At 49.5% G+C, this 60,948-nt stretch overlaps 2 protein-coding genes across 6 annotated transcripts; one reads left to right on the top strand and one right to left on the bottom strand.

Moving 5' to 3' along the window:
* Nucleotides 1-4,009: 4,009 nt before the first annotated feature.
* On the top strand, nt 4,010-17,176 carry Cd300lg (CD300 molecule like family member g). Of its 5 annotated transcripts, none has more exons than XM_051178468.1 (8): nt 4,010-4,101; nt 5,390-5,722; nt 8,164-8,295; nt 9,117-9,192; nt 10,924-11,042; nt 12,056-12,108; nt 14,719-14,838; nt 15,856-17,176. In XM_051178468.1, the coding sequence occupies exons 1-8, from the start codon at nt 4,059-4,061 to the stop codon at nt 15,967-15,969; spliced, it is 990 nt and encodes a 329-aa protein (XP_051034425.1). In that variant the 5' UTR covers nt 4,010-4,058; the 3' UTR covers nt 15,970-17,176. The 5 variants fall into 5 exon arrangements, with proteins under 5 accessions (XP_051034425.1, XP_051034418.1, XP_051034411.1 ...); XM_051178461.1 differs by having other exon boundaries at nt 8,907-9,192; XM_051178454.1 differs by having other exon boundaries at nt 8,883-9,192.
* A 3,352-nt stretch (nt 17,177-20,528) lies between these two features.
* Nucleotides 20,529-44,022, bottom strand: Mpp2 (MAGUK p55 scaffold protein 2). Its single transcript, XM_051178444.1, has 12 exons — nt 43,859-44,022; nt 42,480-42,598; nt 25,790-25,942; nt 25,505-25,654; nt 24,971-25,198; nt 24,094-24,225; nt 23,882-23,987; nt 23,727-23,795; nt 23,368-23,529; nt 22,469-22,671; nt 22,025-22,153; nt 20,529-20,928 (listed from the first exon to the last, which is right to left on the bottom strand). Exons 1-12 carry the CDS (start codon nt 43,938-43,940, stop codon nt 20,752-20,754), a joined length of 1,710 nt encoding a protein of 569 aa, XP_051034401.1. The 5' UTR covers nt 43,941-44,022; the 3' UTR covers nt 20,529-20,751.
* Nucleotides 44,023-60,948: the final 16,926 nt, after the last annotated feature.

Below are 60,948 nucleotides of genomic sequence, written 5' to 3'. Positions count from 1 at the left end.
AGGCAATTAAAAAAAAAAAAAGGCTAACCCACTATATTCTCAGATCACTGGCTTTCTGAATAAGTATAATCTAACAACATTTAGATTCTTTCCTATAGTATAGAGCATAAACATGTTCTTAAAATACAGAATATAAAATGGACCAGTAAGATGGCTTAGCAGGCAAGGGTGCATGCTGCTAAGTCAGGCAACGTGTGTTCAGTTCTCAAGCAACTCCTGAAAGTTGTCTTTTGGCTGTCACATTTGCTAGCTATGGCACAGGCATGTCCTCTGCGCATGCACACACAAGCTAAATAAACCAATGGGGTGGGGGGGGGGGCTCTGTGTGCTAGAGAGACAGCTCAGTGACTAAGAGCATTTACTGTACTTGTAGAGGGACCAAGCACCCACATCGGGTATGTGAGCCACAACAGCCTGTATACAGCTCCAGTTCCAGGGAGTTTGGTGCCCTCTGGCCTCCAAAAACCACACACACACACACACACACACACACACACACACACACACACACACAGTTGTAAATTAAACGAATCTTTAAAAATAAAAATAAGAACATGAGCCTCTCTATTGCTCTCATCTAGTCAGTCTGAAGTCCGAAGGGCAGGGCCCACACCAGTCCCCACCTACCCTTGTCCACAGTGATCCCTGGCTCAGAAGATGTTCTGTTCCCAAAAGTTCTTTAAATTATTTTTTTATTTTATGTATATGAGTGTTTTGCCATTATGTATGTATGTGTACTATGTGTATGCCTGGTATTCACAGAGGCCAGAAGGGGCATCAGATCTTCTTCTGGCATCAGGATTACAGATGGTTGTGAGCCACGAATTGGGTATTGGGAATCAAGTTCTTAATCCATGAGCCATAGCTCTAGCCCCAAGAAGGTCTGTTTTTTTAACAGTCTCCAGGTCAGCTCCTGGGCTAGATGTGGAGCTGTCAGAGCAGAGGTCAAGGACATTCAAATATGCAGGAAGACAGCATAGAGAGCGAGCCTCAGACCCAGAAACATGTCCTAAACTCCCCTGAAAGGACAATCATAAATCATATGCCTGCTCATATGCTTAATTTTTAAAACTTATAGTATAATACCCCAGCTGTACTAAGGAGAAGAAATAAAAAGAAAACGATTTATTACCAAACAGCACATATTTCAAAATGTCAGGGACCAGGCCCTACGGCCCTAGAAAATATAATGAAGTGTCAAGTGCTTGCCTCCCTTACCATGACAAGTTAGGTACAGGAAACATTTAAAACTAAAAACATGCAGAAAAAGCTAGAGTAGTCCAGAGGTGGTGGCTCTGGCCTTTATTCTAGCACTCAGGAGGTAATGGCAGGCAGATCTCTGTGAGTTCATGACCAGCCTGGTCTACAGAGTAAGTTCCAGAACAGGCTCCAAAGCCTGTTTCAGAAACCCTGTCTGAAAATAGAAAAGCTAGAGTAGACATTAGTGGATGTATGTGTTGCCTGTTTGTTTTTCAGCTGCAATAGCTACCTGCTGGGATAATCTGTACACAAGGGAACTCACATTTCGGGCTGAGATCAGTAGGGTTTCAAGATGAAATGGTCCAGCCCGGTCCAAGCAGGAGTGCCCAGCAATCATGTGGGATCAAGACCTGTGCTGGGAAGATGATGGCTCAGTGTGTAAAGGCTCTTGCAGTCAAACAAGATGACCTGTGATATATTCTGGGAGCCCCCATGGTGGAAGGAGAGAACTGAATCCTGCAAGCTCTCCTCTGCCTTCTATATAGCATGCCATGACATGCATGTGCTCTCACACATACACAAAAAAATTAGTAAATAAAAACAGAACTCTTCACGTCTTCGATTACCAGAGCCACAAGAACAAACTCTCCTTCGACAACCATTCAGCTAATGCTCTAACTACTATCCTCCTCGCCTTCCCTTCTTCTTACACATCTACATTATATAAACACTTGCTTAACCGCTATACAAACTTTGCAAGCAAAAAAAAAAAACCAGCTATTTTGGAAAACAGCTCAGGGCTCCCTCTAGTGTGAGTGTTTGTTCTGGTCTCTTGAAGGATTATGCAAGTCTGAGAAGAGGAAACAAGCCAGGAATTCATTTTTGCAAGCGTCCAGCAAGACAAAAGCCACGGTTCAGGGGACACACCTTTCCATGCTTCTGACCCAAGGCTCCAGCTCAGCTCAGTATGCACCGCTGCCCGATGGCCAAGGGCGGTACTGTGGCCTGGATAGGGGTGCTGTGGGGGGTGGGGTACTGCTGTGCGAAGCTCTGTGCCTTAAAAGTTGTAGAAAGCTGGGCAGTGGTGTCACACGCCTTTAATCCCAGCACTCGGGAGGCAGCTGCAGGCGGATCTCTGTGAGTTCCAGACAAGCGTGTTCTACAAGAGCTAGTTCCAGGACAGCCTCCAAAGCCACAGAGAAACCCTGTCTCGAAAAAACAAAAAACGTGAGAGATCCACAGCCAAACATTAGGTGCAAAGAATGTCCAAGTTGGAGATTTCCATCGGGTCCTTTACCTTGGAGCTCTGAGGACCCCATGGAAAGGAAAAATTACAGGAGCCAGAAGGGTTGGAGAGCATGGCCCTCAGAATCAACTAGCAGAGTTCATAGCAGCTCACAGAGACTGAAGCAGCAGTCATGGAGAGGAGGCTGCATGGGTCTGTGCTAGGTCCTCTGTGTGTATGTTGTAGTTGTACCAAGTCTTATTATAACTTGTTTTGCTATCTTTGCTTGATATCCCTGGGAGGCCTGCTCTTTTCTGAAGGGAAGTGGAGGAGCAGGGGTCTGGGGGAGGGGGAGGGGGAAGTGGGAGGGGTGGGGGAGGGGAAATTGAATTTGGGATGCATAAGTACATTAAAAAAAAAAAAAAAAGTTGTACCAGTGCCACTGAACTCTTTAGCCACGCAGAGAAGTTTATGAATCTCCCTCTCAAAATAATGGTTCATATACATGTGAAACAGGTGCAATGTTTAAAATAAGGCTCACCAGATGGCTCAGGGGGTAAAAAGCACTTTCCACACAAGCCTGGTGACCTCAGTTGGATTCCTAGAAGAAGTGGGCTCTACAAAGTTGTCCTCTGGAAATATAATTTAAAATTTTCAGTAAACTACAAATAGAAGGCTGGAAGGATGGCTCGGCGGTGACAATACCCTGGCTTAATCCTCAGCATTCATATGGCGGCTCACAGCCACCTGTAACTTCAGCTCCTGGAGACCCAGTGCACACACGGTGCATAGACATAAATGCAGGCAAAACATCCATACACATACAAAGTAAAATGAAAAGAGCCGGGGTGGGAGGGAGCGGTGCACGCCTTTAATCCCAGCACTTGGGAGGCAGAGGCAGGTGGATCTCTGTGAGTTAGAAGCTAGCCTGATCTACAAAGCGAGTCCCAGGACAACCAGGGCTACACAGAGAAACCTTGTCATGAAAATAATAATACTAATTAAATGAAATGGAAGTAATAAACTTATACTAAAATACTTAATAGGGAAGTGGTTTTAAACATATCATCAGTGATATACTAGTCAATAAATATGCCTCCATATTTAGTACTTGAATACTCAGACCTAGGGGCAGTTCTAAAAACTAACAACTCTCTAAACAGTGAGCCATATGCGCAATATTTTGAGATATTAGCAAACACTATTGCTCCAGGGTTTGTGATTTTATCGCTAACAGTGGCAGGTTCTACGCACCTCTGGTAATTCTTAATAGAAGGGAAAACAATCTTTCAGAGGTTCCTAAAGGCCGCGATGCTAGTTTTTCCCATCGGAGGCGGCAGACTCCTGAATGGCTCCGGCAGAGCTGTGGTGCTCAGATCCCAGATTTGGGTTAAGCAGGAGCTAGAGTTTTGGAGAAGAGTTCGTGTGGGTCTACAGGCTACAATAACTGACACAAGGGTAGCAGGAGGAAAAGCAGAGGCGCCTCTGAGACTGGACTGGACAAGGCGACTCACGAAGCCCCTCCCCTGCCTTCCTGGTCCCAGGCTGGCTGTTCTGCAGGAAGCTAAAGCCCCGAAAGGCTAAAGGAGTAGGCTATTGCAGGCATCTGCTCCCACGGTGTCCATCACCCACCATGCGGTCTCTGGTCTTGCTGTGGAGTTGCCTGATGCTCCCAGGTGAGGGGGTTGGAAGTGGCGGGATGGAGGGGCCTACAGCTGCCGGCCTGAGCTTGCTCTTTTGGTTTGCACAACTTGAGGAGCTAGCGTGGAGGGAGATGCTTCCACGTTTCAACCCAGCTGAGCCATCCTCAGCCGGGGAGCTCAGACCCAAGGGTGTTCCTCACACATGTGTGTGTGGTCTCTGGGTGGCTGTGCGGGTAGAAAAAGAGTGAAGCCCCTCTGCTCACAAGGACGCACCCACTTACCCTGTTAGCTCAGCTAACTCTGTCGGATTGCTACTAAACTTGCTTCTCTTTCTTTGCTTTCATTTTTTTTTCCTTGCTTTATTTATTTTTAAAACACGTTATTGCTGTCGTATGCATGTATGTGTGTAAGAGAAGGAGGGAGAGGAAGCATGTGTATCGCTCAGCACTTGTGAGGTAAAGGTAGAACTTTTGTGTTCTCTCCTTCCACTGTGGAGTTAGGGAACTCAAACTCGGGTCATCAGGTCTTCACTGCAAGTGCTCTTACTGCTGAACGTGTGTGTGTGTGTGTGTGTGTGTGTGTGTGTGTGTGTGCGTGCGCGCATGCGCACACGCGCAAGCACTCTCCCAAGTAGCTGTGATCACGAGTGCCCACCATGCTGGACTTCCTTTTACCCATTAAGACCTAAATATCGGGATGCATCTTGCAACTGATGTTGGTTGCCCAGTTGGGCATCTTTGGTTTTCCCTTAATAATATATAAAATCAATTCACACTGTGTTTGGAAGTTATTACATGTATCCCTCACGTGTGTCTATGTACTTATGAGCATGCGTTAGTACACAAATGCTATAGCACACATGAAGAGGTCAGTACAACCTCTGGTGGTCTGTTCTCTCCTTGACTCTTAAACTCACATCGACAGGCTTAGCAACAAGTGCCTTTAGCCCTTGAGCCATCTGGCCAGCCTGGCTCATGTCTCTCAAAGGCAATGAAGAAGCTTATTATTCTCTAGAAACAAGAAAACTTAGATGGATTAAGCAACTTGCCCAATGTCACAAAGGTGCTGAATACCAAAGCTGGGGCTCACACTCTGAGCTGTCTGAGTCTAGGGCACTTACTCTATTCCTTTCAATTAATGGGGCTTATGGAAAGAGCGGCATATTTGTCTTAAGGTTCCCCAGAAGGAGAGAGAGCCTCGGGGCTTTTCGGGGCTGCCGCAGTAGGTCTGCAAACCCCCGCCCCCGTGAACTGGAAACTCTGGTCTTGGCCTGGAACTAGGGTCCGTGGAAACCCCATCTCCCTTCATGCTGTGTTTTCAGGGTATGAAGCCCTGAAGGGCCCAAAGGAGATCAGTGGATTTGAAGGTGACAGTGTGTCTCTGCAGTGCACCTATGAGAAGAAGGTGAGGGGAAACAGGAAGTACTGGTGCCGACAGGGTGGACTCGTGCTGTCCCGGTGCTCTGACATTGTCTACTCGAGCCAGAACCAGGAGGTGGCACAGGGCAGGATGTCCATTCGAGACAGCCCCCGACAGCTCTCAATGACCGTGACCATGAGGGACCTTACCCTGAAGGATTCTGGGAAGTACTGGTGCGGGATTGACAGACTGGGTTTTGATGAGTCTTTTGAAGTCTCTCTCATCGTCTTTCCAGGTAATGAATGACTGTCCCCTGCCCCACTGCCTAGGTGACAGGGTATATAAAGGAGACAGGGATGGGCAAGAAAATCTGAGCCATGAATTCAGTTTCCCCTTTACAGAAGGGGGCAGTCAGTACCAACCTCATCAGGCCTCTCCAGGTCTTGGGGAGTCCGTAGGGACATTTGCTGAGCACTGGAGACAACTCAGAGAAGCCTCGGTGTCCCTTTGCTCTGGCAAGTCTCCCTGTTAGGATTTCATAGAGCAAAATTCAAGCACACTTGTCACTCTTGGCCTAGATCTACTGGGATACTACTACAGGATGGGAATAAGATGACTATCAGGGGACAAGGAAGGACCTGCATATTCCCTGTGTCACAAATGCTCCCATAGCCTTCTGAGCTCAGGCCAACCGTTGCTGCATCACCACCCCAGCCTGCAGTGTCCCCAAAGCCATTCGCTGGCCTCACCATGCTCATGGTCTCTCTGGTCACCTTCTGTGGGGAGAACCCAGGGGAGGGAAGCTGGAGGGGCCAGAGGACAGGCAGCCCTGTCTCAGCCAGTGAGAGCTGGGAGGATCTCCATACAACCATTTCACATATGGGCCACAGAGATGCTCCAAGACACTCAGTGACTGGCCTAAGATTGTGGCAGGAAGCAAAGCCAGCAGGATTCGAACCCATATCACTACCACCAAGACAGGCCCAGGAGCCAGGACCAATCCTAAGACCAGGTCTGTCCTTAAAGCCCATTCTCTGTCTCCCCTGGGTCTCAATGACAATTCAGGGAAATGAAAGTAAACTAACCAAACAATAACAGCAGCAGCACCAAAGCATCACTGATGAGGCTGGAGGGTGTGGCTCAGAGGTAGAGCATTGCCTGCTCTAAGGCCTTGGGTTGCATCCCTAATGCTGCAGCAGTAGAACAATAGAGTGGGTTCTCTGATATGGGGAAGGCTTTCTAGTCTCTTCCAGTTCTTACCAGGGCACAGCACCATTTTATTTTATTTTATGCCTAATTGCGATTAGCTCTGTCTCTACTTCACTTAGTTATTTGGCTTTTTAGATGGTGTTTCACTGTGTAGCTCTGTCTGGTCTAGAACTCATAGAGATCCACCTGTCTCTGTCTCCTGGGTGCTAGAACTAAAGTTCTATGCCACCACACCCAGCCTAGTGTTCTCTAGTTTTGAGACTCCTGTGTCTCCTTCCTGCCCTGAGCTCTAATCACCTCTCCCAGGTATGTGATCCATGTATTTTCATCCCTTTCATGTCAGAGCTGGTTGGCTTCTGATGACAGCTCTGCCAATGATGAGGGCTTTTATGTGGGTGCCCCACAGCCACTGGGGACACTGGTCTATAATGTTTACAGGTTTCCATGGTAGCAACACTCCTTCCTCCAAAGCCAGTTTCTATCTGCCAGTCATTTAACAATCAGCTTCCAGAATTCCTGAAAAGTTAACAGGTCAGAGTGAACTAACAGCCTCCAGGGCCAAAGTAGGCTGAGCACACCCACTATGGCATCCTCTATTCCTCATCTCCTGGAGGCCCTAGGGAATGGATAGAGACTTAGAAACACACAAAGTAGAGGCTGCTCTTTATTTACAGAAGATTTAGTCAGCTACTTAGAAGAAGGAAAAAAAAAACACACACACACACAAGTAAACATCAGAGAGTTAGGATCCAGAATGAAGAGCGATCCTGGAATATCCAGGTTGGATGTGGTTAGAAAAGACCAGGGATGCTGGCCCTTGAAGAATCCCAGTCCTGTGGGAGGTCCTGCAAAGCCATAGTTGTAGTCAAAGTGAGCACTAGCCCTCCTGGAGGCAAACGCAAGATATTGGGGTACACAAAGGAAGAGGGCAACTCCTCCACAATTTTGGATCTTAACTTTTGAGCTGATGGTGGGAGAAAGGGAAAGGGATGGGAGTGGGGTGGGGGAGGGGTAGGAGGCGGTGGGGCGGCTTTAGGCAGAGATGTAAGAGAAGGGTTTCACAGAGGAACAATATCTCAAAGACATAGCAGCAGAAAGGGTGACCCCCGAACACAGGGCATCTCTGCATGGTTCAGCTGGTTCCACATGGGGAAAGAGGAAGCTTTGATAGGACGATTTGAAGTCTGAGTTTTAAAGGCCTTGAGAGACACACTAAGTAACACTATGTAATCCACTGACTATTGCCCGAGCAAGAGGCAATAGGATCCAGGTGTATTTCAGAAATGCAGGTGTCCATACAAAGGGTGGCATGAAGGAAGCAGGCTGGGGCCAGGGACACAAAGGACCTGACCCAATGAGAGACCAATATGAGCAGCAGGTAGGGAAGGCCTGGGATCCACTGGGATCTGCCAGTTAATGGCCTCTGATTGGCTGGGAGGAGACCATAAACAGCACTTGTACTGAGGATGAGGGGCCCACTGTGGCAATGTCTACCTCCCCTGAGAGCAGCCTCTCCCTCTCCTCTAGGAAAAAGGGACAGTCCCATCCCCACTGGAACCTGCTGTATTTCTTCCCCCAACCCTCCCTTCCAGCTTCTTACAGCTACAAGGAACCTGCAGCCCAAGGCAAAAGCCTGGCAGACTCAGGTCCCAGAACTGAGTGAGTGAATGGCTTTCCTGTCCCTTCTCCATCTCAGGAGACACACAGTGAGGGCCACCCAGGTGTTCCCAACAACCTCAGAGGCCAGGATGGCTCAGAGGGACTGGGGTACTGGCTCAGGGTCCTGTGGGGAGTGGCTCCAGCTGACCCCAGAGCCCTTCCTCAGGATCTGGGGGCTAGCCAGACATTGACCCTGACATTAGGTCTGCCTTTGCCACTTTTCCCTGCCCTCGGAGGCAGCTGAAGGTTAGGCTTTTCTGGAGCGTAGCCCTCAGGAGGCCAGTGCTGGGCACATGGAGAACTTGCTTTTCGGTCAGAGAAGAGGTGAGCCTGGCCTGAACTAAGGGGAGGGTGAGGAAGGTGACTACGGAGTGGTGTAGGACAGGGCCTGGTGTAGGATAGGGCCATGCATGTGCCTGGCCCAGGGGTCTTCTTGCTCCAGCAGCCTCACGTAGGCCTCTGCTTGTCTTCTGGGGAGTTTTAGTTGAGGATGTCCTGAGAGATTGGGAAGGTTCATGTTCAGAGTCAGTCTTGGGGGGTGCTGCAGGGTCAGGGTAGGTGCTGAGGCTTTGTTTTTGGACTTATAGCTTTTCCTGGTCTCCACCCGACAGTCGCCACAGCCAAGCAGGGGAAGACAGGGGTTAAGGCCCCTGTGTTCACCGGGGCAGCCCCGCCGGCTGGGTCTGCAGGAACCTCCCAGGTCCTCCCAGGAACCTCACCATATGCTGGGAGCTCTCCTCACACAGTGACCCCAGCCTGGTCTGCAGGAACCTTCCCTTCCCCAGGAACCTCTCCTCACACAGCGACCTCTCCTCATGCAGGGAGCTCCCGCCCAGTCATCTGGCTGTCCCCCACCACAGCAAAGGACTCCAAGGCCACCAGGGTCTCCAAGTCCAGGTGAGTCCGGGTGACCCGCGCTCACCCCTCAATGTTAAGACTACTTTCTTCCCTCCAGGTGGTGGCCACAGCCTGTGGCCCAGAAGGCAGATTCCAAGCCTCATTCCCCTCACGGGGATTCTTAGGCAACACACATCCTGCCACCCTAGACACACAGGGCCATCTTCGGCTCAAGCCACCCCAGCCCTAGGGTTTCCCTGTATTCTCTGCCTTGAGCTATGTGCTGCTAGAAAATATGAAAGACTTTCATTAACTTTATTCTCTACAAAGCTGGAGCCCAGCCTGCAGCAAAGGGTCCTGGGACTCTACCTACTCCAAGTTCCTGACTCGCAGGTCAACACTAGCAGGTTCAGACCAGGCTGAAAGTATCTTGAAAGGCTGGGTTACCTCAGGCAGAGCGCACACTGATGGGCTCTGAAACACACTGAATGCCCCTCGTGCCTTCTGATCTCCTTGGGCAACAAGGGACCTGACTGAATCAGGGCACTATGGAACCATCAAACGGTGCTGGTGACACCGCCTTCGGGCCAGTGAGTCTCCCCATTTCTTGCCGGATGTGGAAGAGCAGGCCTGTGAGTCCAACTGCTCAGAAGGCTGAGTTAGGAAGGCCACAATTTCAAGGCCAGGCTGGGTGATTTTGTGAGAGCTTGTCTGAAAATAAAAAGTAGGGCTGGTAAGACAGCTCGGTCGGTACAGTACTTGGCATGCAAGCCTGGTGATCTGGGTTTGGCTCCCAGAACACACAGAAGAGGAGAGAGAGAGAGAGAGAGAGAGAGAGAGAGAGAGAGAGAGAGAGAGAGAGAGAGAGAGAGAGAGAGAGAGAGAGAACAGACTCCACAAAGCTGTTCTCTAACCTCAGTGTACGCACGACGGCTCACTCTCTCTCCCCAAATCATATGCTCAATACTAACACTAATAACAACAAATAATTTCTGAAGTAAGGAGTATAGGACATAAAGCTCAGTAGTGGAGTGACTGCTTAGCATGAATGAGGTCCTAGCACCCCAGTTTTTCCAGCATAACATGGGATCATTCCTGCTTAGTGACTTGTGTAGTTTAGCAGCAAATGTAGCTAGGTACTATGCTAAGATTTATTCTTAGTGAAAGGAGTATTTTATTTGAGATAAAGTCTCTCCTGATCTTCCTGCCGTCACTTTCCATGTGCAAGGATTGAAATCTTGAATCACCTCACCTGGTTTTGAACTCAGTATCTGGTTTTTCTGTTTGTTTGTTTTGTTTTGTTTTTAGTTTTTTTTATAATGTTGATCCATTTTTTATGTGTATTGGTGTTTTTGCTTGCATGTGTATGCCTGTGTAAGGGTATGAGGAGCTATAGTTACAGACAATTGTAAGCTGCCATGTAGATGCTGGGGATTGAACTCAGAACCTCTGGAAGAAAAACCAGTGCCCTTAACCTCTGAGCCATCACTCCAGCTGCTAAGCTCAGTATCTTAAACATCCCACCTTGTTTGATCCCCACAGCCCTGCTTTATGGGAGGTGAAATTGGAGATCTAGAAGGTTGTTAAGTCAAAGTGACATGTCTCTAAAGTGTCAAGACCAGGGTTCAAATCTAGCAAGCCTGGATTCTAGGTCTGAGGACCCTGCCAGTCTTAGCCTGGTTGAATTAGCCATCAGGCTAGAAGCTGACTTTCTCTGCTTATGCATAGGATTCAAGGACATAGCTGGCTGATTGGGTAACAGCCACCAGGCTCCCTTCATCTCTCCTCTAGTGTGTCCATCCCAGTGGTCCGCATGATGGCCCCAGTCTGGGTGCTCTTGTCTCTTCTGCTGGCTGCTGGTCTGATTGCCTTTGGCAGCTACATGCTCCCGCTCCTGTGGAGAAAGAAAGGTAAGTGAAGTGATTGGGGAGGGGGGGAGGCCCATGCATACCTGACATACTTCATCAACCTTGGAAGACCTGCAGGCCTCAGTGGGTCTATCTGACAACCTTACTGTTTGCTGTCTGTACTGGTGTGCCCCTTTAATCCCAGCACTTGGGAGGCAGAGACAGGAGGATCTGAGTTCAAGGCTAGCCTGGTCTACAGAGCCAGGGATGCCCAGAGAAGCCAAGCAAGGTCCTGCATCTCCTCTCCATTTACCTCCTGTGCTGGGGGGGGTACCCCATCTTATAGTGGAGGAAACTGCCTTGCGCTTGCAGGCCTAGGAAATAGTAAAGCCAGGAAGACACCTACAGTGATGTCCCAGAGAAGGTGGGCCTGGGGCCACCCTGGGCCGGCTTCCTACCTTGTCTCTGTGACTCCCAGGAAGAAATCTTAGCTTATTTGTCTCTCCAGGTCCCCTCATAGGAGGCCAGAAGGGAGCACACAGGATGGGAACAGCTATGAAGCCACTTGGCATCCTACCTCTGGAATTGTGGCTCCCTAACAAACAGTAGTGCCCCTCTGGTAGCCTGTGAGAAATGCAGAGTCTCGGAGCTCAATCCCACGGTCTGATTCAGAACCTGTGCGTTAAGAAAACTAACCCTCAGGATATCTGGGGTAGTCGTCTTGAGCACAGAGAAGATTTATCAGTTCGTGTCGACTAGCTATTCGTGGTGAGGACAAAAATGCTCACTCATGGCTAGGAAGTGAAAAGAAGACAGGGTCTTAAGATCCAAGCGTAGATGTCCCCTACACATATTAAGGTTCAAAAAGTGAACACAGTTTCCTCATCCACTTTCTAGTTCACATAGAAATCTCAAATGCCAGCACCTTCCTAAAAGGCTGGGCTAGACCAAGCTTCCTGCTTCAGGGCCTGCCAGCTCCCTCTGGGAATCCCTTATACACAGATACAATGAGCCTGTGCATTCTGGGAATGGCTCAAGTTCTTTATGGCCTCAAGGTTCTCCTGGGTCTCTTTCAGCTTGGCTGGCCACGGAGACACAGCGGAACGAGAAGGTCCACCTCGCAGCCTCGGTAAGGACCCAGGGAGTCAAAGTCTGAGATCACCCCATCTGAAACTGAGGTCAGACTTCAGAGACCATCTGTCTCCCACCCAGAGGCAGAGCTTGCTCCCAGCCTTGAGGGGTCTGTGGGAGTCTCCAGACAGACCCTTTATGGTGTATGCTCAAGGCACAAGCATCATCAGCCCTGATTCACAACTGGTATCAGGTAGGGTCTCAAAGAACCAGGTGGGCATCATTCCACCAGGCGGGTACCCTCCTCCCACACTGCCTAGAATCACGAGACCTCAGTATTGGAGCTAGAAGGATCCACATGGAACCCGGGTCCAGTGTTTATCTAAACTCTGAGCCCATCTCATCTGTCAGCAGCACTGGAGATGGGATCTCCCAGGCTCAGCTTCCAGCCCAACCTTCTAGGGCTGGGGCTGGGGACCCCACTACACACCAGAGTGCAAGGACCCCTCAAACATGACTGCAGTGTGCTTCTACAAATGAAACGGTGGCCCAGAGAGTAGGAGGATCTGGCCCAAAGTCACACAGCAGCGCTACGACTTCTCGATTCTTTTAAGAGGTTTATTTATTTTATTTTACGTATATGAGTGTTTTGCCTGCATGTGTGTCTGTGCCCATGGAGGCCAGAAGAGGTCATTGGATCCCCTGGAACAGGAGTTACAGACAATTGTGAGCCACCAACCATGTGGGTGCTGGGAACCAAATCCAGGTTCCCTACAAGAACAGCCACCCTCTTGACCATTGACCCATCTCTCCAGCCCCAGATTTATCAGTTCTTTATCTCTCAGCACATTGTTTCTGGTCCTCCAGTGATTCCGCTTGAGGTTTGATTGTTCAAGGACCGGGTTGTGAACAATGCACCCAGGGAGCCCATGGCCCCAAAATCCCAATTACTTACACTTCCACTCTTACTCCCCCAAACATGGGGCCAGGAAAGGGGGACCATTATCCCCTTCTTTCCTGGCGCCAATAAAGACAAAAGACTCCAGGCAGATTCCCGGGGGAGGGCTGAGTGAGAATGGGATCTTCTTGAGTTAGGAAGCAGCTGTTGTTGTCTCAGGAAGTGGAACACGGCCAAAAGTGGCTAAGGGGAGTGAGGGAAAAGTCATGGGGAGGGACTGCCACCATAGCCACCCTCAGAGCTCGGCCTTCAGGCAGCATGGCTCCTCACTGCTGCCTCTGTCCTTACACCCTGGGAAGGACAACCTGGGCTTCCAACCTAGGGTGCCCGAGCTCCCCCTGCAGAGGTAGGAAGGGACAAGGAGCGAGCCGGGGCAGTTTGAGCAAGACACTGAGCAGCAGCCACTTTAGGAGGAAGGATAGAAGAGGGGACCTCGAAGGTCAGAGGTCAGAGCCACCAGAAAGAGCACAGGACGCCGAAGAAGACACGTGCTTTTCTTGGTAATGCTTCCCGTTGACTTTTGCAGTCTTCACCAGAGGCTGGGGGGGGGGGGTTTCTTTGCACACATTCACATCAAAGGAGGAAGAGGATGGACACTTGTCCTGTGAGAGCCAAAGGAGCTGGACATGACGGTGGCCCACACCCCTGACACCCAGCACTCAGGAGGCTGAGGGAGGACGCTGTTCAAGGCAAGGCTGGCGTGTACATGGCAGGCAGCCATGAGAGCAGGCTGTGGGGCTTCACCCCTTGCCATTTCTATTGAGGCAGGCAGTATTATGTCCTCCACTTTGTAGACATGGCAACAGAGACCCAAAGAGAGTAATTGAATGCCCACAGTAACGTAGCCTGAGAAAAACAGAACTAGACAAAACTCTCCGAGGCTGGCTGCAGAGCCCTGTGTCTTACATCCTTCCACATTGAAGTGCAAGGGTTGGATAGGAATCCAGACATATGTACTGCCCAAGGCTGGTCCCTCAGACTCCAGAGAAAGAACCATCTTCCATCCCTAAGCGTGAATCTTTAAGGCCCGTGAAAAAGAACAGACAGCCTGCTTGTCCTCTCTGGTTACAAACAAAGAAATAACATTATTAACAAACCATTCCAGAAGTTCCTGTTCACCGGGCAATAAGAGGCTGTCTGGAGACTGAATGCAGCTCACTTGGTAGAGTGCTTGCTTAGCGTGGGTGAAGCAAGCCAGCATAAACTGGGTATGATGGTGCACACCTGTGATGCCAGCCCTCCACAAGGTAGCGACATGAGGGTCAGAAGGAAGTTCAAAATCATCCTTAGCTACATAAAGAAGTCAAAGTCAGCCTAGAAAGCATGAGACCCTGCCTCAGAAAACAAAGCCAGGCATGGTGACACATGCCTTTATTCCCAGTATCCGGGAGGCCCAGGGATCTCTGTGAGTTCAAGGCCAGCCCAGTATACATAGCAAGTTCCAAGTCATTCAGGGTTACATAGCAAGGCCCTGTCTTTATCTGGATTTTATGACCCCGAGGGGGAAAAAAAAAAAAACACATATTCTCACTATAGCTGTGGAAACTGAGCTCCTGAGAGCATCTAGCTTGCCAAGAAAACACCCAAGTGTAGGAAGTCATATGGCTCCAGAACGGTGTCCTTCCTCTCTTGCTCCTCTGGGCTTAACTCCAGGCTGCCTATGCTGCTAAGAATAGGCTATTCTGAGTTCTGAGCACGTCTCTCTTACAGCCACCAGGGAACACCTGGGTGCCTGAAGATGCCATGATCAACCTTGCGGCGCCTCCCGAGTATCTCGGTAACCCTGAGCCCTCTACTGTGCCCTCCACAGAGACCCAGCACCTCAGTCAGGTATGACAGCTCTGGATCCCATGCTATCTAACACCACTGAGATAATGGGGCCGTAGGAGAGGGGACCTCTTTCCCAGCATCTTCTTTGGAAGAAGCTGCACCCCCACATCTGTCCAAGTAGCCTATCAAAGCCGTAATAAGCCTAGGTCATTTCACCCAAGTCCAAACTTCACATTCTCCTCTTCCCTGTTTCTTTTCTTTTCTTCTTTTTTTTTTTTTTTTTTTTTTTTATTTTTATTTATTTGTTGGCTTTTTTTTTTTTTTTTTTTTTTTTTTTTTTTTGATTTTGTTTGTTTTTCAAGTCCTGGCTGTACTGGAACTTGCTTGTAGACCAAGCTGGCCTTGAACTCACTGAGATCTTCCTACCTCTACCTCCCAAGTGCTGGGATTAGAGGCGTGCACCACCACTGCTCCGCTCAGAAAATCCTTTAATAGCATATTGGGCGTCGGTTCGTCTGTTTAAAGAGCTCTCATCTGAGCTGAGCGTTGTGGTGCCTGCTTGTGATCCTAACATTTGTGAGTCCTGTGGTCAGAGCGAGGAGCTGGGGGATTAGAAGCCAGCCTGTACGGATTCAGGCATTATGTTGGCCTGCCCCTGTCACCTGGCAGAAAGCACTCAGGCAGTACCCTGGTCAGCACGCAGGTGTAAAGGACCCCTTTAAAAGAAAGACCCTGCCCAGTTTTCCCCTGGGGCCGACAGGACTCTTCTGTCTCCCTCTTCTGTCCTATCTGTCTCTCTTTACCTCTTTTCTCTTTTCTTCTCCCCTTTCCCTTTCTAATGAAACTTCTCACTAAAGCCGTCTGCCTGGCATGTTTGTCCCTTTGCCTCGGTCACCCTCACCTGCCATGGAATCCGCTCATGCTTTACCATAGCACAGCCTACTTGGTGAGACCCTGTCTCACAAAAGCACACACAACAGACAGGAGATGAGATGGGGTGGGGGGTGGGGGCTCTGCTAGGGTGGAGAGCTCACCAGCACCAGGTTCTGCTTTTCAACCTCACCATCATCTCTTCAGACTACAGAGGAAGAGGCAGCCCCTCCCCTGGACGCTGAGGAGGACAGGACGGCAGCCCCTCCCCTGCAGATATCTGCAGAGGAGCTGGCCTTCTCGGAATTCATTTCTGTTTGACGGCAGAATGTCCTGTGGTCAGGCATTGTAAAGCTGAATGGCTGAGTTTGTATGAATTCCGGGGCTCTGCTCACACCTCATACTCCAGGGCTCTGTCCCTTCCTCCAGGCCCCCTTCTTGTGTGTTCCAGAATGTCAAAGAAGTGTCTGTGGGCCCTGGAGCCCAGGGTGGTATTTAACAATTCCAGCCTGAGGCCAGGACTTCCTCCAGTGTGTTCTAATCCCTAGGAAGAGTGTGGAGCTGTGGACCTTCACCAGGGCCTGGCAAGGCTCAGAAGATGACAGCTAAGTTTGCATGGGCTTCAGGAAATTCCCTAGGCATGGGTGCCCAAAAATGGTCCTGCCTCCCATCCCCCGCAGATCCCACCTTCTCCTCCCTCCAATTCTCCTGCGCCAGGTGCTGTGGAGGAGACAACATAAAACACCTGCATCCTGGCCCTTCAGAAAAATATTAAAACAGAATTCCCAAGCCCCACACCAAACTTTCTCTGGGGCAAGGCCCTGAACTTCACAGCTCTGACCCAGTATCCCTACACTTGGACCCAATGGATCCTCAGCTCCCTCTTGCTTGGAGAGCCTTCCTTCTCTCTCACAGTGGGGTCTCCTACATGCTCTCTAGAGCTCTGCCCATGGCACCATGGCCACAGCAGGGGCTTCCTGATGCCTCCCTGATCAGGTACACAGTGGAGGTGATGGAGGCTGCTGGCCCAGGCATTGGTTGCCTTTCCATTCTCCATCCTCACGGCCCTGTATCGGGCACTGGAAGAACATTGGAGGAAGGTTCTTTATTGTCCCTGTTCAGAAGGGTTACTACTCCATGGGCTCTGGAGGCTAGGGGAGGAGGAAACCAGTGTGGGGAGGGGTATGAGGAAGAAACTAGACTACAGTACTAGAGGGTAATGCTAAATCCAGGCCAGCTGGATAAGGGAAAGATAGACTGGCTCAACCATTTTCCCCCCATTTCTCTGTTTTGTTCTGAAAAATGACCCAGCATATAAAACATAGCCAATGTTTTAAGGTCACCTATAATCTTACCAAGCCCTGTTGACACCCTGGCCACACTCGGCTGGATCTCTCTCCTTTCCCCTTCATGTATTTTGTGGTTGCTCATTTCACTGCACGATGCCCTTCCCTCGTTATCCCACTGGAAGCATTCCTTCCGTGTCCTACCAACCTCTTACAATAAACTGTTTCTCAGCTGTGCAGTATTTCAGCATATGGGTGTGCTTCTGTTTAGCCAACCGGATTTGCATGTGTGGGAACATGTGATCCTGAGGAAAAGAGTGTTTTCTTTCTATCCTTCCTTTTCCTACTCGTCCCTGTTCTCCAGGCCCTTTGCTTCTCCCGCTTCCCCTCTCTCCTCTTCTAACCTCTCCTGGAGGGACAACTTGGTAGGTAAAGCATTTGCTGTGCAAGCAAGAGTTCAGGTCCCTTGTAAAAGGATCATTGCGAGTCTGTACCCCAGTGCTGGAGTGGAAGGAAGATGCTGAAATCCAGGAACATGTTAGCCAAAACATCAACCTCTAGATTCAGTGACAGAGCATCTCAAAATCATTGCACACAGCCTCAGAGAATCTGCAGTGGTAATGGTGGGGTGGTGTACCACGATTCCTTCCTAAGAGACTCCAGGTGGAAAGGATGTTGAGCCTCTAGACCACACATACCTCTGTGGTGGCATCATCTGGGGCATGTGATGCTGTTGCTGCTGCTGCTGCTGTGGTTGTTGTTGTAGGAACCTAAAGAGTAAACTTCTGTGTCATCTACTCTCAGGTGAGCACCTAGAACCCATGAGCTTTATCACTGAGAGACCGTGGCACTTTTACAGAGGATGAAGCCAAGGTCTAGGGAGGCAGGGGCATCTGCTAAAGGCTGCACAAGTCCCTCGTGGAGTCATGTAGCTTGGCCAAGGAAACCCTGAGTCCTTTGTACCCCTGATGTTCACCAGTTCCCAGGCATAAGCACTTAGATATAGCACAGAGAGGCAAGATGGGGGAGGAAGATGCCATGGTCACTCCATCTTCCATTGGAGAATTATTGTTAGGTTTCAAACCCATGACAAATGGCTATGGTACCCATTTAACGTATCAAGGCAGACACTGGTCCCCAGGTTCTCCCTGTCTCCCTCAGTCTCTACCAGTTGTTACAGGGCCCTTCTGGCTGGCACACCCAGCCCCCTACCCTGAACTCTCCAACCCAGGAGGCTGAGCTGCTTTTCCCTATATAATCCAGCCATCTTAGTTACCTGATCTCTTTGTATTTTGGGCTTCCTGGCTGCTACACCTGGTTCTCTCTCTTGCCTCCCCACCTCCCCATGGCACAGCTCAATCTGATCATGTCCATTCAGACTGTCCCTGGTGTCTCCTGTCCCTGCCTCAGGCTACCTATGCTGCTTTCCCACATGTCTACAATAAACCTTCTCCTCCACTACACCTAGAAAGTCATGTTATTTTGGTTTCCTTTTTTTCTTTTCTTTTTTTAAATTCAAGTATCTGTGCTGTATTCCCTAACCTTCACCTTCTCCCAAAACTGTCTAGTCAGACCCCCCCAATCAAAGACCAACAGAGCCCAGAAACATCTGCTTTCACATTTAATCAAAGGAAAAGAAAGAAAACTTGAGAATTAAGATGGCTGGCAGAGGGAACCAAAGGAAGGGCAATGGGACTGAGTGTGGACCGTGGGGGCAGGGTCCTCCTTCTCCTGAGGTTCAGGGAGAGAGGGCGGGATGGAGGGAAGGAGGGATGAGGGAGAGAGGGCAGAGTCACAAACCCAGCTTGGTGGGTACCAACATGCTCTAACTCAGCCCTGTGCCAGGTGAGCTGAGAAGGCTCAGGGCCTCTATTCCCATCTGACCAGCACTTGGAAGGGGTATAGAGCCAGGCTCAGTGGGAGAGGTAGGAGGCTGTTCAGAGAGGAGGGGCCCAGCCCTGCCCCTTGCACGTTACTAGGAAAGATGTGAGGATTGCTACTTCACTGGGTATCCAGAGAGAAAGACTGGTACCAACTCTCCAGCGTGGTGCCCACTACATCTCTGTTAGGCTATGGTCTTTTGGTCACAGGACTTTGTGGGTTAATCAAGGGGGATCAGGGACAGCTCTGATCCTACACTCATCCTCGGGGGCAGGGGAGGAAGAAAGTAAGCAGGGAAACATACTATTTCTCTCCCGCTACCAGTCGCCGTAGGCTAAGTAAGGGTCAGGGTCACAGCAAGATGCTGAACTGAAGCAAAGGACAGTGACTGAAGGGAAGAGGACCGCACAGGGTGTGTGCAGGGCTATGCAAATGAGCAGCGGCCAGGCCCACCACCAGTTCCATTTGCACATCCCATGCCAGTGCAAATGAGGGTTCTAATATAATAAATATATTTCTAGCATTTATAATAAATATTCTGTTTCTTCTCCCTCCCTCCCCTAGGAAATGGGCACACAGTGGTTCAGAGCCAGCATGGGCTGACACTGCAGCAAAAACGGACACTCAGGAGAACTGGGAGGCACAGGGAGAGGGTGCCAGGGGTCCCCAAGAGGACAGGGGCCCCTCAAGAAGGAGTAGGGATGAGATGTCTCCAGATGCCAAGGACAGAGTTCTTAAAAGGGTTATCCTATTTTACAAAATCACCCTACCCAAGGACTAAAGGATAGAGGACAATGGGACAGTAGAGGAAGGTTCTGGGTCTGGGATAGGGGCTTTTAAGAAATGGGGGGGGGGGCTGAGGGGAACCCATAAAAGGGACCTCGAAGAGCCTCCTCCAAGAGACAGCAATCCTCTGCCTCCCCTCAGACCAACCAAACCTATGCATGTGCACGAACAACACACACACACCAAGGCCAGAAACAGGGACCAGCACCACGGCAGTCAGAAGCACAGACTGTGAGCCAGTGGCATCCCTGGAGTTGAGTGGCAAGTGCTGCTAAAGCTAATCTGTTTCCAAGCCAGGTCTCACAGTCTCCTCACCCCTCCTTAGGCCCAATCACGGCAGCCCTAACGCTAGGGGGCCACCTAGATCTAGGGAGAGAAAAGCCCGAAGCAAACAAAGCCTGGCGTGGGCTGGGAAGCCTGGAGTACTTTGGGTTCCAGCAATGGAGAGTTCAGTGCTCTAGACCCTATTCCCAACCTGGGGCTAAGCCTGCTGCCACTGCTCTTGCACTCACTGTTCGCGGAGCAGGGCTTATAAAAGAGGGGCACATTAAGAAAGTCTGTGGAGAGACTTTGGCAGTGAGAAGCTAGAAATGAGGGAGGGACCAGGCTATGTTTGCTCCTCGAGGAGCTGAGATCTGTCACCAGATGGGGCTCCCCCAGCATCTAAAATGGTTCCACTGCTCAGGTCTGTCTAGCTACCAGTGGCCTTAGTACCTGGCCACTTGAGAACAGCCCAGGGCTGTCCCAAGGATTATAGTAAGGGATGGGAGGAGCCAGGGGACAGGGTGGGTGTGGCCAGCCCAGAGGAGTGAAGGCTGACAGGGTCCTAGACCTACTGACAACAAGGGCCCAGCAGCTCTGCTCTTCCCTGGCCTGAGCATTACAGGAGTGACTCCGAGATGCTCCTGGACACAGCATGGTCCATACAGAGGGATGTCTGGTGGCCAGTGGACATTGGGAGTGGGCAGCACCTGGGTATAGAGGTACCCTATGAACACCCACCTCCCTGGTAGTACACACCTCTGTACTGAAGCCTGCTGGGAACTGTGATCCAGGGAAAAGCAGAGATGGGGGTGAAGATCATTATCAGGGTAGGGGAATGCCACAGGTGGGGTGAAGGATGGATTCCCGAGCAGGCAGGGAACAAGGCTCAGTACACCCAGCTGACGGGCACCCACTGGGGCTCTGTTCGAAGCTTTTCCATGGCAGCCTGAAGCTCACGAAAGGTCCTCTCGAGGTTGCTGTTGACCAGGCTGAGGTCGAAGTAGTGCCCATATCCCCTCTGGATTCGGCTGCTCTCCTCCACTGTCCGCCTCAGATCTGCCTCCTGTCCCACACAAGGGGCTTCAGTGAGTGCCTCCAGCTCAATTCCATCACTAGAGAGATCTACAACCTGCATACCTCACCCCACAGCCCAGCCACAGTGGTAGAGATTCCCTGTGCCCCCCCCACAAGGCTGTGCTCCTGCACCTAGCCAGGATGGATGATGGATGCATTGAAGGATGGGAAGGAAGGAAAGAAGGAAGGAAGGGAGGGAGGGATGAAGGAAGGAGAGAGGGAAGGAGGGAGGGAGAGGGATAGGAAAGAAGGAAGGGAGAGAGAGAAGAAGGAAGGGGGGGAGGAAGGAAAGAAAGAAGGAAGGAAAGAAGGAAGGACACACATAGCACTAACCATTAAGCTACCCATTAAGGCTCTTCATTACAGCTCCACAAGGGAGGACCAATTTTCTCCCATTAATAACACAAAGCTCAGATACAAAGAGGTCACAGTGAGGCGATGGCTCAGGGATCTGCTTGACTCTGGCCAGTGTACCCTTTAGTCTGGCCAAGCCCCTTTACTATAGCTATGAGAACTTACCGGGACCAGGACAATGCCACAAACAAACAAGCTAATTCCACCCCAGACCTAAAAGAAGCTAGCTGGGAACAGGGGAAGGAAGTGGACAACTGACATACGGAGCTGAGGGCAGCCATGTCCCAAACGCTCCGGCTGCATTTGTTGCCAGGGCCATGGTGCCCAGAGCTGGCATCAGGTCATCAGAGGATGCAAGCCCAACCCAGACCGTCTCTGTGGAACAGAGGAGCTGTTGTAGCAGGCATGGGGCAGGCAGGGAGCATTCAGCTCACAGCTCAGCAAATGCTATTCCTGAGGAAATACTGTAGCAACAACGTTCAAGTTTCCTCCAGAAGCTTCCATTGGCCATCTCTGTCCCACAGATCTTCTACTAGGCTTCTGAAGAGTGTGACACATAGTAGGCCTCGAGTCAAAGCTCTGTGTCCCTGGCTCTGTCTGGGGCACTGCATTCCTCTCTCAAACCTTCCTCTCTTCACATGCACAAATCATTGACCCAAAGTCCTACCTCTCTGGGCTCCACTACCCCAGGCAACTAGCAAACCCTCCCACCGCTACTCAGATCCCCTTACCGTCAGCTGTTTAGTGGACACTCCGCTCTCAAGCGCAGCCCGGTTCATGGCTCGCAGGGTCTCAAAGTCAGGGGCCTCAATGAATACCACATAAGGGACAAACTCAGCTGTCCTCAGGACCTTCACCGCCTGCAGGGAAAGAGGAGGCTGGGAGAACATCTTCACATGCACTAGGAACAGGAAGGGTGTGGGGGTGACAGGGTGGGCACTCAAGATTTGATGCTTGGGGTGCCTGGGGTTCTGGGACCTGGGTCCTGAGAATGACCAGTATCTGGAGACTAACTGAAAAAGGCTTGGAGAGGAATCCAGGAAGCTGGAAAAGGGCTGGGTCCCTAGCAATAGTCGAGGGGAGCGTGAACTCTAGGAGTCATACAGGGGTTGCTCAGGGGAGCAGAGTGTGGTAGAGGACAGTGATAAGCACGAAAGGGAAGGGCTAGACAGTACCTGGGGGTTGACATCCAGCACGCACACCTTGCCGGAGGCAACCACGCCCCGGATGGAGTCGATACGTGTGCCGTACAGGTTGCCCTCATACTCGCCATGTTCCAGGTAGCGCCCAGCACGGATGTCGGCCTCCATCTCCCCACGAGACACAAAACTATAGCCCTGACCTTCCCTCTCTGAGTCCTTGGGCCTCCGGGATGTGTCTGGAGGGGAAGCATGGGTGATCAGTGAGTCAAGCCACCCCACCTCAAACATGCATATGTGGGCATAGCCTGCCCTCCATCTTCTCAGAACTCATGTCTTTATGCACACCTACCCTCACCTTCACCACTGGCATGCATGTGCACACACAGGTACACAAACACACACAAGACACTTGTCTGGGAGGACCCTCAGAGAACAGCTTGCCCAATCCCATATACACTGACAGCAGAGGCTCAGGGAGGGCGATGAGCAGCCCAAAGCCACACAGTAAGGGGCAAGAAATCTGTGCTTACCATTCTCGCTCCTGCCTCTAGCAACCACCATTACCACCTTGACCTCCTGCCGTCCCATCACTTAGATTAGAAGCCTTGTCTGCCATAGGCCACACGCAGCTCAACCCTGTTTCACCAGATCCCACAGTAGATACTCAATTTTTTTTAACCTTTTTTTTTTGCAAGTAAAACTTGAGAGAAGAAAGCCCCTTTCGCCAAATCCTGAGCCTGCAGTTCCCCTTATTCACCCACAGAGGGCGCACACCACACAGCTCTCCCCGCCAAAGGAACCACCTGACCTGGTGTCCCTGAAGATGCTCACTCTGCTCAGTGCTGCTCAGCACCTCTCTGCCACCATTCCTCCGTTCTCCTATCCCCACACCCACCTACCCTCGCACCTCCCGCTCCCTGGCCCCCACTCACAGGGCACTGTGGTGCCGTAGCGGTCTGGATTCCACAGAATAAGCTTGTTTTTCAGGCTGCGCCGGCCTACACCCTGAGCGCCAATCAGCACCAGGGTTTTCCGGCGGAATGGGGGCATGCGGGCCACTTCCTCATAAATGAGCAGCTCGTGGCGGTCAAACTCTGGGCACAGAGAGATGGCACTGTTCACCAGGCTGCCCATGGGGGAGGGAAAGGGGTCTCAGAATGCATCAGGGGTAAATGTGCTTGAGGCCTGGGAAGTAGAGGTATCGGGCCGGCCTAGGAACGAGGTTGGCAGTACCTGAGACAGAGTAGACCCACAGGTCACTTGTGAGGAAGGGACAGGAATTACTACCCACCTGCATTCTTGGTAGTCAAATACATCATTCGCTTCTTTTTCTTTCCTGAAAGGCTGCCACATAGGGTCCCTGGCCACAAGGAAACAATCGAGTAAGCAAATTGGGTCATGCTGGGTCTTAAATTGGGGCCTTAGGTGGGGGAGAAGGGCTCCTACCTGAGGTCGGGGTCAGTTCCAGGTCCCGCTTGACAAATGCTTTCCGCTTCTCCTCCAGCAACTGGCTGGGGATGAGCCCAGCACTTCCCCCTTCTACATGGCATGCCTGAAACGGCACATGCCAAAGACCTACCTGGGTAAGAGGGCCCTTCACCCCACCTCTTCTGCCCATCACCATACTTGGAGACACTGTAGGCGCGCCCAGGGCTCACCTGCCACCAATTGGCGTCATCTTGGTTTACAATCTGGAGCAAGTCACCAGCGTTGAAGCGCAGGCCTGCTTCCTTGCAGGGGATAAGACTGTCTCGGGCAGGGTCATAATCGAAGTGGCATTTAACAAATACCTGAGTCCAGGGATTTGGGAAGAGTCAAGGGAATGAACAGAGAGCATGTCCATTCTCTTGCTTGGCAGACAGCACTCCCCTCCCTGCCCCTCTCCCTCTGTGAAGGAGTGATGCCTCCAGGCCTGCCTACCCTGCCCTCCTGGTACTCCCCTTGGCAACTGGAATGAAGAGATTTAGATTTAGCAACTGAGAAACTGCCCAAGGCTGGGTGGGGCCCCAAGAAAAAGGAAGCAGACGCCCAGGAGGGGTCACTGGCACCAAACCCTGTATTCTCCCTTCCACCCTCCAGAACAGAGCCCCAAGAGTACACAAGCCAAAGGGAAGGTTGAGGAGAACAACGTCACAATCCACCAATTAGGAAGCAGCTCCCAGGGCAGGTAACAATCCCACCTTACACCGGCCTGCAGGGTGAGGTCTTTGCACTCACACATTGGTTCAAAGACCACAAAGATCACTGCATCTCTTTACACATTCAGGACACTTAACACAATCTCTTGCACACTCCTAGCCATAGAAGCTCACACATCCCTTACATATGTGCATAAATGCCTACACGTAAGACCAGTCAATGTGTGCTTGCCTATGCGACACACCTGCAAGCTGTGTGGCTGTAAGAGAGCCTGGAGAGCCTGCTGTCTCTTTTTCCTCAGAGTGCAACAGCTCCAGGAGACCTGGGAGCTACAGCTAAGAGGCCCAGCCATCTCTAAGGCCTTGAGCTGGGTAGGGTTCGGGGAGACAGACCCACCTGTCGGGGCAGGTGGGGTTCCTGGTAGCTGGGCAGGATCTTGAGGATGACGCTGCCACTGGCGCTGCGCAGGAGTTCCTGTAGTGCCCGGGGATCACTGCCCACCGGCTGCCCATTCACCTCTTTGATGATGTCACCAACGTGCAGCAGGCCTTGCTGAGCCACCATGCCTCCATGCAGAATGCGAGCAATCACCAACTCGCCACCCTCCACTCTGAATGTCACGCCCTGAGTGATGAGAGGAGTGGATGGCCCTCCCATTCCTGTCCCTGTCCCCACCCTCATACCCACTGAAAAAGTCTCCTATTTTTGTCTCAGTTCTTCACTGGAGGGGACCCTGAGGGAAAGTGTGTGTGTGTGTGTGTGTGTGTGTGTGTGTCCGCGCGCGCAAGCTCACATTCATGCATAGCTCCTAAGTCCATGCAGGCCCTCCCTTGGGCTGACCTAGGCCTAGTCTTCAACTCCCACCTGCCCTTTCTCCTTTCCCATTGGTTACTCTCTGTCCCCTCCCCCACCAGTGTGATTGATCCTCACCAGATGTTCTCCAGCTGTTTTGCGGATGCCCACCATGCGCACAGCATCAGGAGGTACTGGCTGATTGCTGAAGGTGGGATCTAGACCTGGGCTGGGGGGCGGTGTCTCATAGGTCTTTGAGGCCACTGAGTCATGAGTCTCCAGAAGGGACTGAAAAGGAATGGGAAGAGAAGGGGCAATGAGGAAATGCCTCGTGGTGGCTTCCCAACCAGGTTCCAACAGCAAACTGCCACCCCCACTCACCACCTTCCCACCCCCACCCCGCGGCAGCCAACAGCCAGGAACCTGGAAGTGAGGCTCCTGGAGGATGCGAGTCAGCTCCGCTGCAGTGCTGCTCTGCTCTGCCAGCTGCGCCAGGTCCCGGAGGATTTCCTGCACCAGCTCCAGGTTGTTATCCCTAACAGCCTCCAGCTTCGTCTCCTCCAGACGCTCGTGGGCCTGGGGCAGTACAGGTGAGATCAGCCAGACCCAGGAGTCCAGGGATACCGAAGAGCTCTCCTCCTCTGGCTCCAAGGCCCTAATCCTTAAACCCCATTCACAACATCACTCTGAGTCCCACCGGCTACACAACACACACACACACACACACACACTCGTGAGTAGTTTGTTTTCCTTTCTCCAGCAAGTGATGAGTACAACTCTGTATATGGGGGCTGGAGAGATGGCTCAGCAGTTAAGAGCACTGGCTGCTCCGGGGTTCAATTCCCAGGGCCCATATGACAGCTCGCAACTGTCTGTAGCTCCAAGATCTGACACCCTCACACAGGCATACATGCAGGCTAAACACCTGCACTAAAAATAAATAAATTAGTTTTTAAAAAGACTCAGTTTATGGATGGAACAATCCTAAAGAAAGACTTCTGTTTCCATTCTCTCAACTCACACGGTCACCAAAAATCATCTTCCAAGATAATGTAAGTATATGGGGTCAACACTGTGGTCCTGATGGGATCTTAGACATCCTGTATCCCAAGATCAGAAAGCCATGGAGGTAAAGTAACTTCCCCAGGGGCTTGAACCTGGGTCTCTAGGCTCACTGTTTCTTTTGCAGAAGGGGCAAGCAATCAATTCATGGGACCAGCAAGATGACTCATCCCGTATGCTTGTTACTCAAGCCTGCCAGCCTGAGTTTGTTCCCTGGGACCCACATGAAGGTGGAGGAGAGAAATAACTTCATAAAGTTGTCCTCTGACCTCCCTGCACAAACTATAGCACGTGTACCCACACACTCACATCATGTAAACACCATGTTTTTAAAATATATCTCTTTAAAGGTTTGGGGGGTGGCATTCCCCTTTAATTCCAGAACTTGGGAGACACAGGCAGGCAGATCTGTGTCTGAGGCCAGCCTGGTCTTCATACCCAGTTCCAGGACGGCCAGGACTACACAGAGAAACCCTTTCTCAACCCCCAACCCCCAAGAACCAAAGAAATCAATGCCAGAAGAGAGCCTTGCATCTATTTGTTGCTTTATTAACTCTGGGTTCCATAGCTAAGGACTCTGATAAGGAGGGTTATGTTGGGTAATGAAGCAGTGCCATTTGGGGACCTACATGAATGCACTCTTCCCGCTGCTCATTTGAAAAATAGCCACAGACACAAGTCACTACATCCCAAAGTGTAAGAGCATCCTCCATTCTATACACCATTGTGTTATTAGCACACACAAAAATGTAATGTAGTTACGTATGGCAATGTTATCTAATAACCCACACTCATTGTTTGATACTATCCTGAAAGTACCCTTTGTAATTCTATTTTTCTGGTCCAAGATCCTACAGAGGATTGTGTGCTGCTTTTGCTCAGCAAGTATGCTTATTCTCCTTTAATCTAGAAAGACTTTTCAGACTTTTAAAGCATCTGGGCAAAGGAGATGGTAGCACACACTTTTAGTCCAGCACTCAGGAGGTAGCTGGATCTCTGTGAGTTGGAGGCCAGTCTGGTCTACAGAGTGAGTTTCAGTCTTTCTTTTTATGTTTTGGTCTGTGTTTGTTTTGAGACAGGCTTTCTCTGTATTGCTTTTGAGCCCATCCTGGAACTTGCTCCATAGGCCAGGCTGATTTCAAACTCACAGAGATCTGTCTGCCTCTGCCTCTGCCTCCGGAATGCTGGTATTAAAGACGTGTGCTACCACTGCCGGACCTCAGATTGAGTTCCAGGACAGCCAAGCTACACAGAGAATGTTGTGGAATATTATTTTAAGATGAGTTAGATTTGTTTATGCTGTGGAACATTTGCTTAATGATGCAAAGATGTGTTGCATTCTTTTATGTTGTGTTACTGCGAAGCTGTGTTATTCTGACTGTATAAAACACAGTCTGATTGGTCTAATAAAGAGCTGAACAGCCAATAGCCAGGCAGGAGAAAGGATAGGCAGGGCTGGCAGGCAGAGAGTATAAATAGGAGGATAAATTTGGGGAAAAAAGAATCAAAAAGAAAGAGAGAGGACACCAGGAACTAGCCACCCAGCTACAATGAACCACAGAGTAAGAAGAAAAGATACAGAAATAGAGAAAGGTAAAAGCCCAGAGGCAAAAGGTAGACAAGATAATTTAAGAAAAGCTGGCTAGAAACAAGCCAAGCTAAGGCCAGGCATTCATAAGAAAGAATCAGCTTCCGTGTGTTTATTTTGGAGCTGGGTGGCAGGTACCCAAAGAGTAAAGAGTAAAAATAACCAACAACAGAGGAACTCTGTTTTGAAAAATTAGACATTGGGTGGTGGTGGTGCACACCTTTAGTGCCAGCACTCAGGAGGCAGAGGCAATTGGATCTCTGTGAGTTTGAGGCCAGTCTGGTCTACAGAGTGAGTTCTAGGACAGGCTCCAAAGCTACAGAAAATCTGTCTCAAAAAACCAAAAGGAAGAAAGAAAAAGAAAAGAAAACCCGAGGAAGCAGGATGTCTGAGAAGTGGCTCAGCCACTGGGCCACAGCTGGATGCATCTGGGTTTTTTTTCAAGGCTAGACTTGGTTAATCGTTTTGGTGGGAATTTTATGTGGGGGAGCTGTATCTTTTCTGTGCTTTAAGACTGTGTGGCTGTCCTGCTCCCCAGTGATCCTTCTCCAGTGGATCTGGCATCCACTCAGGAGCCTTGCCTGAATGTGTTATCCTGTTTGAATCTGCTCAGCATCGAGTGTCCCTTCCGCATTTTCACTGGCATTCTACTGAGAGAGACAGCTTTCCTAGGGTTCTCAACCTCCCTAATGCTATGACCCTTTAATACAGTTCTTCATTTTGTGGTGACCCCAGATCCCATGTGAATGCTGGGTTGGCAGCAGATGGTCTGTCATCCAAGCCTTGAAAGAGCCTTAGAACAAACTGACAAGTCTGCAAGTTCTAGGTTTCCTTGAGAGACCCGGCCTCAATGAGTAAGGAGAGAGAGCAATCGAGAACAATTCCCAACTTCAACCTTGGGCTTCCACACACATGTGTATGTGTACCTACCCACACATGTGTGCCAACAAACATGTTAATCATGCATGAACACACTGAGAAGAAAAAAGGCTTTTCCTTTCTCCCTCCAACCCTTTCTTTCTCCTCCTTTCTCTAGGTATTGCTATGAACTGTTTTTTGGTCTATTGATAGTTTTATTTAAATATAGCCCTTCTCACTTGCCTACATGCTGTCATAGACAATTTTGAGATTTTTTTTTGTTGTTGTTGTTTATTACTTTGGGTTTTTTTGTTGTTGTTTGAGGTTTGCTTGTTTGTTTGTTTGTTGGTATTTTTGAGACAGGGTTTCTCTCTGTAACAGTAGTTCTGGCTGTCCAGGAACTCCAATATGCCTGCCTCTGCCTCTTAAGTGCGAGGATTAAAGGCAGCTGCCATGTCCACCATTACCACCTAGCTGACAGTTTATACTCTATTGAGACAGAGTTCTACCTGCCTCTGACCCCAAGTCGTGAGCCACTATATCCAGCTTGAACTAAAAAAAAAAAAAAAAAAAAAAATCAATGTAAGCATTTTAACTTAAGTATTATTTTGGTACATTTTTCGGCTATAACCAAAAATCACATGAGTCTGAGGGTTAGGAATGTATGTCATGTATGTCAGAGACAGCACAACACATGCTTGGAATGTGCAAGACCCATCAACAACAAAACCACCTTGATACAGAGTAACTGAGAAACAATACAAAGTTATTTCTTACAGCCTTGCATGCCAGGAAGTCAGAGGCCAAAAAGGCTTGAAGTCATGCTAATTCTCTCCTGCTGCCTATAAAGTTGCTAATCTCATTGAGAAGGGTCCACTCTCCTGAGTTAATCCCTTCTAAAGGACACACCTGTTAATACAATCACATTAAAGGTTCTGTGATTTTTTTTGGAGGAGACATGAGCAATCAAATCATGCATCCTATATCACAGTGTCTAGTTGGAATACTATAAGCAAAAGTTTCTTAACTTATTACCATTTCTGTACAATCATCAAAAGGTGATATCTGAATAGATGCTTTATTTCCCCTTAAATTTGGGCTATGTTTTTTTCCATTTAATTTTCAATTTGTACATTGATACAGCTCAAATTTCAAGACCACACTAAAAAATAAACTCAAAGTCCTAGTTCCATCCCTTCCCACCGACCCTGTAACCTAATTATATGCACACCCAGAAGGGATTATGTTCTTTCCACAAGACTAAACTGTTTATTTCTTCTTTGTTGTGGGATAATCTTTTTGTACACTCTGTAAATATATGTCTATGGGTTTTTTTTCCCCTCATCTGCCTAAGTCATCAATTGTTTTAATAAAGAGCTGAATGGCTAATAGCTAGACAGGAAAGACTAGGTGGGACTCCCGGGCAGAGAAAAGAACTCAGGTTTAGAATCTGGCATGACCAGGGAGACAGGGAGGGAATTGGACATACAGAACACAGGAAAGGTAAAAAGCCAGTGGCAGAAAGCAGATTAAAAGGCTAATTTAAGTTATAAGAGCTAGTTGGGAACAACCCTAAGCTAAAGGCCTAGCTTTCATAATTATAAGTCTGTGTCATTATTTGGGGGCTGACAGTCCAAAGAAAGTCCAACAAGAAAGACTTCATACATGCCTTTTTATATTACTTTTGGTTTTTTGAGACAGGTTTCCCTGTGTAACAGTCCTGGCTGTCCTGGAACTTGCTCTGTAGACCAGGCTGGTCTCACAGAGCTCTGCCTGCCTCTGCCTCCCAAGCATTGGGATTCAAGGCATGTGTTACCACTGCCTGACATATTTCTCTTTCTTTTATTTTCTTTTTTGTTTGTTTGTTTGGGATTTTGATTTTAGATTTTACTCATTCTTTATTTTATGTGTATGGGTGCTTTGCCTGTAAGTATGCCTGTGCACCATGTACATGCCAGTGCCCATAGAGTCCAGAAAAGGGCATCAGATCCCCTGGAACTGCAGTTACAGACAGTTGTGAGCGGCCATTAAGAAAAACATCGCTCAAGAGAAAGATGCCATGAGGCAGGGTTCAAGAAGAAGGGTTTTGTTTTTGTTTTGGGAGAGTTAATTAGGAAAAGTGACCATAAAAAGGGAAAGGGGGTGGGGAGAGATTGGCCTCTGGAGAGAGCAGCAGGAGAGAGAAGAGAGGAAAGAGGGGAGGGGTGGAACAGAGAGGAAGAGAGAGAGGGACAGGAGGTGGGCAGGGCCCTTTTCAAAAGGAACATAGTGAATGTGCACAGGTGGTGCTCTTAGTGGCTGCAGCTGAGGGCGTATCCTGTTAGAACCTCAAGGACAGGCTAGTACAGATGCCTGAATAACAATGTGGGTACTGGAACCAAACCCGGGTCCTCTAGAAGAGCAGCCAGTGCTCTTAACTTGTGAGCCATCTCTCCTGCCCTGTTTGTTGGGGTTGTTTGTTTGAAACAGGGTCTCACTATGTAGCCAAGGCTAGCCTGAACTTGCTACATGAACTAGCAGAGATCCTCTTCTTGCCTCTGCCTCCCAAGTGCTGGGATTAAAGGCAAGCATCGCCACACCTGGCTGTTATCTGAGTTTCCAACATAACAGTCCTCTCTAGATACCACCCCACACAACAAATGTAGATCCCCTTCTATTGCTATTGTTTTTATTTTGTTTTTTGTTTTTTTTTTTTTTTAATGACTACAAGACTCTACTGCACACCAGGCTCTGAATATTCACATAGTTTCTCGTATTTTACTATTGCAATAAGACTGTGGTAAATAACCATGGCATACTGCTCTCTATCTGTGGAGATCCTGCACACATTGTTAGAAGTCTAGCTGGTTCAAGCAGATGTCTTAGATACCATGGAGCTGCACCCAACTTCCTCTGCCTCCAGCGTCTCCAAACTCCTCCCAGTACTAACCAAATTTCTGAATGCCTGCCAGTCAATCCAATGAGAAATGATCTATCAGTGGGGCTTAATTTGCATGCTGCTTATTATGGGTGCAGCCAAGCATCTCTTCGTATGTTTAAGACCATCTGGGTATCTTGTGTGAACTGTCTGTTCATTTCTTTTGCCAATTTTTCTATTTGATTTTTTCCTTTTCCCATTTTTAAATGTTCTCTCTATATTGAGAAGATTAGCCCTTTATTTGTGACATCTTTCGCAAATCATTTTCCCCTAGCTCGTCATTTATCTTTGGATTCTGCTTATAGCAGTTTTGCCTTGCAAAAAGATATATATTTAATATGGCTGAATTTACTAATCCTTCATGCATCTGAATTTTGAGGCTGGGGGAGTTATTCCTATATGCAAATCTGTTTTCTTCTAGGGTTTCACATTTAGGTCTCTGATCTGCTTGGAGTTTATTCTGATGTGTGGTGTGAATTGTGGATACACCTTTAGTGGCTTCAAAAGTGACTGCCAGGATGCCTCGATGCTGCTCATTAAAACTGCACAATAGGAGGCTGGGAGGTGACTATCAGTGGAGTTCCTGCTTTGCAAGCATGAGGACCTGAAGTCAGATGCCCAAGACAGATGTTAAAAGGTGGAATCGGGGTATGCCAGTGATACCAGCAGGTGGAGCAGGGATGAAATGAAGAGGTAGCAAGAGGATACAGAGATTCCTGCAGTTCACTGGCTAGTCAGTCTGGCCAGACTGATGAGCTTTGGTATCTGTAAGAGACCCTGTCTAAAAAAGCAAAAGTTGGAGAGGTGGCTCAAAAGCAGTTAAATGCACTGGCTGCTCTTGCAGAGGACCCTGGTTGGTTCCTAGCATCTACATGGTGGCTCCTGATTGCTTCTAAATCCAGTTTCAGGAGGTCCAATGCTTTCTTCCTCTAGCTCCTTGGGCACCAGATATGAATATGTTGCATGTACACACACACACACACACACACACACACACACACACACTAAATAAATAAATAAATAAATAAAATGTATCTTTACGATTATAAAGGTGAAGAGAGACCAAGAAAAGACACAAGACATCAACCCCTGGCCTTACACCCATGCTCAAAGTCACAAATATAAGTACATATACCAGCCAGGCAGTGGAGGTGAACACTCTTAGTCCCAGCCCTTGGAAGGCAGAGGCAGGCAGATCTCTGTGAGTTCAAGGCTAGCATGGTCTATATAGCTAGTTCTAGGACAGGCAAGTCTACACAAAGAAACCCTGTTTCTAAAAACAACAACAAAAAGTATACACACACATAAACAGAATAATACACAAATGACACATAAATTATTGTTTCATTTTTTATGTATAATAGTAGTGTTAGAACTTTAAAAAAAAAAATCTTCAGCTAAGCATGTGGGCACACATCTTTAATCCCAGCACCCAAGAGGCAGAGGCAGGCCGATCTTTGAGTTCAAGGCCAGCCTGTTCTACAGAGCAAGTTCCAGGACAGAAACCCTGTTGTGTGCTTTGGGGGAGGAGGGCGGGGGCGGGGAGAGAAAGGCAAAGGAGAAAAGAAGGAAGAGAATCTTATCTGTGATATGCATACTGAAATGCCTATCGATAAAGCTGATTACATCTGGGGTTTGTTTCAGGAGAGAGGGAAGCAGGTGTTAAGTGTGGATGAAGCAAGATTGTAAATTACCACATATTGAAGAGGACTGAGTGATGGATGATGGCTCTGGGTACATTTTTTTTTTTTTTTTTTTTTAATTCCACAGTGTTTTCTAAGCCTACAAGATAGGCGAAGTTTTGTTTGGTTGTTTTGGGGGTGAAGCTCCCAATATGTCTCCGCGCTGCTATCAAATCCTCATCCTCATATGATTCTCCCACCTCAGTTTCCTAAATCCTGGGATTATAGGCATGCATGAGTCAGCCAGCAAACCCAGCTTTACACAGGGAGATTTTAATTTTTTATTTTACTACATTTTACTTATTGAGGGAAGCATGCCACAGAATGCATGCAAAGGTCGGGAGACAATTGTCTGGAATCAGTCTTCTGAAATGAGACCTTAGTAACATCTCATAGACACACAATGAGGAATGAAGAAGACAGACCCAATGCCTGGTGTACAACAGGTCCTTTCCCCGTTCTCTTTCCCAAACAGGACAGGGACAGCATCCAGCATGGCCACCTAAACTGTCCATCTTTCTCTTGGCTTGCCAATGTTCCTGTTAAGGGGGAATAGGCCATTGACAGGACACAAGAATCTTACACAGGGACAGAAACAAGCCTCTAAGGGGCAGCACCTGCCAGAGCAGTCTACGGAGCCTGAGAGAGACAGAAACTTGCCTGGCTCTGGGTCACTTCTGTGCCAGAGGCCAGTGCTGGGAATATGAATTGCAAGAAAGCACAAAGGTATTGGGGTACCAGGACTGTGAGTACCGCAGCCCAATTGCAGCTTTTTGGCTATTGGGATCCAGCTCTGACCCGGAGATCTGTCTTTGTCTTGGGCTCCTAAGAAGTTGCTCCTTTGGGCTGTAGTGCCTTCTGCTGTGTGGATGGAGGCAGGACAAAGCAGCTGAAGACACTAACTTGATCAAGAAGGGAGCCAGGCACCTCCAAAGCAACTCCCCTTCCTTCTTGGACATAATGACTATGGTAGCTGAACCTTGGTGGTCAGCTTGACTACATCTATGGTCAATCAAAGCTTAAGCAGCTGTGATGGATTTTCTTGATTAGATCATTCAGCGTGGGAAGACCCACCCTAAATCTAGACCGCATCTCCTGGTGGCAGCTCACAGAAGAGGATGTGGGAGGAAGAAGCCTTCACTTTTTTGCCTGTTTGCCTTCACTCTTGGCAAGTCCATCTACCATGTTGCTGAGGCATTCCTTCGATGGTGTTAAACCCTGCTTCTCCAGGATTCCCATGCAGACCTGTAGGGATAGCTCACCTTGCCAGTGAACTTGTTGTAGTGGCCACACCCTTTGGGCATGGTTTCAGGTGGATGGGACATGACCCTGTTAAGGTAGAGGAGTGTCAGGCTTACGCTCTCGGGTCACAGAGAGCATCAGAAGGGCAGAGACTGCATCTTCTGGAGCAGGAAGACCGTGGCAGTTATTTACTATTATCTGTGTAAACTGTTCCCCAGTAAAACACCCATTTATCTTTTATCTCGGGTCTGGTGAACTCATTTAAACCCTGACTTCATAGATTGAAGACCATCAGCTCTCAAGGAATTCCCTAGGACTCCAGCACAAGGTTGAAATAGATGAGTCATCCTGTCTTATGGACCGAATTACTGGATTCTTTAACTTTCCATCAGGAACCAGTCATTGTAAGCCACTAACTACTCTAATAAATCATGTGCATGTGGGTGTATGATTTATATATTCATTCTACCAGTTTTGTAGTTTGATTCCTAAGAACTCTGACTAACGCAATGGCCCCTGATCCCATCAAAGGCTGTTCCACCTGTATTCTTATGGCTTCGGCCTGGACTCTTACCCATAGGCAGTCCCAAGCTCATCTTCTGCAGCCTAGAGAAATCTCTGATTAGGGAACCATTAAACACAAACCAAACATTTTGGAGGGCTGAGAAGAACAGCTGGCTCACCAGTGCTGAACACATCATAATTGCCAACTTCTGGAGGCCTTAGGAGTTCAGCATTAGCTTCACAATGCTGAGTTCATGATGTGTTTTCATAATTGGTTTAAGCCCAGTGGCTTGGGAGTTAATTGACAACATTCTCTGTCTAATCACAGGCTTCACCCACTGCATCTCCAGTGCTGGCATTCATGATTCCCTGGCTTCCTGTTTAAGTTTTATTACATCTGTATGGATTCTACACAGTCCTAAAGGGAATGCAACTGTAGCTATTTTTACCTTTAAAAACAGAGAATCATGCTATCTTTGTAAAACCCTAGGGGATCATGCTATCTTTGTAAAACCCTAGGGGATCATGCTATCTTTGTAAAACCCTAGGGACCCAGTTTGGGACTTTGAGTTTACTTACTAAGTGAAAATTTACTTTCCCTACCATTTTTACTCAGTTAATCTTTTACTAGGACTGATTTTTAAACTTTGTATGTATTAGTATTTTGCCTTCATGCATTTATGTATACCATGTTTGTGCCTGGTCCTAAGGTGACCAGATAAAAGTGTTGAGTAGCCTGGAGGTACACATGGTTGTGAACTGTCATATGGACTCTAGGGACCAAACCAGGGTCCTCTGCAAGAGCAGCAAGTGCTCTTAACTGCTGAGCCATCTCCTCAAACCCACAAGACTTCTTATTTTCTGTAGAAGTGATTGATACATATACAATTATCAGAAGCACTGGACCTGGGATCCAGGATAGTGATTTGAATGTCCATACATGTAACCACATGTATCATTCTGATCTCAAAATCATCCTCAACATGACCTGGGATGTAGCTCAGTTAATAGAGTGCTTGCCCAGCATGAAGGAAGCCATGTGGATCCTGAGCATAACATAACAAGGCACAATGGTGCATGCCTATAATCCCAGCACTGGGAAGGTCGAAGCAGGAATTCAAAGTCATCCTCTGTGACACAGTGAAGTCAAGGTCCAGCCTGGGCTATGTAAGACTGTAACCCTCACACATACCCTCAATGCAGGATCTAGAAACTGGGGGCCAGAGACATGGCCAGTTGACAGTAGAAGAAACACTAGTATCCTGGTTCTGCCAACTTCTGAGCCAGAGCCAACAACAGACTGCGAGCGCAGAGCTGCCATAGCCATCTCCCTGCCAAACTCTCCCACCCTCTCACTCCAAGTGTTCTGATCTTGGCAAAGGCCAGAATTCTCCTTTGAACTCTGGGCTCATGACTAAACTTGGTAACTGAAGCAAGTGCCAGAAAGCAGTGTTCGTTCCAGAACTCTTCAATCAAGGTTTAGCAGAAGTGATTTGCTTTGGCTACTGGGACATTTGCAAACGTCATGCAGACAAGCAGAGGTGTGTGATCTGGAATTTGTCTTCCCTCCATCAAGAAATCACCATGTAGGGAAGACGGGACCACCCTCCTACAGGCTGAGAAACTATATGGAGAGAGATACAGTCATCTCAAGCATTGCAGCCTTTTGAGCTGAGACAACAGTCATGGGAGAGGTCATCTTAGATCACCCAGCTCACCCAGGCCAGAAGAGCCACCCAACTTGCCCACAAAACCACGAGGACTAAACCACAGCACATCGAGTAGTTTGGGATGTAGCAAAAGCTAACTGGTTTGCCGAGCTCTCCGTTGCCACACCTTCCCCTCACCACACACACCGTTGTCAAGGCTCCGACCTTATTGGCTTTGCTGCACCCTCACTTGCTCAGCCAGCTCATCCACTGCAGCCTAACCACAGAACAAAGCCTCCTGAGGAACATCAGGCTGATGGCTAAGACTACACCACAGGAACACTTCCACATCCGTAACCACCCGCCACAACCATTGACTTTCTTACCAAACAGGTGTCATTCTCCTCACTTCTCAGAAGAAACAACGGATGTCCACAGAGGTCAACAGACCACTACACCACAGGTTTTGAACCTGAAAGGCCTCCCACAGGCTCACGGTGGAGCCTTTAGGAGGTAGACCTACCTACCTATCCTACAGAAGTAAGACACTGGAATGGTCCATTGAAAGTTAGAGCCCAGTCCCTAGTTTCTAGCTGCTCTCTAGCTCCTGGTCCACGGTGACATGATGAGCTTCCATCACATGCTCTCACTTGCCGGGAACTCGGCCATGCCATCCCTGCCAGAATAAACACTGCCCAGAACCCATGAGTGAGAACCACTGTGACACCCCAAAAGCCAGCCGGGGTCTGCTCTTTGTTTGTCATCATGGATTCCTTCAAATACCACTTCCCATGCCTCCCTGCAGGCAGGTGAGCCTGCTGTCAGCAACGTTACTGGTTTCTAAATGGCCTTAGCCTTGAATTTCTCACCTTAGCATTGGCTGCCATATAAGCACCTGTTGCTAGGTCCATGTCAGCCCTCCCAGGTGTCAGCCACCTCTATCTACAGCCAACCCTTGGGTTTCTGAGCTGCCTGCCAAGCTTGCCCTCAGAACCTTTCATTCTCTGGGGTTGCTCCCTCAGGCACCCCATCCTTGGCCCCAACTCTGTCCATCTCAGAGCCTCCCATATGTCTGCCATATCTTCAGAGACGAGAGTCAAGCCCAACTCCTCAAAGGCAGAGTACTAACTACTACAAACACTTTAACCTGAAGCCACCAGGGGTTCTGGACTACTTCTTTCAGGAGAACCAAGATTTTTCAGCTGGATCTTTAACCAAAGTGTTTTTTCTATTGGTTGACAAATTCATCCATGGCTATATAATCATTAACACTGATAAGAAGTGGGTCCCATTTCCCACAGCAATGGAAAGTGAAGAGAGGGGCTGTGTTGATTTTTGATGAGCAATGGTGCTCCACAGCTAATGATCAGCCACACAGAGGTGGGAGGGGTTTACTATTCTGAAGTCCTTCTGGGAGATTCTTTCCCCAGAAAGAATTTGTCCCAGAACCAGATGAGAGAAGTCACTGGATGCCCTTAGCATACTATCCTCTCAGGCGAGGTGGGCTTCAGAATTAAACAAGTGTCCTCACTATCTTCAAGAGAGTTCTCTGCATTGAGAATCATGCCCAGAATTTTCTGGAAGGACAATCTGACCTGTTTATGCTCCAAACATTTCTAGAGGAAGGACTCTACTTACAGTATGATTCAGTACATCGTTAACTTATCAACAAAGCTGTATGTGAGCATTGTGGGACCTACTAAGGGGAAGTCAGAGTTCATCTGCTGTTATCCCGGTGCATGCTGGGTGCATCCAGTAGATATCTGTCGAATAGATGAGTGGAAGGGGGAAAGAATGAATGAGGGAATGAGGGAATGAATGAGTGACAGAACCAGCAATCCCTCTCTGGGAATCTGTCACGTGCTTGGGCAAGGCCATCGGCTAATGTTACTAAGGGAAGCCACACATTGGGAAAAGCTGGGTACCACCCAGCCCTGAGTCTGTGACCCACAGAAGATGTGACTTAACCCACACAACTCTGAATCCACCTTTGGAAGGTTATGGACATAGAGGCTCAAAAATGCATGCATTCCGCACTTCCACTGCCAAGTGCACCCCAGAGAAAACGTCACATCTATGCATAAACACATGGATAGAAGGACATTCACAACAGTGCTGTCCTCTTCAGGGCAAAATCTGCAGCGCCACCCTTTCTCTCAGAAGCGGAACTACTAAACTGCACGTGACACATACCACAATTGGTGCACAATAGTTCAAATTAATCTCACCATCTTTACCTACACTTAGATCAATAACTTTGCTCCCTATGTGAACGAGAAACCTCAAAGGCAGAAGCACATTATACTACCGTTCCATTTATGGGAAACTTAAAGGCATGTATGACAAGGGCATATTGTTAGTGACTAAACCCGTATATAGACAAGGACAGCAAGCATTCTGGGAAATGGCATCACCAGTGTTTATTTACTCTTGGGAAGGGACAACAGTAGAAATTAGGAAGGGGGGTAAGTGAATTGTAATATACAATGTTTTTACTTTTTGAAAGGAACAAGGAAGAGCTAGAGAGAGCGCTCAGCAGTTAAGAGCACTTTTTGCTTCTGAGGGAGCCGAGTTCATTTCCCAGCACCTACATCAAATGGTTCACCAACCCCTGGAACTCCAGCTCCAGGCGATCTAATGCCCTCTTCTGGCCACTGTGGATACTCACATGTAGCATATATTCACACAAACACACATACATATTAAAATATACACATATATTTGTATGGGCTTTAAAAGGAAAGCATAAGTTTAATAAAATAAGCAGTCTCGGTATTAATGTTATGGAAATGGGTGTTTGGGGAGTGTTTACAATTATTTTCTTCAACCCTTTCTATTTAATCCACTCAACAAAATATTCTGCAAAAGCCAATTATGTGGCAAACACTGTTTTAGGCTCTGAAGACACAGCGGCCATCCAGGAAGATGGAGCTTCCTGCCAGCCTGTGGCTTATGTGCTCAACATTCAAAACAAATAATTCCTCCCTCATCTTCTCTTTTAAGAGACAGGTCTCACTGTGTTGCCCAGGCTTGCCCAGGATAGCTCAAGCTATCCTCCTGCCTCAGTCTCCAGAGTAGCTAGCACCACAGGCATGCATGCTTCTCGCTTTAAATTTTGAAAAAAAGTGTCATCTTCAATGACCAAGGAAAACACACACACACACACACACACACACACACTGCATTTCTCTTGTTCCAACCATGTTTTCTCTTCCCCAGAATTTCTCAAACTTTTTAATCATCTGCTCTTTGTGTGTGTGTGTGTGTGTGTGTGTGTGTGTGTGTGTGTGTGTTGATTGTTTTTTAGCATTTTTCTTTGCTTTGAGTGTTTTCCTTTTGTGGTTTCTGGAGACAGTATTTCACACAGCCCAGAATGACCTCCAGTTCTGAAACTGACCTCAAACTCCTGCTGCCCCTGCCTCTACACCTCAGTGCTGGGATTAAAGAGACAGGTCATCATGCTTGGCTCTTGTTTTGTTCTTTACAGGGCTTTACTATGTCGCCCAAAATCATAGTTCTCCTGCCTCAGATTCTCATGTACAGTGACAAGAATGTATGCCGGGTGTGTCCCTGGAACACAGCCTCTCTCCTTCCAGCAGAACCTAAGTGCCTCCACACCCTACACCAAGGCTACCACCATCCTATGACAAAGTCCCCACAAGGCCCTATAGAAAACCCCCCATCTGGGGCTGGAGACAGCTCAGTTGGTAAAGAGCTTACTGTATAAGCATGGGGTCCTATGTTTGGGTCTCCAGCACCCAAGTAAAAGCTAGGCTGTGAAGGGCCCCCAGATTTGCTGTTCAATCAGTCTATTCTATTGGTGACCTCCAAGTTCAGTGAGAGATTCTGTCTCAAAAAATAGGGTAGAAAAGTGATGAAGACACCCAACTTCAATCTCTGAGTTACACACACACACACACTCACTCACATGCACACATGTGCATACACACACCACACACTCACATGCACACATGTACATACACACATATATGTGTGCACATGGGCACACACACATGCACACAAAAGACAAAGGAAAACCCCACCCTCTCTACTGCCTCTCCGTCCTGTCGGCCTCCCAGCCATTCCCTCCTGAAAGCCCTGCTGACTGCCTTGCTCTGTCACCTGCCATTGCCTCTGATTCCCAGGTGCATGCAGCCATGGCCACCCTCACTGCAGTCCTCCCCTCCAGGACCTCTTTAACATCCCTGACGTCTGTAGCAGCCACACCCTGTATGGACATGCCATCCCCCAGAACTGCCATCCTAGGTAATATTTCATTCCTCCTTCCCTCTCTGACCTTGGCCTTCTCTTCCATCTCTAAACCCTCACCACTCCACAGCCGTCATGCAGCCTCAAAGAGACCCCAACCTTCACCTGGGTTTTCTCCCTGACTCTTTGCTTCCTCCCAGCCTGGGCCCTGGAAGTCAACTGCCCAAGTCAGTCTCAGGCTTCATTCATGGTTCTACCTACACCTGAGCCCTGGATCTTCCCCTTTGCCGAGTTGTCCCACCCTGGGAAATCAGTGATTCTCTCCCCTTCAGTGATTGGTCAAACTTTTCCTTGACCCTTAGATCCTAGGAGAGGAATGCCTGCCTTTACTGAGATTTCCCAGCCTGCAGGCTGACTTCCCAGCATGCCCAGCCCTGCCTCTAGCCCAGCCCAGCCCAGGAGCACCTCCTTCCCCCACAGGAGAAGGAGGTTGTACTCTCTGCTAAAGTCAACAGCAGCCTCCTCCACTTGGTCCCCAGTATGTCCCTCCCCATGCCTTCTCAGCACCAGGCTCTAACTACCACGTGGCCTTTAACTGATCTCTGAAACCCTTCGTTTGATCCAGAGAGGGCGCTCCTAAACACCTACATCTCTGTCCCTTCTTGCCTAACATGTACAAAGCTTGCTTGGTACTTGAGGGGCAATATCTGAGCCCCCAGCGTGATCCCCAGGGCCCTTCACAACCTGCCACCACCTTCACAGCTCGCTCTCCTGGTCTGGCACCTGAGGCCCCAGCTTCACACTTCCAACTACCTCTCACTTTGATGTTTCAGCAGCTCAAGCTGTCTTGTCACCTGAGATGCCTGCCCCTCTCTGCACCCTCCAGATTCATACTAGCCCTCCCTCCAAGAGGCCTCCTCTGCCCCCACAGGCTCAAGTAGACACCTGTCCTCTACGAAAGACAGGGTTTCTCTGCGTAGCTTTGTAGACCAGGCTGGTCTCGAACTCACAGAGATCAGTCTGCCTCTGCCTCCCGAGTGCTGGGATTAAAGGCATGAGCCACCACCACCCAGCCCATTACAAAATTCTTATAATTTTCTGTTACTGGGTGTGTCTCCCACTTGCCACACATGCACAAACACCCAAAGACAGAGAAGTGGGCAGTGGGCAGAACCAATCCGCAGAATGCAACCCACAGGCAAGCTCTTCTGTCTGATGCTCCCCCTGCCACCCCTCACCAGCCAGGTGCAGCCAGGAGCCACAGACGCTCCTCTGCCTGCTCCCTCAGATTCGTCACCCAGGCTTCCACCCCCTTGCAGGTGGCTCCTTTTGCCACATACCCCAATCCCAGGGTCCCCCTGAGGCTCCCGGGCACACCACCCACCTCCCCATTACACCATACCTTGGCCAGGGATCTGACTATGGGACTTTCCATAATGCCTCGAAGGAAGATCAGGTCCAGTTCGGCAGCGCCAGTGGCATTGGGAAGGGATCCCAGGTTGTCCAAGACCTGCTGCATGGCTGGGGGAGGGGCAGTGAGACACTGAGTGTCAGTGGGCACAGAACTCCAGCACACACCCTCCCATCTGCAGACCCACAGCAGTCACCCAACAGCACTGTCTACTCTCCTCTCACAGAGGGCCTTGTGTCTCAGACAGAGATCCCAGGGGCAGGCAGCAGTTTTTAATAACCTTTTTTCCCTTTCCCAGATTCTGCCCAGCACCAAAGTACCAGACTTCCCACTCAACCTCTACCTGGGCCAAAGCATGAGGACTCAGCCACCTGTAGCTGGCAGGCTCAAGGGTAAGACAGTGCTTGGAGCAGGTCCCTGAGTCCAAGCAGGGTCAAGCAGCACCAGTCGGAGCTATATACCACTAGCTTAGCGTAATACTGCGCAAGTCCTGTCCCAAGCTCAGACAAACATCATTCTTTAGAAATTGATGCATGATGAAAAGTCAAAACTGAAGCCTGGAATGCGAGCAGGGGTTGAAGGAACAAGCACTCAGGGATGGCTGTGGGTACCAAGGGCAGAGGTTAAAAGCCACATCGCCCCAGGAACGAGCACTCTCAGTCTAGGTTGAGATGTGACCAAGGACATCAGTACACCTGAAAATGGCCTCTGGGGCATGGGTCTGTATTCACTCCCCAGTGAGAGTGGGAGGGAGCTCCAGGGGTGGAAGGAAGAAAAAAAGCATTGTGCCCAGCTGGGAGCAAAGATGGGCAGGGGGTATCATTACTCTACCACCCACGCCTACATCTGCATAACAGCATCCAGCCCTGGAGGAGGGGGGAGTGGGGAAACAGGCTCCCTGGCACCTCTCAACCCTCTCCTCAGAGCTCCCCTCCTCCAAAGAGTGAGGGTGGGCCGGAGGGGACCCTAAAACTGGAGCTTGGAGAGGATGGCTTAGGACTCTGAGCCCCCATTTCTTTCCCCATCTTCTCCATAAACAATAGCCAAGTCTGCCTCCAGACCCTTCCTTTCCAGGCCTAGACGTCTCAAGGACCAGAGACTTACAAGGTCTTCTTGGCTTTCAAAGAAGCCAAGTCAAAGCCCTTCCCATTCTGCCAGATGTCCACGGTGCTGCTCACCGACTCCCCAGGGGAGTTGGTGGGAACTGAACAGGGGTGGGGAGAGTGATGCCCTGTGCCAGATCAGCTCTTCTGCCTGACAGGCATCCAGATCTCCCCTAAGGGCGCCGCTGCCCAGGTGCTCCAGAGCCCACTATGGGAGGGTCAGTTAAAGGGTGAATACCCTGGCCTCTCCACCCCACTTCTTCCTACCTTCCCTACAGAGCTCTGCCTCTTCAGATGATCCCAGGGAAATCCCCTCCAAGGAAGCCCCACTGTCTGGGCTACAGGCCATGGCGACCTCTTGGCAATCCTGGAACAGTCTCCCCGAGGTCGGCGCCTTCCCAGCCAGACGCGGGCTGAGCTAAAGAAGGCGGGACTCTCGGAGCGCTGCAGGATCAGCCAATAGCAAGGCTCCGCCTCCTGGACCGCCTTGTTGATTGGCCAAAGCCTGCCTGCTGGTGAGGAGGGGGCGGTAATGGGTGGGAGGAGGGAGGTGGCAGGAGAGAGTCATCCTAAACTGGCCTCATCCCTGTCACTGTCACCGCTGCAGGTAGGCAGGTGGCAATGAAATCGGGTTTGCCAGACTGAGGTAAGTCCCTCAGGACTGGGGCCTCCCTCTCGGCCAGTGCAGAAATCCCGGGTGGCCGACAGAACTTGACTCCCATCTTGCCTTTGCACCCCTCTGTCCCTCCCTCCTCTACTTCATCCAGTGCTGACTCCTACCCGCTTCTCTGACCTTTGCCCTCTCCCTCACTCCAGGCTAGCTTCTTTACAATAACCCTCTCAACCAAAGAAAGCCCTCAAGAACAGTTCTAGGCCCTCTCCCTGGTAGGTGCAGGAAGGCAGTAATACCATTTTAACAAGAGGCAAATATCTTAACCTCAAATGTCATCCACTGAAGCAGGGGGCAGCAGGTGGAGGGGGAGATAGAGTGGTGGTACCCATGGAGCCAGCCCTCGAATCCATCTCAGTAGTAGCTTCTGCCTTTGCCATTATTACTCATCAGGTGAGGGGTGATGCCCAGGAGCAAGCCAGGCCCTTTAGAACTGGGGGAGGGAAAAGATGAGGGCCCATTTATGCAGCAGGACTAAAAGTGGGTAAGAGAAAGGGCCCTAGTCACTAACTATCCGGGCCTGTACCAATGTGTGCCCATGTGTGCCCATGTGTGCCCATGAGGCCACTACCAAGGCACTGCTGCCGCTGATGCTGCCAACCTCCAGACATTCCCAGAAGAATGGTACCAGGTTGCCTTGCACCCCTGGTTGCTATGGCAGCAGGCAGGATTACACACCAGGACAGTAACCCGGAGATGGCAGAGATATTTAAAGGGACAGCTCTATCTGAACACAGGCCCACATCCTCTCCTGGACTCAAAGAAAGGAATGAGCCTGGTGATAAAAGAAGAAACAATGGGGCCATAAGTGAGCACAAGATGTCTAAATTCCCGTCCTGTGTGTGATATTGCTCACATAGCCCCCAAACTGCCCTTAACTAAAGCAAGAGAGCCTCCCATAGTAACAAGGGCCGTTTTGATCCATGGGGAAGGAATGGAGAAGGAACTTTCTAGTTTTGCCTTCGCAGAACCCAAAGCAGGAATGCCCCCATGGAAAATGGGGGGAGGGGTGGGAGAGGAGCCTGACCTCAGATGAGGGGCACAGCAGGGTCTCTGCCATACCCATGGGAAGTGCAATGGCCACCGAATGATAAGAAGCAGGATTCATCCTTAGATTTTGAGGCTGAGATGTCAACAGAGGACTGGCTACAGAAAGGGAGCACTTGGTATTTCTTCCTTTGGATCCAGAAGCAAAGGACAGCCCACAGCACTACATCTAGAGGGACAGGGCATGAGGAGGTGTTTGAAAACTCAGGCCATACCCATAGGCATGGGCTCCCACCCTGTGTGCCCCCACCCAGTAGCCTGCAGCTGGGAACCTTCTCCCTGTGCAGCCTTGAGGGGTCACTGTTAATAGGTTTACTTGGCAACCCCAGATGAGAAGCCTTTAATCACAGGCTCAGAGATGGGTCTCATTTCACTCCTAAGCAGCTTTAGAGCAGGCTAGCTGGCGACTGGAGCAGGGGGAGAGGTCAGGAAGCATGAAGAAAGCATGCACCCTCCAAGAAGCTGGGGGAGCATTTCATGGCATGGAGAAAGAGCCTTTCCTGGGGCGGGGAGTGGGGGAGAATCGCAGCTTAGATTCTGGCGGGCCCACAGCAATGTTCCTTTTCTCAGAGGGTAGGGGCAAGGACCCATTCTATCCGAAGTGGGGACCTGGGATGTCCTGCAGAAGGAGCAGCAGGGTCCACTGTGAAGAATTCACATTGTTCAGGGCATCTCACGGCTGGAGCCAGAGCCCTTCAGAGCTTCTAGACAAGGAACCTAATTTTGCTGCATCTCAGAAAACACTCAAGGGTCCAGAAACCCCTGGGGTAGGGTGTAGACTCTGGGACATGGATGCAGGGTGAGGGCCCACTGCTGTTATGAGAGTCTGGAAGATCTAGGAGCAAAATCAAAAATGTCAATCCCATCCCGCACCTTACCTCCGAGGAAACAAGCCCTCAAAGGGAGATGACCGACTTACAGGTCAATGCCGTAGCAGCACAGCAGTGGTGGCACCAGCCCCCACTGCCACAGCAGAGTAATTGTGAAACCCCTCACAGCCATGAGTCCTCCCCTCTCATAGCCTTTGAGAGTCACATCAACTCTTTCAGAAGTTCAGGCTAGGCACTCCCAGCTGGCTGCTGAGCTTTTGCAGCCTGTGTACTCTAAGGCTGAACACCTACAAAACTTGGTGCAAACATCCCACCCACGGTTTTTGTCTCTCTATTTACACCTTCCCATAGTCGCCCCCCCCAAAAAAAAACCTCTAGATAGGCAAAATGTACTATGAACTTCTCAGTCCCTCAAACCTGTGCTTATCCTCCAAGTCCTAGATTCCCCAGGCACATGCTGGGGCACCTCCCTGCCATTCCCGGCCCTCAGGCAGTTGTGTTACATACCCAGCGCTACCTGGAGCAAGCTTGGCTCTTACTCTGCTCTATCGTATCTCAGGCAGAAGGCAGCCTGAGTGAAAGGCGGATGGGTGGGGTGATGGAGGGGAGTGTGAAAGTGCCCAACTACTATGGCTACTATGGCTGCATCCACCTCCTTCCCCTCTGAAACCACTGAGGTAGGCTGACAGCTTTACCCTCTTCTTACCAGAATCGGAGTTCGTGGCTGCAACTGGCATGGTGAGGTCAGTGAGGACTCGGAAAGCAGTGTCCTAGAGTGGGAGAGAGGAGGATGAGAAGGTACAGGGCAAAGCCAGGGACAGCAGAGATGAGGAAGGGTACCCTCTTCAGGAACAGCCACATGGAAGGAAGAGAGCAATGCCCAGAAGTGGGGGATTGGATTACAAGAGTGACCCCCAAGTGCCCTGGAAGGCAAGAAGAGCAAGTAGCATGACCCTTCTCAGAGGCGGGAGAGACAGGAAGGTCAAAGAGGCTAATCAGTTTATCCCACGGCCCCAAAGCTGGTAGGAATGCTACAGCGAAAACCTAGGTTTTGTGACTCTTAAGAAAAAAAGCATTTCTCACTGGACATGATAATGTCCACCTGTGCTGAAATACCAGCTACTTAGAACAAGGCAGAACGGGTCCCTTAGCCCAGGAGTTTGAGCCAGCCTGAAAAACCTCATCTCAGAAACAAACAAACAAAACATAGAATTTCTTTCTGGTTCTGGAAGGAGATTAAGTGTGAGTCCAGAAAAAAATCGGGAAGTGTTCTCAGGTGGTAAGTTCCAAGAGAACAAAAAATTGACTCCATTAGTCACCCTTAGGAACCAGATCTAGAACCTTTGAGTGTCCCTTGTACACTGGTGTCCAGCTGACAGACATTATATTTCCTTTTCCACTGTCTCCCCTCTCACATGCCTAGTCCAGAGGGCGCATCTGCAGCCATAAACAGGCATGGAGTCTGCAGCCCCGCTGCCCATCCCAGGGTCTCCCCCAGGCTGAGACTGTCTCCTTCCTCCTCCCAGGAAAGGAGAACCGGGTGACCCACCACTCTTCCTCCCCTTGCCTGCCTGGACACGTGCTACTGGATAAAACGCTAATTCCCTAGTTGCCATGACAACAGGAGGCAGTGGCTCACAGCAAGGGTGGGGGCGTAGGGGGAAGCAGCTGGCAGTGCCCACTAAAGCCTTTTGCACCCGATGGGGGAGCACAGGGCTACTCCGCCTCCCCTCAAGACTCCAAAATGAGGAGCAATTACCGACATTGCTAAAAGCCTCTCTGCTCCCTCTCGCGGGCCTAAGCTAATGACCAGCTCTGGAGGCAGAAACCACAAAGGTGAGAGAAATGGTTCCGCTTCCTCCTGGATCTTCTCCAGAAGAACCGAACTTGCAAAGCAAGAAGGGAAACCCCTCTCACACTAGTACCACTGGCTGGGAGAAATGTTCAGGCTCCACTGTGCCAGCCAGTATCCCTTGTGCCAACTCCCCTGTGCTTTCCTAAAGAGCAGGGGGCACCTTCTCATGGCTTGGACCAGGCTTCCTAATAGAGGTGCTTGCTATAGGGCAACTTTTTCCGGAGCAGGGAGACAGAGAAGAAGCAAGCAGGAGAGCAGCCCAGGGTTTGCTCCCTGAGGAATTGGTTCCCACGGTGTCGGCTCGCTCTGCCCCACCCCCACCCAAGCCTCTGAGAGGGCGGGGCCAGCTGTGCCCACAGGAGAACGGCAGTGCCAGGCGAGCTAGCCTGGTTCCATGCCAAGGTCCCCGGGCCCAGTCATCACGGAACCAGCACTTCAGCTTCCAAAAGTATAACCCCAGGAACCCTCCTACTCCCACCTCCACACGCACATCCGCCACCAACCTATCCATCTTTCCCCACCCCCAGCGTGTCTGTCTGTAGGTGAAGCCCGCCAGCTTCAAAGGGGGAGGTTTCTTCCAGCCTCCCACCCACCCCTCCATCAGTGCAGACACAGAGAGGCGCGAAAGAGGACCGCCTGATAAAGGCACTCTGGAGCCCGATAGGGTTGTGGGGAAGCCAGGACATATCTAAGGGACAGAAGATGGGGTCTAGGGAGCACGCGGACGTGCCTGCACTCACAATCAGACCGCCCCCGCCCCTCCAATTCAGCCCTAAGCCGCTGGGCGCTAGGACCCGGGAAGGAGGGGGCGTGTTGCGAACCATCAAAGAAGGCTCTTTGCTTGCGCGCCTGCAGAGACCAGGGGATGAGGTCACTGAATGACTGCCCCCCCCCCAGTCTTCATTTCCCCACCATCCTCTTAGTTGCCCTAACTTTCTGACCCTGGCTTCTCGCTTCTGGCTTTGATTCCCTCTGGAGTCCCCAGGCCTTAAACCCCAAGACCCGGCAACCTCCTGCCCCTCGCAGCGTTAACAGGGCGGCTCTTCCAAGGCCCCTCCCAAGGAAGGTCGAGATGTTGGCCTCTTGGGGTGTAGGGTGCCAAGGGACCCAGGATAGTCTCAGTCTAGCTCCCCCACGGCCGGAAGCGCCAGCAGCGCGGCTCTTACGTAATGCCGGGATCCGAAGCCCCCCCCCCCCAGCTCTGTATAGACCCCCGGAGGCCGCGCGAATACCTGGGCTCCGCTCAGCTCAGCCCCCCCTACGCCCGGTGTCCCTCTGGAGCCCTCACTACTGGGATGTGACCAGCACCCTTGGAATGAGGGGTTCAGTTCTCCTCACCAGCATCCCAGAGAAAGAGAGAGCACCGGGGGCTGCGGCTGGAGGAGGGGGTTGGCTTGGGGAAGGGACCCGGGAGTTTGGACCTGGAGAATTGGGTTCCCAAGTGCCGTGCCAGGTCGAAAAGGAGGCAGGGGTCCTGAAGTGGGTGCTGGCCCGGAGGCCTGGGAATACCTACCTGCGTCTTGGGGAGTCCCTAGCTCCTGGCGACTAGGCGCAACCGGGCGCTCCACGGTTATTGCTTGTCAATCGTTAGCCGCGCTCTTAAAGCGGCGAGGCCGCCTAGGCACGAAGGGGCGGAGACAGAAAGGAGAGGGTTGGGACGCGGAAGGGACACTGCGATGTCCCGACTGCTGTAAAGTAATCTTGCCGCAGCAGCAGGCGGGTGGGCGGGGAGGTAGTGATTAGCAGACACCTCAAAGACCACGACCCCTCACCTCGGAGAAGCACCAACGTGTGTCTCTTGGCGCCCAGGAATTCTTTAAAAGGGCGATGGTGGAAAAACTGAGCCTGATGGGATCAACACGTGTACACACACACACACACACACACACACACACACACACACACACACACACACACACGCTTCGTCCAGCGTTCTGGTCCCACGGATGCTTTCCTGATTCAGTTTGGAAAAGGAATGGGACATTAGGACACTAAGTCCCATCGGGTGAGATGTTAAATATTCAGATGGCAAATTCATGCATTCCGGGCTTCTAAGAAAATTTGGAGGAAAAAAAATTAAGGGACTGTGTCCTCATGAATAGGACCAAGATCCTAATATGGGCCTGGACTCAGTGAGTTGGTCCATGCCTCTTTCCATGGAATAAGGACAGAAGCAACACTCCTTCCTTCCTGAGTCCCATTTTCAACAAGTTGTAACGGTGAATAAAGCGTGCAGAAGGCCCTAGGTTTTATCTCCAGCACCAAAAAAAAAAGGGGGGGGGAAATCAAAGGGTTAAGCCCACTAGCCCGCCTTTCTTAGCCGCTGGCTCCACCCAGAACTGCTAGTGAAAGACACTGCACTGTCTCAGACTGTTGGTAGCTGTGGTGTAGAAAATAACATTCATTCAGTCTGTGCAACCCGGGAACTTCCCTGAGCTGGGTGTCCCCGTCACCCCCTCCACTACCCTGTGGAATATGTGAACCTTGGGGAGCCAGACATTTATCTTCCTTGCTAACTGGATCCTAAGATCAGAAATGTATTTAGTCCTAGAAACTTGCTTGGAAATCTCGAAAATGAACTAACTTGAGAATCCATCCCTAGATGAGGTCCAAATAGACCCTGTTCACAAGGGATAAAGTAGGGAATAAATATGGGGAAAGCCAGAGATGGATCAAAATGCTAATGGGCATATTAAGTAGGGGGCTAAGGGAAGAGAAGAAAGTTTTGTAGCGACCCCAGATGGTAGTGATTGAAACTATAGCCTTCTGTCTGAGGAAGAATACTTCCTAGGGCAACTTCGGAACCTCTGTAGTTAGACTAGAAGATCTTCCCAATTGAATTTAGGACAAGAGGTTTCCCTCCCATTGCCAAGACTACATTCAATCTCACCCACTCCACCCACTCACCTCTATTGTGGAATATTACTTTAACTAGGTAAAGATGTGTTACATTTGTTTCTACTGCAGAAATGTTACTTTATGTGAAGGTGTGTTACATTTGTTTATGTTGCATTTGTTTAATTATGTAAAATGTGTTGCATGTTTCACCTTGCCTGACTAAGGCACCTGATTGCTCTAATAAAAAGCTGAATGACCAGTAACTAGGCAGGAGAGGAATGGGGGCGGTGGGCTGGCAGCAGAGAGAATAAGTAGGGAGAGAAATCTAGGCAAAACAAAGCGAAGGAGAAGAGAACAAGAGAGAAAGGAAGGGACTTACTGGGGCCAGAAGCCAGACAGTTGCCAGCCAGACATGGAGGCAGCAGGAGGAAGAGAGAGGGGGAGGGAGAGGGAGTGGGAAAGGGAGTAAAAAGCCCTGATGTAATGTAAATAAATGTAAATAAAAAGAAACATTAAAATAAGTGCTAAACAAAGGTCAAGCATTCAAACTTAATAAGTCTCCATGTCATGATTTGGGAGCTGGTTGGTGACCCAAAAGAAAAAGACTGTTCAGGGAATCACTTAACTGTTTGCATTTAGTTGGGAAGAGGAGAGAGAAATCTTGATTCCTCCCAAGACTATTAATTACTACTCAAACAAGCAACTGTAGCAATGCACAGCAAAACTATTCCATCTAGGATCCCAAGGACATGGTGGAATTTGAGTTCGAATCTATCTGCAGTCCGACTCATTGTTCTTAAGTCTGACCCACATACATCTGACCTTAGATATGGTTGATAGTTTTGTACACAAGTCCTGTGAGATTAGAGTGGATGGAAAATTTTATCAACAAAGACTAGAATGCTTCTGTTTGTTCAAGACAAGGTACTAGTTTCTGTGATACTGAAATAGACAAGGAGCTTAATGTCCTGGGAAGAGATGTGTCACAGGGATGAAGAAACTATTCTAATGGTGTGGTTAAATACCATTAACTGAATATGCCCTTAGGTATAATGTTCTAAGCTGAGCCCAAAGCCATGTAGGACCAGCTTAGAAGAAGGTCTCTGGAGTCTACCAAATTTCCCATTGCAGTTTTAGGGGCTGCACCACCCCTGGGAAGAATACTTCCCAGGTTTGTATTTATTCTGTCTTTCTCAGAGCTCACAGGGTGCAGGCACTGCTTCGCTTCGAGTGCCTTTTTCCTGTGGTGGCTGCTCAGGCCACAGCTTTGAGAATCAAGGCACAAAGAAAGAAAGAAAGAAAGAAAGAAAGAAAGAAAGAAAGAAAGAAAGAAAGAAAGAAAGGAAGGAAGGAAGGAAGGAAGGAAGAAAGAAAGAAAGGAAGAAAGAAAGGAAGGAAGAAAGAAAAGAAGAAGAAGAACTAAGCAGGTGTGAATTTCCAGAAGCTCATCCTTGGAGTGGTGCTACACTTCTTGTGATAGCCACCAGGAGCCACCAGCACTCAGAACACAAGAGGACACAGGCACACACCTACCTGCAACTCCACAAAGCTTGCTTGTTCTGGAAACCTTTTCTATTTGCTATACTACCCAAGAATGAGTAGTTTGGAGACATCGGTGTAAACGGTTCAATGGTTAAGAGCACTGGCTGCTCTTCCAGAGGTCCTGAGTTCAATTCCCAGGACCCATATGGCAGCTCACAACTGTCTATAACTGTAGTAGTCCTATAGGATCGGATGTCCTCTTCTGGTGTGGAGATGCACATGCAGACAAAAACATCCATATACATAAAATAAAGACATCTTTAAAAATAAAAATAGATGAGCCACTTTACTATGAATTATTGTAACTGGGCTACTGAAATGATTACTGTGTATATTAGAAGCAATTCACATATACACAAAAATTTAAAACATTATTTTATTCTGAAACTATAAAAATTCCAACGTGTTTCCCCATAATGCAAGGAATTACCTTGCATACTCCTGTGTGCACCCTTACTTGGGAAACATTATGTCCCCTTCCCCAGTCTCAACCTCAATATAACACCCTGACAGGTAGTTTTGTCTCTCCTGCTCCACCATCCAAGGTCACCACATGTAACCCTGCCCTGTACTCAGACTGCTCGCTGGAAGAGGGTCCTAGGCATCTCTTTGAAGTAGCCTCCTTGTCCTTGTCTCACCCTATCCCAGGACCAGTACCTATGCTTCTCTTTGTCTCCTGGTTCCACTTTCCCTTATCAGGGTGGCAAGTTGTAACAACTGTTCTGTTGAAATCCTAGCCCAGCCACATGCGTATGCATGCTTAGCCAGTTACACAACCTTGTTGAGTCTCAGTTTCTCCATCTGTACGATGGGGATGCCTGCTTCCACCTTGCCGGAGGACAGCTGCAGAGTCGCTGCCACTGTGTCGGACACATAGAAAACATTTCTTAAACGCAGGTCCCTGCTACAAGTTTGGAATTCTCTAACTAGGAGCCAGGGGACAAGTGGGTGTTTATCTCTTTCTCAGGCCATCTGTTGTGCCCTGGCTGACCCCAGGTCCTCCCAGAACAGGTGGGGCCCACCCAAGGACATCTGAAGTGTGTGGTCTGAAGAGCATGCCCTCTTCTCACCACCCACGCTCCTTTGAGAAGAACCTTGTCCAGCCCTGTCTGCGCCACCCACTCCTCTCCTCCCTTCAGTGCCCCCAGCTAAAGAAATAAGCTCCTGGAAACAATGTGTGTGCTTTCTTGCAGATGCTTAGCTGCTTCTCATCACAGCTTAATCTCACCCTACACTTACCTAGGCTTGATGGAGGTACTTTTACTAATTCTTCCTAATTCCTTATTAATCCGGCATCAGACACTGGAGCGGAAACAGCTTAGCAGTTCTTCCTCCCTTTGTGTTATGGAGACACCGCCTCACTAACTTTCCCGGGCTGGCCCTGAACTCACAATCCTCTGGCCTCAGCCTCTCCAGTGCTGAGATTACAGACATGCAACAGCACACCTGGCTGTTCAGCGATGCTTGACAGCAGCTGGCAGGGATGTCCAAAGGCCAGGATTTTCCGGTTTGCAGAAACCACTGACATCCTCCATCACAGGAAAATTTGTCCATGAGTCATCTGTCATGGGGGGGGGGGATCAGAACTTCTACTCATTAAAACAAAATTAAAATTAAAAAAGCCCTTTCCACAGACAAGAGGTGGCCTCTTAGCAAATATTTCTTGAAACATTAATTATTCTATTCCTTAAATACCTATCCCCATTAGACTGCGGGGTCCTTTGAGGACAGTGGCAGCCTCACAGAGCTGTGACTTGGGCACCCATCAGCCAGTGCTCAGTAAACACAGGGTGCAGAAGCTCTGAGGTCAGGGCTACACAAACATTTTACAAAGTTTCCAGGAAGTGGGGCTTAGATGAGTGTCTCCCAAAGAAATGTGGATTAGAGGCTTAGTCCTTGGGGGGCCTTCAAACAGTGGGTCTAGCCCAGAAGCCAAAGCACCTGAACATAGAAAACATAAGAGCATGCCTAGGGCTGAGGCTGTAGGTCAGCATTCAGCATCCAGTGTGCACGCAGCCCACGGTTCAGTCTTGCATAGGGGATGGAAAGATCAAGAGCAACTAGACCCAGCCACAAGCACTTATAATCCCCATGCTCAGGAGGCTGAGGGAGACAGAAGGATTAAAGCAAGTTCTAGGCCAGGCCAGGCTACTGGGCTAAATAGTGAGAATAATGAGGAATAATAAGAAAGGAAGGGGAAGGAGAAGGAAAAAAGCCAGATGGAGTGGTGTGAGCCTGTAATCCCAGTTCTCTGGAGGCAGAGAGGCAGGAGGATCTCAGTAGTTGGCTTTTTGTTTGTTTGTTTGTTTTTACTCTTTGGGGGCCCACCACCAAACTTCCAAATAAATACTTGGAGACTTATTCTTACTTATGTACCTTAGCTTGGCTTGTTTCTAGCCAGCTTTTCTAACTTTAATTATCCTGGGATTTTTTTGTTGCTGTTGTTTTGTTTTTTGCTACATTTTGCCTCTGGACTTTTTAACCTTTCTTTATTCTATATATCTTACTTTCCTTCTTACTCTGTGACTAGCTGTGTGGCTGGGTGGCCGTGTAGCCGGGTGGCTGGGTAGCTGGCCCCTGATGTCCTCCCCCCCCTCCGCCTCTCTCTCTCTCCTTTTCTCCTCAATCATCTTTAGAGTTCTCCTCCTATTTATTCTCTCTGCATACCAGCCCCATCAATTTCTTTCTCCTGCCTAGCTATTGGCCATTCAGCTCTCTATTTAGACCAATTAGGTGTTTTAGGTAGGCACAGTAACACAGCTTTACAGAGTTAAACAAATGTTACATAAAAGAATACAACATATCTTTGCATTATTAAGCAAGTATTCCACAGCATAAACAAATGTAACACACCTTAAACTAATATTCCACAACAGATCTCTGAGTTCAAAGCCAACCTGGTCTTCATAGTGAGATTCAGGGTAGACAGGGGTATGTAGAGAGATCTTGTCTCAAAAAAGGAGGGTGGGTGAGGTGAAGAAATGGCTCAGTGGTTAAGAACACTGTTTTTACAGAGGACCCAAGTTCAGTTCCAAGCAATCACATTCAGTGGCTCACAACTGCATTTAACTCTAGCTCCAAGGGATCTGACACCATCTTTTGGTCTCTTCTAGTAACTGCATTAGTGTGCAAATAGCTACACACACACACACACACACACACACACACACACACACTTTTAAAATTCAAAACTTTTCGAGACCAGCCTATGGTTATAGTTTTCCTTAGGATTAAAGATAAGTTACACATAGGACTTTAGACTCACAAAGATAGGATAGATAATAAAATATTTTCTTTAAATCTTGCTAAATGTTAATGGACTAAATATTGTTAACTATGGTTCTTATTTGATAACTGTTTTGTTTTATATTTTGCTATGTTAATGTTAAAACCCTTCTTTTAATTTAGACAGAAAAGAGAAGATGATGGGAGATGTCATTCTGTAAATATGTTTCTCGTATTGGTTAATAAATAAAACACTGTTGTCCAATAGGAAAGCAAGACAAGCGGGTCTAGGAGACAAGGGAGAGAGAGGAAGAAATAGGGAGGAGATTCAACATGGAGGACAGAGAGAGCAGAAGCCAGGCCCTCCCTCTGGTAAGCCAAGACCACGTGGAAACACTTAGATTAATAGAACTGGGTTAATATTTAAGACAGAGCTAGCCGATAAGAAATACTAGTAACAGGCTAACAGCTTTATATCTAGTACAGCGTCTCTGTGTGTAATTTGGGGTTGGCACGGCTCTGAGACCAGGCTGGCGGGAAAAACTACTCGTAACACTAGCCTGGTCTCAGAGCTAGTTCCAGGACAGCAAGGACTGTTAGACAGAGTCAGCCTGTCTCAAAAAAAAAAAAAAAAAATTACTTTTTATGGAGCAATTGGAGCTGGAGACATGGCTGGGTCAGTAAAATCCTTTCTGTACAAATAAGAGGACCTGAGTCCCATCCCAAGCACCCGTGTAAAAACCAGGCATGGTGGCACATGCTGGTAATTCCAGTTCTGGGAGGGCAGAGACAGGAGAATCCCTGGGGCTCACTGGCCAGACAGTCTAGCCAGCTCAAACCACCTCAGGCAAAAAAAGAAAATTTCCTTGATGGTTCCTAGGGCAACTTATAAGGGAGACACCTCAGCTTGGGGCCAAACCCCTCTGAGGCTTCTCCTGCTGAGCCCTCACCCAGCTCCAGCACTCTCCCATTGCTGTGGTCATCACACTCAGAGACTCTAAGTAACTTGTCAGTGGAATGCAAGAGGCCATGCCCAGCTTGGAACCCAGGTCTGTCTTGGAACCAAAGCCTCTCCTATCTTACCTACCAGAGTCGAGTGGAGGAGAGTTCCTGAGAAACAGACAGGATGGAGGATGCATAGGAAAGAGTAGGGGTTAAAAGGCAAGGAAGGCCCAAGCCTGCTGGGCATGAACTGCTGCCAGGTGAGGGACAGGGAGGCTATGAGGGACAGACAGGCATGTGACTAATGGGGGGGGGGCACTTCCAAGAGACTGGATTCCTTCTGATCAGGTCTGCCCTGAGCTTCAGCTTCATGCTCCTGTACCCTTGGGCAGATCTAATTTCCCTCAACTTGCATCCTCCAACATAAAGGAAGGGTTAATAAGGCTTAGAAGTGTGACCTGAATAGCACTATCGATTTCATGTCAGATACTTTTTTTTTTTTATACGGGAGCACCAGACCTGGCACCCAGCACAACAACGAATATCAGTTATTACTGATAATGATTCAGGACACAAGTCCCTTGATTGTAGAAGCAGTCCATGAAGATTAAACATGACAAGTCCACCTACTTGACACCAACAGAAGGATTGGACTGAAACCTGTGGAGGAAACTCCAGTTCTTGCCCCTTCGTGTTAGGCATCTGGGGCTCACAATGGCGCCATCTGGACTCCAGGGGCCCTGTCCCTCCCAGTGTGCTGCCCAAAACACACCTCGCCTCTCTCTTTGGCCAGCCCCATTCTGTGCCTGAAGTTTCCCTCTAGCCAGAAATAAGAGCTAAGCCCCTACACCCACATACTCACACTGTCACGACTGGATAGTTCCTGGAATGAGTCAAGGACTGTGACAGAAGGACTGAGAAAAAGTCCTAGATTTCCACGGAGACACATCACGGAAGCTCTGTGGTCCTCACTGACGGTGGGGTTCAGGGTTTAGAGCTAGGCTCGAATAGTTGAGATGTATAATAGTTTGTTTCAAATGGAATGTGGTGATATGTGTCTTAACCCCACCCAACACTTAGGAGGCTGAGGCAGGGAGAGCAGTTAACTTCTCCTTGGCTACAGAGTGGGTTTGAGACCAGCCTCATGACCCTGTTTCAACACACACACACACACACACACACAAATAATTTGTTAGGATGTCAGATATCTGCCCCCTAAACAGCTCCTCTTGCCTGTATGATGAAATTTTATCCTGGAAATCCTATTCTTTTTTCTAGCTTTTTTTCTCCCTAGGATGCAGCTCTAGTCTCCCTGAGCCCCTGAGCTGTTGCCCGCACTTTGCTTACACTGACCCTGAGTTCTCACCCCTCCACTGAGAGTAGGATTTACTAATGAGAGGGTAGATGAGATCAGAGGACACTGCACCCACACAGAGGGGCTCATCGTGCCCATTGCCCACTCTGTGCCAAGAGCCCTCCAGTGGCTGAGCCACATGATCAGACCAATCTTGGCATCAGTCCCGTCTGGAAGCATAATGAGCCCCATTCTACATATGAGACTGTGGGGGCCACCAGGAAGTAGAGTCCCTTGATCAAGTTCACGCAGCCCAGAGGGAGTGAAGCCAGGATTCCTACTGCCTCTTCCTAGGATCTGGGTGGTCACAGGGCATCACGCCATGTTTCACACTTTGGTTTTGACAAGGAGCAAGACGGAAGATGACAGGCTCACACCAAGGTTCTTCGGCCTGAACTGGAGTGAATGAGCATACCACTTAAGACGCCAAGATTTCTTTCCCCATAGAACTCATCAGGTCACTCCTAGGGGCTCCACATGGCTTGGCTAGGCAGAGCAATCCCACAGCTGCCCTATCCTAGATGCCAGAACAGACATACTAGGCCTCCAGCCACCTGCAGGAAGATTCTGCTTGGATCAGCTGGGTGAGTGGGGTGTCTCCCAGCATCGGCCTCTGCTGATCCCAGAAATAGCCCCTGGGAAAGACACTGCCCACTCACAACCCCAGGGGCAGCTCTTTCCAGGGAACTGTGATCTTGGAACAAAAAGGTACCTGGCCCCAGGAGCCTCCTACCTTTGCCACCCACCCCTATAGGCCCTTGGAAGAAACTGACCCTTAATCGTGACCGTGGACCGTCAGTAGGCCATGTACTTCCACCCCCACACTCTCTCCGTTCCCAATTCCTGGGTCATGACAGGAGCAGTAGGAAGTCATGCTGGGGCGGGGCCTTTGAGGACAGGGTCAAGGATCTACAGAAATATAAATGGCCTCTCAAGTCCTGGCCAGAGAGACCCTTTGCTGTGTTGCTTTATACCTGCCCAGCACTATGGTAATGTCTGACGGCTAAGTGTGGGATGGAACCCTGTCACCTGTGTTCTCTGGGAGCTTGGGAATGGAGGCTGGCAACAAGGACCCCTCCACAGGCCCAGGTGTGAAAAAGTGAAGCCATTCTCACGGCCAGGACAGCTGTCACAGAGCTTCCTGTCCCTGCTGGAGGTGGTGGTGCAGATGACGGGAATTCTGGTTAAGGGAGATTTCAGGGGCTCAGGGGTTCAAAGGAAGTGCCCACCTGTGTGTGTGTGTGTGTGTGTGTGTGTGTGTGTGTGAGAGAGAGAGAGAGAGAGAGAGAGAGAGAGAGAGAGAGAGAGAGCCTGGGGGTGGGAGGGATTGCTGGACTAGTACTCTAGTGCACAACTATGTTATTCGTTTAATGTGTTAAATGCCAGGCCTGGATCTGAGTGGCAGGCGGTACTGTATCAAAGAGCAAGCAGACAAAGAGCCCACCTGCAATGTGGTGGGAAGAGGTGGGGCTGGGAAGAGGCTCAGACAATAACCACAAATTAGTAGAGACTACAGCAAGAAGTGGACGTGGCAGAGGCACGAAGATAAGTGTGTGGCAACTTCGTATAGGGTGTCAGCTTAGACCTGTTTAGACTATTGAGCTGTTGCTAGAAGCTGAGCCCAGGCAGACAACAGCATGTCTAGGGTTTGGGGGGACCAGGTAAGGAGATGGGAAAGGCTGGTGTGGGGAGCACAAGAAGTGTGCAGCAGAAGTCTGTGAGGTCAGGGACCTGACCTGTGACTCTAGATCATGTATCCTTGTCAGAATGTGGCTCCTGTCCTTTTTTTTTTTTTTTTTTTTTTTTTTTTTAACCTTGGTGCTTTGGGGATACCGGAGTGCACATCCAGGCATGCCCTAGTCTCCCTGGCCACCAGGATTCCCTAGAGGATCTGTGTATACCAGAAGCAGCTATATCTCCTGGTCTGAGCTTTGCCACACTCCCAGCTTCCCCAACAGACTATGTGTGGCTCCACAAGATTCAGTGAGGGCACAGCTAGGTCCCACCCCCACCCCCTCCCACATCACCTCACCCCATCCCACATCACCTCCCTTCTCAGGGTCACCTGACCATGCCATCTATCCCGACCCCTCCAGACTGTGGCTCTATCCTGCGCGTGCGCACTGGCTCTGGGGTGCCTAGCGTCCCTCTTGGTGCTACCCTATGGCGCCCTGGGCAATGAGGTCCAACTGCAGCAGCCTCCCGAGCCCAGAATGGCCAGTTGGTTTGGAAACCTTGGCATCAACAAGTACATGGAGAAGCTCTTCAACAACAGGTGAGCTGGCAGAGGAGTGGGGGTAGCGGTACCTGGCACCCCACTCACGTCTCGGCCCCACGATCTCTGCAATGACGTGTCTTCTAGTTCGAAGAAATCCAGAAACCACAAGAAACCCTCCAACTCTACCAAATCTACCCCACCGAGCACCACAGTACCTCCCCACTTGAATGTCATGAACGCCACCACCATAAAACACCAGCGAATCCCAAGCACTGGAACCCCTCGGGCTCCAGCCATAAGCCCCCTTCCCTGACTCCAGGTAGGCGAGATCGGTGCAGTCAGCAGAGGCTTCTCCACCCATATCCTTGGGCTTCTGGGTAGTAGAGAGAGGAAACTCCTGGAGATGTGAAGGGGGTACGCCAGGGCCCGGGTGTTTCTTTCCAGCCTGGACCTTGACCTCCAGAGGCCTGGTCCGGACCTAACTACCCACAGAACCCTTTAGACGGTGAGATGGACCTCTATTCCTCCCTACCCACATAGCACGGACAATAGCGAGAAATAATAGGACTGACAAGATGGCTTCGGGAGTAAAGGCACTTGCCGCAAAGCCTGGCAGCCAGAATTCCATTCCCGATCTCACAAGATGGAAGAAGGACACTGTACCATGGCTCGCATGTACACACACATCATACAAATCACAACAACAGTAAAGGATTAAATAAATAAATTCTTTAAATGAATCTATTGCTTCTGGGGCTTCTGTGGGCACTGGCAAGAAGGGCCTGTCCTCCAGTGAGGAAGAGGACCCTGTAATTCCTCCTGTGAGACAAACGGGT

The sequence above is a fragment of the Phodopus roborovskii genome, unplaced genomic scaffold (genome assembly GCF_943737965.1).
Source record: "Phodopus roborovskii unplaced genomic scaffold, PHOROB, whole genome shotgun sequence".
Classification (NCBI taxonomy): domain Eukaryota; kingdom Metazoa; phylum Chordata; class Mammalia; order Rodentia; family Cricetidae; genus Phodopus; species Phodopus roborovskii.
Note: the sequence above shows the minus strand (reverse complement) of the source record. Positions and strands in the feature narration are given on the sequence as shown.

What these genes read in the sequence shown, in the direction of transcription:
- Cd300lg (XM_051178454.1), top strand. Translation starts at nt 4,059, where the DNA reads ATGCGGTCTCTGGTCTTGCTGTGGAGTTGCCTGATGCTCCCAG. An exon ending in GACTCAGGTCCCAGAACTGA is followed by an intron (nt 8,296 to 8,882) that starts GTGAGTGAATGG and finishes TTGGACTTATAG; the next exon opens with CTTTTCCTGGTCTCCACCCG. An exon ending in ACCAGGGTCTCCAAGTCCAG is followed by an intron (nt 9,193 to 10,923) that starts GTGAGTCCGGGT and finishes TCTCTCCTCTAG; the next exon opens with TGTGTCCATCCCAGTGGTCC.
- Mpp2 (XM_051178444.1), bottom strand. Translation starts at nt 43,940, where the DNA reads ATGGCCTGTAGCCCAGACAGTGGGGCTTCCTTGGAGGGGATTTCCCTG. An exon ending in TAGTCAGATCCCTGGCCAAG is followed by an intron (nt 25,943 to 42,479) that starts GTATGGTGTAAT and finishes GTACTGCCCCAG; the next exon opens with GCCCACGAGCGTCTGGAGGA. An exon ending in TCCAGGAGCCTCACTTCCAG is followed by an intron (nt 25,655 to 25,789) that starts GTTCCTGGCTGT and finishes ATTCCTTTTCAG; the next exon opens with TCCCTTCTGGAGACTCATGA.